The 72,089-nt window shown below is 37.5% G+C and overlaps 1 long non-coding RNA gene across 5 annotated transcripts; it reads left to right on the top strand.

The window, feature by feature from the left end:
* The first annotated feature begins 37,569 nt into the window (after positions 1-37,569).
* Positions 37,570-57,277, top strand: LOC145796994 (uncharacterized). 5 transcript variants are annotated; one of them, XR_014337866.1, is made up of 4 exons: positions 37,570-37,779; positions 38,719-38,861; positions 39,549-39,702; positions 45,813-46,088. It is a non-coding gene; the product is annotated as an uncharacterized LOC145796994 (long non-coding RNA). The 5 variants fall into 5 exon arrangements; XR_014337867.1 differs by lacking the exon at positions 45,813-46,088 and adding an exon at positions 57,027-57,277 and having other exon boundaries at positions 37,574-37,779; XR_014337865.1 differs by lacking the exon at positions 45,813-46,088 and adding an exon at positions 42,223-43,412 and having other exon boundaries at positions 37,574-37,779.
* The last annotated feature ends 14,812 nt before the right edge of the window (positions 57,278-72,089 follow it).

The raw sequence follows: 72,089 nt of genomic DNA, 5'->3' as shown, positions 1-72,089 counted from the left end.
TTAAGGCACAGAAAAGCAAGTCAAAAGCACTGTCGCTTCATTTAGATCATCTGGCACAACTGGCGTAAAGCAGAAATGAGCACAAAAACATGAAAACCAACTGGCTGTTTATTCAGATCTGTTGACAAAACTGGCTCCATGGCAGAAACAAACTCAAAAAGAAAGCAAAGAGACAAACACAAAACAAAATAGCGACATCCGAGGTAACATCCCCGGAATTGCTCGACTCCTATACAACAGGACTGACTCGATACGACAAGACAGACCCCAACTGACTCAGTACAAAAAGACTGACTATACACAAAACAACAAAACTGACCCAATACCCAAGTCAAAAAGTACAAAAACTAGCATTCACAAATGCTCAAAACAGTGCGTGCCATACGCCACATCTGAAGTAAACTGAGTGTCGCCCGTAGGTGGTTCATCTCCCCGATCACATCACATTATCCCCTACGTTCATCGATCCAGTACCGATAGACTTTGCTAAGCTGGTGCGACGATGACCTTGTTGTCAAACAGATCTTGTACATCATGGCGAAGACGAAAGCAACTGTCAATGTCATGACCAGTTTATTGATGGTAAACACAGTATTTAGTGTGGTCATGCTTTTGAGGGATAGGATCGAGTAGAGGTTGTTGTTCCAACGGTTTCAGATATCCTTGCCGAAGTAAGACCTCTAGAGCCTTTGACAAAGGCATATAAAGTAGGGTAAAAACCCTCTTAACTCGAGGTGGATATTTGGTTTTTTGTGAGTTACTTCCAGACGGACCTGTGAATGGGGTAGTTGTTCTTGATGCGGTGATGGTGACCATACCTACTTCAGAAGATCTTGCAGATGCATCACCACTGGTGGTTGCATTCGAACTGTGGGAAAATGCCCTCCGGGGCTGCTCCTTCTCCCGGTCAATGAGGCCCTGCTTCATAGCATCCTCGATCTGTACCCCCATCTCATGCAAATCTGAAAAGGTGGAGAATGGGAGAATGATCATCTTTTGCATGAGATTGGGCTGGAGATTGCGCACAATCATCCGAATCTGATCTTTGTCAGTGGGCCTAGTGGTTATCATTGAGGCCTTGGCCCTCCATCAGGGTACGAACTCAGAAAAGCTCTCCTTAGGCTCTTGCCTAGTCGTCTCAAGATCACGGGTTGTAATCTCGATTTGTGTATTATAGGAGTACTGAACGACAAAAGCCTCAGCCATCTCATCCCAATTCCTCTTAACATCATCTTCTAATTTTGCATACCAGATGGCCGATACACCCAACAGGGTTCGGCCGAATAAAGAAAGCTTCTGAATTCTGGTGAGATCCATCGGCCTTAATATGCCTGAAAACAGCCGTAAGTGCACCATAGGATCCCTGGACCCGTCAAAGCGGTCAATATGTGGTATTTTAAAGCGGTCTAGCAGCGTCGCGGCCGCATCGTTATACCCATCCTCAATGTCTGGGATGGACTTGACGCCCTGAGATTTCTTGAATAGCTTTTCAAGCTTGCTCACCTTCAATGCTGTGGGGTCCACCTCGGACTCAAAGGGAGAATCCGGCAGGTTGGTGGGTGTTTTGGATAATTGGGGTAGGATTAGGGGCGGAGCTGGTCCTGTCGGAATGTCCGTATCTCCCTGGACATTTGGTGCCTCCTCGGGTGCTGGAACTCCTGGTAGGGGAGGGGCTTGGTGCGAAACAGATGCTCTGGTTTGCTGCTGTAACCTGGCGATCAACTCTGCTTGTTGAGCCATGGCCTCGGCCTGTTGTTTAGCAAATTCAGCTTGACGAACAGCGTCCAGCTGCATGATTTTCATACTTTCTTGGAGTTGACGCATCATCTCCTCCATTCCTGCCATACTGCCCTGATCAAACTGATCTATCAGTATATCTGTCTCTGTAAAAACAAATATCTCAACCCAACTACGCACAGGTGAGATAGATAATGACCGCTGATCTGAGAACTGTTGAACTAGTGATCTGTGCCTGATTGGCCCTTTTACCCTGCCTCTGGCAAAGGAACACTGATTTCCCTTGAACTGAATCTCTGACCTGACAAAGTCTATCAACACAAGTCCGATGAATCTCGGGGGATATTGGAGCCTTCTGAAGCTACGGTTCTAAGACTACCTAGCAAAAGAGAAAACATGCAGCATCTCAGCCTGATTTCACCAAAACAGATATGAGCAGCCGAATAATTGTGCTCTCTACTGAATTCTGTCCAAGATTCTGCCTGTAAACTAGTACCCTCAGGTCAAACTGATTCCCCACATACTGATGCCCTCAAGCCTGATATCCAGACTTGCAAACTGATACATGCATTCCTGTAGAGACACTCTAAGAGCACATAGCAAGCAAGTGAGAGCCAAAACACCTCTATGGAGGGTTATGGTTTTCCTGTCCTAGTTTCGTCAAGAACTAGGGTTTCACTACGTACACAGCGGTTTCAAACAACCTATAATCGGGTAAGTAACCTGTCCTAGTTTGGAATGGTCACTATGGATTCCGAATATGCACTAGGTCGAATGGTCAAAAGGGTGCCCCGGTAAAACCCGGGGTTTGTATTCCCATCGTGGCAGAGCCCGTAACCGGTCAGCCTTATGGCACGCTTCTCAAAGTGAGCCTCCGACAAACCGTTCAGGAATAGCAGATGGCAAACACGGTGTCCTAGGCGCACCAATGCAAACGCAATGCAAAGAAACACATAAGTGTAATCAAAACAGGCTATCATGAGTTCGAGTCAAGTTCTCTAAACCCCAGCGGAGTCGCCAGAAACTGTAGACGTCCCTGAACGCCCAGAAGGGAATCCCGCCTTGTTCATTTGGGCTCACTACAATTCGGACTCAAATTGTCACGATTCTGAATCTAGTCTCACAAAGTGCAATGCAAGACTGATAAATCACCAAAGAGTCCAAATCTGGCAAATCATTTTGAAAACAGATTTTTAGAAAGAAGTGCCAAACATGGACTGCTTTGCCAGATACAGAGTCGCCACCTAAATATTTTATTTTGAGGGAATTTTGGAAACCCTGACTCGTTGCCTAAGGCCACATGTCTGTCATCACCAAAGTTGCCTCGGCTCAGGAACTTGGGTACGATTGGGAAAGGTCAGTTATGAGCACCCCTGCTCGCCCGATCAAAGATCGGCCACTACTAAACATGATATCTTGTTTTTGAAAACACGTGTTCATATTCCGGTTAATTAGCTAGAATTACTATGTGATGCGCACAGCAAAACAAGTATAGACTAGATCGCCTAATTTGGAATAGAGCATTGCATATCCGTTTGTTTGGAAAAATGGTTTGAGTTTTGCTACTCGCAAGTAGGCTAAAATATGGATTTCAATGAATTGTCTCAATTCAAGCAATCCAACCTTCACCCATAGGCATTCAGGCCGTTCTATCACATGCGCAAATAGCCTCATGGTAAGCATGTTGTCATGGCAACACTCACACATATGCAAGGATGCTAAAGCGTAAATGATTACCTAGTACTCCAAGCCAAAACAGAAACTAGTTAGTAATCAAATGCATGATCCTAGTTCATGTTAAGATGACTAATGCAACACATGCAAAATGCAACTAGAAATAGGCTCGGCTATTCTAAGATGTCATGTGAAATGCAACTTGATACATGTATTCAAATTGGAATTGAAATACAATGCAGTTAGCATGATGCGCCGAGCCCGATGCATGCAAGACAGATGAATGGATACAAACATGTGAGCATAAGTATACTAATTGAAACGTGCCCTAATCTAACCATCATAAGCTGGTAAATAAAAGGGAGAAAGATGTAGGATTGGAAGACATACATCACACACACGCACACTTATTACAATTGTGCCCTCACTCGGAGGGTCCGAAAGAATAATACAAATTAATTAACTAACAAGCTAATTAATTATTACACAACGCTTAACTAATTAAATGATGTAATTAAGCTAAGAAAGCAGTAAAGAGGCCTCGGGGAGAGGGATGAATGCATGCATGTTCGGTTTCGCTTGAAAATCCATCGACGTACTCATGTTGCCTCTGTTTACACTGCTCTGTACCTCTGAAGACTGCACAAGTCCTAGGTATGCTTTAGAATCACTCCCTGATCACTGTGGGAGGTCACTGACCAAGGGGAAACACCACCGGCCATAGAGAACTGGTCAGCGACCAAAAATTATACCACCGACTGGGTTTCAATAGTCGGCCGGCACTGAAAGTTGCCGGCTTGCCATTTCTTCCTGCAGAAGACTGGCTTGCTGCAACAGAGGACAGACAAGACATGGCAATGCATTTACAAGACAAATGTATGTATGACCACCCTCCCTATCATGCTACGAACTCAAGAGAGTATGGCTTTCGACCCTCGGGCTACTAATTATGCATTTTGATGCATGATGGCCAAAGGCACCAAGTGTGCAATTCAATATGGAATGAAATGCATATAAACACACAAAGGGCCCCAACCTCTATCATGATTGATCAAGAGGCAAGGGATGCATGCTCAATGCTATGTAACCTAAGCATGCAAACAAACTAACGCAAAATGAGAATGAGTATGCTAGCAAGCAATATGCAATAGGCATACAACCTAAATATACAAACATGCAACCTAGCATACACAATGCTATGGATATATGTCACATACAATGCTTTATGAACTATGGCATGCTCAGTGCAACTAACCACCTAGCATACACAATGTAAGGAGTGACATGGCATACACAATGCTAACAACATAACATGCACAACACATTGTAACATGGCATACAAGCACAACTCTCAATAGCACTTAAAGCGTGGAAAACATGGGAGTATGGCAGAAGTATAAGCTCTAAAATATCATACCCAATGATGCCAAAACATGCAAACACCTCAATATAAGCATGCAATAGGCTTCAAAACTCAAGACTAGGCATGGCTATTACACTACAAGCATACATGGCAAGTACCATTCGACCATGGGACATAAAAACAAAGCTAAGGCAGTCCAAAACATGCACAAAATTAGTTTAAGGCATGGCCAAAATATGCTAGAATGGAGGGCCAAAATAACATGCAATGTAAGCTAGTAAGCATGGTTTACACTACAAGCATATGGAGCATATGAGGGACCACCAAACCAGCCAAAAATAGATTTATGGCATGCCAAAATATGACCAAATACCCACTGAAATGTGTCTAATACATGCAAGAATGAGGTGCTCTTTTGAAAGGCTATGAAAGGAGTTGTTCTACACATGCAAGAAGGACATCTAATATGGAAAAACCAGCTCTGGACAGAGCTTATGCAGGTCCTAAAACTCACCAAAAAGGGCCTGAACCAAGCTTGGGATGCATGCAAATATGGGCTCATTTGTAAGGCCAAAAATGCAAGTAAACAAGACAATAAGGAGAGGGGATGGTCCTCTCCTTCTTAGGACCTCAAAACATCATCCCCACCACTGAAATCTAAAGGATTTTAGTGGTGAGAAGGCCAATACAAGGTGGTCCCAAAGCTCACAAAAAAAAGGCACAAAAATGAGGCTAAACAAGGCCTAAGAGGGGGTAGACAACCCCAAACACAAACGTGATCTTAAACAAACTTCAAAAAGAGCTCAAAATATGACTTTTTTCAGTTTATGACAAAGCTCGAAAATGCTTGCAAGTATGGCTAAAAGATGAAGCAAAATAAAGACCAAAAGAGGGTAAAGTGTGTTACCCTTGTAGCTTCAGTAAAACCAGCAGCTTTGAGACCAAAAAATCAGACCTTCAACCTCTAAAAATGGCCTCCAAGATTCTTAGGTTGATGATGGAGGTGTTAGGCTAAGAGTTGGTGTGCAAAGGGGCCAAGAGCTTCACTCTTTCTAAGCCTACGTGTAGAGACAAAGAGAGAGATATATGTGTATGCCTTAGCAAAAAAAATTTTGGAACCTTTTCTAATGAGGTAGAGGCTCTCTCTTATAGAGGAATAAAGGTCCAAGCTTCTCTTAAGAGAAGTTTGGAGCAAAGGGGCCAAGCTTCTCTTAGAAGTTAAAGCAAAAAGGGTCAAGCTTCTTGAGAAAGCTAAAGCAAATGGGTCAAGCTTCTTGGAGAAGCTAAAAAAAGGGGTCAAGCTTCTTGGAGAAGCTAAAAAGGGTCAAAAGGTTCAAGCTTCCTCAAGAAGCTAAAAAAAAAGGTTTAAGAGGTCAAGCTTCCCCAAGAAGCTAAAACAAGAGTTCAAAAGGTCCAAGCTTCCTCAAGAAGCTAAAACAAAGGTTCAAAAGGGTCAAGCCTCCCCAAGAAAAGGTCTCGGTTAGAAAAAGTGGCCGATTGATCAAAACAATGGCCGGCTGACCAAACACAATGCCGATCGGCCAACACATTTGGCCGGTAGCAAGAAAACAGGGCCGGTGGCCTCAAGCCATGGCCAGTGAGGTGTGGGGATGGCCAACAAGCTATTTCCCACCCTCAGAAGCAAAACAACAAGTGTTTGGTGCAAAACCAAACACAAAACAAATAAGTTGAGAGATATTGAGGCGAGGCGCGTAGCCAAGACCTCTGAGAACTCAAAACGAACACGATCATAGATGATCATCGAGTATTCAAACGATGATGTCCAAGTCTTGAGGACGGTCAAAAATGGGATGTCTACACCAGCAAGGAATTTTCCATTTTCATGTAAGCTACCATACGATCGTTTTTGGCCGTGTATTTTCCCTTTAATTGATTGATGACTAATTTTGAATCACAAAAGATAAGCAGACGCCGAGCACCCATGAGATGTGCATTCCGTGAACCGGTTAGCTAGGCTTCATATTCGGCCTCATTGTTTGATGCTTCAAAGCCGAGTTTGACTGCCTGCTCGATTATTACCCCGTCCAGAGCCATGATCACAACGCCGGCCCCACTGCCATGTTGGTTGGATGACCCATCATAGTATAATTGCCAAATGTCCCCAACGCATATCCTCCAATTTGGCTTAGGTTGAATGTGATCGGACTTAAAGTCTGCAAGACACCCAGTGAATTCGGCAACAAAATCAGCATGCACTTGCCCCTTGATTAAGGTTCTGGGTAAGAATTGGATATCATACTGGCCGAGTTCCAAAGCCCATTTTGAAACGTGCCCTGATGCTTCCACGCTACGGGGCATTGATCGGAGGGGGTAGTCCGTTAGTACTCCAATGGTATGCCCTTGAAAGTAATGCATCAGTTTTCTTGCTGCCATGACGAGAGCAAGGATGAGTTTTTCCAACGGAAGGTAACGTGTTTCGGCGTCAACCATTGCTTTGCTCACATAGTAAATTGGCCGTTGCTCCCCAAGTTCTTCTTTTAGCAGCACGGCACTGACCGCCCGATCGGAAACTGCCAGATATAAAATGAGCAGATCACTTGCCGAAGGTGTTGCCAAGAGTGGGATTGATCGGAGGTAAGTCTTCAAACTGTTCAAAGCGGCTTCACACTCGGGGGACCATTCAAATGCTTTACCTTGCCAAAGGGTATGAAAGAATTGTCTGCAGCGATCTGTGGAACGACTAATGAACCTATTCAGCGTGGCTGCCATTTCCATCAGCTTCTGAACCTTTTTGACCGACCGAGGAGAGCCAAGTTCTAGAATTGCTGTGATTTGCCTCGGGTTGGCTTCGATTTCGCTGTGTTTAACAATGTAGACTAGGAATTTGTCAAATCCGATGCCAAATGCACACTTGGAAACGTTCAGCTTCATTTTGTATTTGTGAAGAATGCCGAATGTCTCTTCCAGATCGGCCAGATGAGTTTGTTCTTTCTTGGATTTGACCACCATGTCGTAGATGTATACTTCCATGGTACAGCCGAGTTTCTCTTTGAACATAGCAATCACTAGTCTTTGGCAGGTTGCCCCGCATTCTTCAGCCCGAAAGGCATGACCTTATAGCAATAGGTGCCTCTTTGGGTGAGGAATCTGATTTTTTCCCGGTCCTTCGGATGCATGGCAATTTGATGGTAGCCTCTGTAGGCGTCTAGGAAGCTCATACGTTGATGATGTGCCGTTGCATTTACGAGTTGGTCTATTTTGGGGAGGGGAAAGCAATCCTCGGGACAAGCTTTGTTTAAGTCCGTGAAATCCACACAAATACGCCAAGTTCCATTTTTCTTCTTTATAACCACAGTATTCGATAGCCATGCGGGATAGGTCACTTCACGGATTGCCCCGACATCAAGTAAGCGATCAACTTCTTCAACAACGACAATAGTATGCTTCGCGGCTAACCACCGGTTCTTCTGAACAATTGGCTTACATTTTGGATCAATGTTTAAGCGGTGCTGCGACACAGATGGATCCACCCCCGATATCTCATATGGTGACCATGCAAATACATCCAGATTACGGAGTAGGTAGGATATTAGCTCTTGCTTGTCGACTTTACTTAAGGAAGCGCTAACCATGAAGAACTTGTCAGGATTCCTTTCGATTTCAACTCAATCCAAAGCTTCGGTCGCCTTTTCACTGGGAAGCCACCCAACGTCGTCGAGGCTCTGCTGATCCGGCACCTCAATTGAATTTACCTCCAGCTCTCGCGATGTCTTTGCAGTAAGAAGATAACAAGCCTGCACCAATTGCTGGGAACCTCGAATTTGCTCTATGCTGTGTTCAGTCGGAAAGCAAAATAGTTGATGGTAGGTGCTCGGCACGGCCTGCATGGAATGCAACTAGGTTTGTCCCATAATGAGGTTATACGGTGAAGGAAGCTTGACAACCAGAAATTCGACGTCCAATGATCGGGAACCCGTCTGAACTGGCAGTGTAATTTTACCCAAAGGATATTCTGGATTAGCGTTGAAGCCGAATAACGGGTAGTCAGCTGGAGATAGGTCTGACTTAGTGAAGCCGAGTTGAACAAAGGTCTTGTGATACATTATTTCTGAAGTACTTCCCTGGTCAATGAGCACACATTCAATGGTGAAGCGCTTTACACGTAGTTCAATAATTAAGGGATCAGTGTGGGGAAGCGTCACGCCAACCAAATCAGAATCATCAAAACTAATATTCTCAGCTTGATTGGGCTGCTTTGCTAGTGTGATCTACTTTTGGGGATTCGACTGCAACTGAATTGTATGTACTGCGGATGCCACCAGCAAACTATATATCATATGAATTGTACCGAGATGAGGTGAATCCTGCCGCAAAGCTACTATTTTTGTTGAGTTGTTCTTTCGGACATGTTGCATGAGCTAACCATCTTGCACCAACTCTTCAAGGTGGTCCTTTAAGGCATAACAACTGTCAGTGTCATGACCGTGGTCTTTGTGATATTCGCACGGCTTATCCCGTCTCCTCGTGTCGGGAGGTCTTACCATTTTAGGTGGCCATTTAAAGAATGGCAGGTGTTAAACTTAGACATTACCGTACTGACCGGCTTTGATAACTCTGTGTATTTCTTGTCCGTGCGCCTCATGCGTTTGTTATCCACTTGAAGCTGCTCATTAGCTCGATGTGAACATTGGTCATTTGATCGGCGCGAATCTTGTCTTTTATCTCGTTTAGCCCAATTCTGTGATTCAGGGCTCTGTAGTGGTACAACGTTTACTGGCTGCACAATTTCAAACGGGGTCGGCTTATTGGCTTTATGCCCAGCTTTGACCCGTAGGGCATCGTCCTCCACTTTGCAATATTCCTCGACTTTTTTCATCAACTACTAGACTGTTTTGGGGGCCGTCTGGTCAAAAAGCTGCGGAGGGCACTATCAGGATGCAACCCCATCTTGAAGGCGGTGATGGCAATGGAGTCATTGCAGGCATCATCTACTAGATTAAAACATTCCCAATAGTGCGCCGAATACGCACGAAAGGTTTCTCCTGGTTGGATTTACATTGCCCAGAGAAAATCGGCTTGCTTCAGCTAGACCTCATTAGTGATGAACCTTGCCCCTGAAGGATTTTTGGAGTTGGTGAAAGCTCTTAATCGATGCCGGTTCCAATTTATAATACCATCTTACAGCCAATGGTCCTAAACTGCTCAAAAATATTCGGCATATGAGGGCCTCGTCATCTGCATGAAGCGTCATGGCTTGTTTGTAATGACGAATGTGATCGGTGGGGTCTGATTTTCCATTATACAGGGTGAATGATGGCGCTTTGAACTTTTTGGGTAGCACCGCCCTTGTAATCCGTCGCACAAAGGGGTCATGTTGATCCTCTTCATCTGAATCATTTCTTCGTTTATTCCTTGCACGAGGGCTTCCTTCGGAAGAACTGGAGACTTCGACCCGTCCCTTCTTTTTAGGTTCTGGAGATGATGATTCAAAATCACTTCTACTATCACCTCTCCAAATTCGAGGCCGTCGACCGTCCTTTCCCGAAGGTCGTCCCAGATCCTGGCACGCGGCCTGTTGAGATTTTGCCACCTCTAGGGCCAAATCCTGTCGAAGGTGCTCATTCTCGACTATCATGTTTTCCAACCTCCGTTCATTCTGCTTTGCCTGATCCATAATCACTTACATCGTCTCATATACTGATGTCGAGGGTGAGGTCTGGGCAACTGAGTCAAAGTTCAAGGCCCTTCGTGTGGCAATGTTTTTTGGCCCTAGCATGTTTCTTGGAGTGGTATCATCTCGTGGCGTATGGTCATCAGCGACTACCGGAGGATCTTCTATCACACCCGCCATGGATGAGCTTGAGTATTCCCACAGACGGCGCCAATTGTGGAGTAGTTCGGAAATACTCTATGGATCCAGTTCGACGCTCTTGATCCTCAGCTAGTAACCTGAAAAGGAATGAACACTCTGGTCGGGGGTGCCGGAATTAGCACTCTGACGAATAAGTCAGTGTATACTCTCTGGGTTGCTTTTATCTCAAGTTAATCTTGCTTTTTCTTACATACCTTTCTTAGCTGATGCTCTTTTTATTTATAGTCGTCCTTGATGTTGATGATTGGGCCCACCTTTCATCCAAAGAATAGTCGTTCATTCGGCTTCCTGTTCGTACTTGGCCCGGTTTACAACTGATTTTTCAGCCGATCTGGTTATTCGGCCTCCGTCCCTTCGGGATAGAGCCGTATAGTACATAACTTGATTTCTTTCTTTAAATTACTCGGCTTCCTAAGTAATAAGTATATTTGGCCCCCACAACCTAAATTAAATGCAATCTGCTAAAATTTATATACCTACATTTTAATTCTTCAAGCATGTTCGAAACTGTCAATAATTTCCCAAAAGATTTACTGGGATATCATCTCTCAATATAAAAATTGGATCAGTGAATTGATGATGGATAAAAACTATGTATTTGTTTGTGCTATCTTTTGTTAGCAACTGTTTGTGATCTGTGTTACTGATCTATATTAATTTATGTATGCAGCTTTCAGCTTTGCTTCAGCAATTACTTTGAGGGTTGGACTACAGCTGACTTTATCACTAGTTTTTTCATTTTATATTATTTTATTTTATGGCCTTTACTTTTTTATGTTTTTGGTGTTTTTGTTAGTTGGTTTCTTGCCAAATTAACAATTAGATATTAATTTTGTTTAATCCTTTGTTATATATGGAATTATATTTTTGAGATTGGATTATACATGATTTGTATGGAATTTTTTTTGGAAATATTAATTTGATGTTAAATATGATTTTTTTTTTTTTATGGTTGAAAGTGAAATGTGTGTATGTTGTGGAATGATTGCTAATTTTATCAGTATATAGATAATTTTATTTGTAAAATGGAAAAAAAACTTTTGGCTACTAAATATTTGGTAGCTAAAAATAAAAATAAAATGAAGAAAATTTTTTGGCTACTAAATATTTAGTAGCTAAAATAAAAGCAGACTTTAGGCGACTAAGAATTTAGTAGCTAAAAAAAATAAAATAAAAAAATAAAAAAAATAAAAAGATGAAAAAACCCTTTGGTGACTAAAACATTGGTCGCCATAGATACTTCAAGTTTTGGCGACCAAAGTTTTAGTAGCAGAAAATAAGATTTTTGGTGACTACAATTTTATTTCTGGCAACTAAAAATATTAGTCGCCATTTGTAGGACTTTTGGCGACTAAAAAATATTTAGTCGCCAATACCTTCCCTGACAAGCTTCCCGCGACCAATCTGAAGACCAAAATATTTAGCCACGCAAAATTTTTGGCGACTAAAAACTATACTTTTGGTGACTAAAAATTTAGTTATCAAATGTGCATTTTGTTGTAGTGAATTACACATTTAAGCAATCCGCACTCTAGAGGTTTTGCATTTTCCCTCATTTTGGAACAAATCTCACAGTACAAACAAAAAATGTAACACTTGAATAACGTAACACTCCAATGTAACTCAATACAAAACTCCTTATTGTATTTTTTCCAAACGTAACAACATAATACTCCAAAAAAAATTCTTAGTTTATTTTTCTCAACGTAACACTCTAATGTAAAATACAAAAAACTTCTTAGTATACTTTTCCAGACGTAACACTTCAATCAATGCAATCTCAAACATAATACTCTAATGTAACATACATAAAAACACTAAAAAACTACTTAGTGTACTTTTCTTAAGCATAATACTCATAATTTGAAATTATACATTTGTCCAAAACTTACTAAGAAATTTTTTTACTCTTTTTGAATGATTTAAAGAATTCCACATCCTTTTCATGGAGTGTTACTTTTGGGGAAAAAAAAAATACACCAATGAGTTTTTTTGTGTTACATTGAAGTGTTAAACTTAAGAGTTTTTTTAGAGTGTTATATTAGAGTTTTAAGTTTAAGAAATGTAGCGATCCTAATTTTTCGTAAGTCTTTATTTATTTATTTTTTTTTATTTTTTTTTTTTTATTATTATTATTATTATTATTATTATTATTATTATTATTATTATTATTATTAGCATGATCTTATTTTATTTTTGACTTTATTAATTGAGTAGATACATGAGAATTTAAAGTGATATTTAATTAATTTAAAGTGATATTTAATTAATTTAATGTTAATATAATATATATATATATATATATATAGGTAAGTATTGATCATATATAGCACATTTATATATATTGTATTTATATTGTAATTGTATATTATATTATAATATATATAAAAAAATTAAAAATAAAAGGGTGTTATATCATGAAGGGACTGTCAATTAGGTTATAAGCCTTAGAAACTCACTAAAACAAAACCCCAAAAAAAAAAGGAAGCAGTAGCAGCAGTAGCAGTAGCAGCCATGGATTAGGAAAAAAAACAAAAGAAAAAGAAGAAAGAGAGACGGCAGAGAAAGAGAGAGGGGCAGGGCAAAGAGAGAGAGTAATAAATAAACAAAAAAAAAAACAAAGAGTACAACCGAAAGAGAAGGAAATAGCGGAAGAGAGAGGTATTGGAAAAAGGGATTAGAGTCTTATTTTGGTGGCTTTATTAATTCTTTAAGTATTTTTTTGATTTTCAAAAAATAATTGTAAATGCAAAACCCATTTCTTTTGATTTATGTTTAATTCAGTGTTTTTATTTATTTGATGTTGGTTGTAGATGATGGATTGGTTTCATTATTTGGTTAGATGTGTATGCAAGGTTTAGAATTTTATATATATTTATTTTATGGATATAATCACACTCATGGATATATGAAATTAAAATAAATTAGAAACCCATAGATAAATTTCGAATACTTCATCATAACTCCATGGATTGTTATTTTATTTGAATGTTAGTGAGAAAGAGTATATATTAAAAAAAAAGTGAGAATTATGAGATTTATTTAAATGCCTTAGACTCGGCATCGTTATGTTTGTTCTCATAAGTAGATGAGATGTTGTGTATATATATATTGTTGCTTGTTTCTCAAGAGTAGACGAGTGCTTTGATTTATGCGCCCACTCATATGCTAACCGTCTAGGGCGTGTGGGTCAAATTCGGAACGATATCCCCGTGCAAGTTTTGCTTCGGAGCGATATTAGGTATACGAGAGGCATATGGGATATATGTATAAGCCAGAAGTGAAAGGTCAAAGTGGTGAAGTTAAGGTACAAAAAATTAAATATGAACTTATTGGTATAGTTTGAATTATACTGATTTGTACATCTTGAAAAATAGTAAACGACCTCAATAAATTATAAAATTTTGGCAGAGGCATGTATATGTAATTCTAGACAATTTTTGTATTTTAACTTTGTACTAAAAAGATTCATTCTTTTATCAAGTTTTTCTCTCAACCTGTTCAGTTTTTACTAGATTCGTTCGCGGTGCCTTTTAGGAAATTAATTTTGTACAACTTTTGTTTTTTAAGTTTTAGTCAATTCGAATTATTTAAGTATGAAACGGTACATTTTTATACTTCTTCAGCAAGTTATTAATGATTGAATTATACTATCTTTATTTTTTTTGTAGAATAGTGGGTCTTACTAACTTTTTTATGCAGAGCTGAACCATCATATTTTTATTTTTATTTGTTTATTTTATACTCGTATTTAGTTGTGTACGGGTAAGAAACTAAATTCCACCGTATCTCGAGAAACTACCTCTTCGTCTCGGTGCGGGTGGAACTACTTGTCTTGTCTCGTAACAGGAATTAAATGTACTTTTGTTTATGTCTACTGGACACGTGAGTGTCAAATCTTATACTTATACCAGTATACTTGTATATTGACTCGTTTTGTCTCTTGGCATTTCGGGTGCATTCTGTTTGAACGCAATCGAGCTTCCTTTACAGTATTGGTTGGAACTACGGTATTGACGAGAAATAACTATGATTGTAGGACATGTCTTCCAGATTTCTTTTGTTTTTTAAAGTTTATGATTGATATTAGTTTATTTATTTATTTATTTATTTTATGACATTAGTATTTTGACAATTTGGCATTGTCCGTTATTTTTAAAGTTTACATTATTTAAGTTCTTTTGACTAGTTGTTGTTACTTTAATATTGGAGGTATTGGATAGTTATGAATCTATGATGGATGATTTGGTTGGCGGTTTTTTTTTTTTATTTTTAAAATCCCTTTTAATCTTTTGCGTATGGAAATTTACTTAAAACAGATTGAGGCGAAAACATTTAGATTTTTGTTTCACCTCTAGGATTTGGATGATGGAATATTGATTGGGGTTTAGTCCTAATTTAATATTTAATTGCCCAAATTTTGGGACGTGACAAAAAAAGTACTCTAAGGAGTTTTTTTTTTAAATTTTACGTTTGAGTGTTATATTGGAGTGTTATAATTTGAAATTATACATTTACTCAAAACTTATTAAGGAGTTTTTATACTCTTTTTAAAATATTTGAAGAATTCCACATCCTTTTGGAATATTTGAAAATTTTCATATTTCAAGTCATTTTGTACTCATTTTGAAATGTTTTCTAAATAAAAAAGATTCTAATATAAAAATTCATCTCAAATTTAATTCTCATAAATTGTAAATCTTACCTTTTTAGTATAAATAAATAATAAATAAATAAATATAAAAAGAGGAAAGATAATAGAAATAAAAGTATAATTATAAATTCAATTTTCAAATAATATATTAAATCTACCTTTCCAAAATCAATAGGACTAATTAATCTATAAAAAAAAAATTAAGACTAAACAAATTATCATTCCTCAAATAAGATTTATATTTTCTTTTTATAAATCAACATTCGTAGTCAGTTTAATCTACACTGGGATTTTTTTTTAGACAACTATAATATGGTGTTAGCAGTAAAACGTTGGGTTTCATATATGTATGTATATATATATATATATGGGCCGACTTGCCCACTGGATTTGGTCCAGTTCAAAGGCGTTTTAGTTTCCTCCCAAAGTTGGAATATTAAGGACTGGCCCATATTCCGGATCAAGTCCCAAGAAAATCAAGTTTGGGCTTGACTTGACCCAAGTGGCATTTACCAATCAATTCTATGTACAAAATTCAAAATTCATATAATTTCAAAATAAAACATTTGTACCAATTAGTCTTACATATTTTTAATTATTACAAAGAAATTCTTTTTCTAAAAAAAAAATTAAAAATGCTGCTACATCCCACCATCGCCGAATTTTCGTCAGATGGTTACCGAGGATTCGCTGGAGTGTTCAACATCACTAAAAAGTTGCTGGACTATTGCTGGAAGTTTGTCGGAGTACCGCTGAAGTTTCCTGAACGTCACTGGAAGTTGCCAGAATGTCTAGAATATTCACTGGATGTTAGGAATATTATCAGAGACTCACCAGAATGTCCAAATATTGCGGAAAAAAAATAAATAGAAAAATTAGAGCGAAAAAACATAGAAAAATGTGCTAAAGATTGATAAACTAATAGGGGAAACAAAAACATATATTATTTTTTTAATTTTTGTAGAGTTTAAGCAAATAATCTCCAAATTGATCAAACTGAAAAGTAAGTTTTAAAACTGTAAAATGTTACAGTTTCAAACTATGATTTTATGAAGCATTTATCCTTACTAGTGGTTGGGCATGTGCATTGCACGTAACACGTGATTTTTTTATCAACTGTTAATACTATAATTATGCGTGTTTCTTAAATTAGTATGTGATATGTATACAAAGTATGGAAACTTGTATAGATAAATTGATTTATATCCAAAATACTCTTAAATTAGTATGTGATATGTATACAAAGTATGGAAACTTGTATGAATAAATTGATTTATATTAAAAATACAACTAAGTAAGAAATGAATATATACTCGACTGAAAATTTTAAATGATAAATGATAAATTTTATAAACATAAGCATTAATTTATAGCTAAGATTGTTGGAAATGACAATCTTATCTTAATCAATAAACACAGGTTCTTTAAATATATATGCTATTACACAAATATTTTTCTATCAACTTTCCACTTCAATTTTTCATAATCCGTACCTGTAATACAATTGAATGTATGAAATTAATTGCGCAATTACATAATTTTGTTTAATAGTTCATCTCATAATACAAATTCATTAAATTCACTATTTCATATTATTTGCATATTATTGGTGTAAGAATGCATTAATATCAATATATAATATATTTTTATACATCAAGAGTTGTTGGATCTCGTTTCCTGTGCCACGAATATCTTGCATGATGAAAAATATAACATTAGGTATTAACATATTTTCATTTATGTAAAAAATGTGAAATAGTTTTTTTTAAGAAAATGAAATGATATTGTAGCTTAATAGTTTGATCGATATAGAAATTTCATACTCCCTCCGTCCCAAAATATTAGTCCCTTATTCCATTTTTCATTGTCCCAAAATATTAGTCCCTATTCAAAAATCAAGTACAAAAATAATATAAATTTCCTATTTTACCCTTCTTTTAAATTAATAAACAACATAAAAAGTACAATTATGCATTGATATTCCCAAAAAATGTACTATCAAAAGGATAATTTTGGAAAATCAACTTTTTTCAAATGCAATAATTGTACTATCAAAAAAAGTTGGATTCCCCAAAAGGGACCATTATTTTGGGACGGAGGGAGTAATTATTTTTACGATGTTTATAAATTTATACTTATAAGTGTTTGTAGGGTCACTTACATGAAACTGTCAAATGATTTATTATGGCATCTGTAATTAATCAGCATATAACAAAAATTGATTGAAACTTTTTATTTGATATATAGAACTTTTTGTATCATTGAGTTGCTATGATAATATTTGGGTATCATTTGATTTTTTTTTTCTTCTCATAATTTCACTAAAATGTGTGCATGAGGTACATTATTTTTCTTGAACTTTATAACAGATAAGATAATTACTATTTCAGCTCATCTAACTTTGCTTGAAAAACATGTTACAATAGATCTTCTGTAATATTTGCTTCACCATCTTCTTGTTTTTCTTCTTGCTCATCATTATATCTCGTTATAATAAAAACATTTTGATGAGTAAGAGTTTGAGACAATATCATGTTGTTATGAATTTTAAAATTCATTTTCCTTCAATAATGTGATTTTTTCTGTAATGAAAAAAAGTACAATTATTGTCGTGATGGTGGTATTTTGTAAAGCCTTAACTTGTTGTTGAAAGTGCTAGTTATGGACACGTATTTGTATAACACGTATGTATATATGTATTGGACATAAGTTGATAGGAGAACAATACACAATTTCACAATTTTCCTAACAAATATAATTATATTACTAAAGCAGGAAAATTAAAATATCCAATGATAATAAAATATTACAAATTGATAATATATGAATATATATATATATATATATATTTACATTTATATTTTCTTTTATATATGTCTATATAAGATATCACAAAAGTAATATGTGAAATATTTTATAACAATATAATATATGTGACAGTGAGAAGTTAATTATTCATAATTAAATAGTTGGTCATAATATAGATATTTAGTGTTACATTTTTGTGTATGCACTATTTTTTAATTAGATTATTGAATTCACATAAAAATTGAAAGGAATTTGTGAATAATTTGTGTAAAATTAGAGATTAGTGAATAAAGATTTAAAAAAGAGAAGTTTATATTGTTTGGTTTGGTTTGGTTTTTCAAACTTTTGTTTTGAATTTTTTGATTTTCATATTTTTTTTGTCTTTGACACTGTTTTTTTTTTTAATAACCATTTTATTTTCTTTTTAGATTCACTTAATCTAATACATTTTTATTTTTTTTAATTTTACTTTTAGATTTATATTCACTTAATCTAAATACACTTAGAAAATAATTTGTTGTGCATTCTTTTTGAGAAAAAAAATTATTAATATTAAATAATAAAAAAAAATCAGTACATGTTTGAATTTATAATTTTTTTTACCAATATTTTACTTTTAATTCTATTTGGAATATTAGATATTAGATTTTCATGTAAAAGTATAATTTAAATATAAAATATAAAGAAATTCCAGTATTTTTAATCAACAAAACTTAAAAAATATGAAAAATAAAAAATTAAAAAATAAATTTAAAAAATAAAACCAATGAAAGTGGTTCCTGTTTTGAATTTTGAAATCATACCTTGATTATTAAAGTATCATGTAAAATACTATAGTTCGTAACATATAATTTAAATAAAAAGAAAGTGTATGAAGATAAGAAATTTTGAGATACAGTGCAAATCTGTTTTTGGAAAACACATGCGCTTTTCTCTATCTAAATTTAAACGAATGCATACAATTTTAATATTCAACCAAAATTATTCATAGTGATTTAATCCATGATGGACAGTTGTAAATATTATGTATATCAGTATATAAACAGACACAAGAAATAAGAAAGAGTTTTTTTTTTTTGGGGGGGGGGGAGGGGGGGATAAGGGAGACAGTTTATTTATACTATGTAGGATTCTTAGAAACAAATATATCGTTTTTAAGTGTTTAACTCAAAAAATAAAGAGATGATTTTCATGATTTTTAGAAAATATAGTAGATTTGAAAGGGTAAAATTGAGATTTAAAAAAAGTAGAAATATGGCAGGCTCTTTATACATTTATAATAATAGTAGATTAATCAAACTAGAAAACATATTACGAAACTGTAAAATTTTACAATTCTAAAGAATGTTAAGAAATTACAAAATTTTACAGTTTTAAAAAATGTTATAAAACTACAAAATTTTGCAGTTTTGAAGTATGATTCATTTCAACACCAAAAAAACTAAAAATGTAAAATCTTACAGTTTTCATCGTCTGTAACTAAAATTCGAAAATGACTTGTTTAGAATTTAAAATTTTTCTCTATTAAAATAGGAAAATAGAAATGTGAAGTAGAGAAATGGTAGAAAAATTGAACGATCGAAAGAAAGAAACAGATATAGAGAGAAGATTGTACTCCAACAACTATTTTTGGTTTAGATCTAGCCAGATCTGATGTAAATTTACTCAGATCTAGCCCAGATCTGAGTGAATTTAGCCAAATCTCCATCAGATTTTAGTAGATGTACTCATCTTCTTCACCGAAAACCCGTCTCCTTCATTGTTGATGAAAGTGAATCAAGAAATTGGTGGTTATCGGTGAACCCCAATCAATGATGGTTGCCGGTGACTATATATCAGAAAAAGAAAGAGAAGAAGTAAGACATGGTTGTCGGTCGTTGGTCGCCAGTTGCTGAAAATCAAGAAGCGAAAGAGGTCGAGAAGAATGAAAGCGTAGAAAAGAATGAACAAGAAAAATACAAAGTGAATTTTTTAGAATATCTAAAAGTTGTGGGACTAAATAGATTTCTCTTGGCACAATGTATTCCAACATCTTCAATAGTTAGTGCCTAAATGACAACATCAAAAAAATTGAATTTTGGTATGTTGCAGTTAGGGGTGTAATTCCGGCCCGGCCCGGCCCCTCTTCTGGCTTTATGGGCTTTCACTATTTTTGGGGGCCGAAAAGTCTGACCCAGGCCCAAATTCAGGCCCACTAAAATTAGGGTATGTGGGCCAGGGCTTATCGGACTTGATTTTGTTTGTTTGTTTGTTTATTTATTTATTTTTTTTGTGAAAAATAAACGATAGATATATTATATATAGATTATTTATGAGGGATAAAAAAATAAAAAAAGAAAAAATTTGTACTAGAATATTTTAGGTAATATTAATGAGCTGTTTAATTATGTTTCATATGGTGGTATGTAATTATGTATGACTTATGCTTTTTGGTTATGACTAAAAAAGTATAAAATTATAAAATTTTCTTATTTTAAAATGAACAATTATATATATATATATATATATCAAAATGAAATGAAATATTACAATCATTAAATTAAACAGATTACATTTATTTAATGAATAATTTTTGTTTCACAATAAAATAAAATATTACAAAAATTTATATCATTAAATAAAATAGATATAGATTATTGATGATGGTAGAGTAATTGCATTATTATAGGTCAAGTACATCTCAACTAGGTTGGAACTTACTAGTTTACCAATCATTTGCATTATACTCTACCTCAATAATCTAATAAAAATATTACGAAATGAAATAGTAAAAAAAAAAAAAAAATTGTTGATCAATCATCGGAAGAGGTAGACAGTTCAATTGCGTTGCTCCAGGATATATCATCCAAATTGCTTTGAGTTCTCTCATTCACTCTAATTTTGTATTTTCGTAAGCGCATGCATATGATCTTTGAATATCATCAGTGCCTTAACCATTTAGAGCGAATGCCTGCTACATTAATCGCTCAGCACCCGTCCACTTATACTAAAAGCTGTTTCAGAAGTAACTGTAGAAATAGAAACGATTAATATATCACGGCCTTCTATAAAAGCACAGGCCACATAGGTTGATTTTGTTTCCACCAATCCAAAATATCAAAATCATCGATATCATCCACTAATGGGCTATCCAAATGACGTTGTAATTCAAAACTACTTTCACTTGTATGTTGAGATATTCTTCTACTTTTTATTGTGGAAAAAACATTTAATCTTCTACCTCAAGATAAGGTTGGTGTAGTGTGTATAAATGTATTTGCAGATACAGCTACCATGTATTCTTCAAATAATTTGTTGCATGTTTTTATCATAGGGGCAAGTTATTCTTGATCAGAGAAAATACGTTATAAAAATTCTTGTCAACTAATTTCTTTACACCTAAGATAAGTTATTATGACTAAACCTAAAAGGTGAGGCAATTGGTCAAAATGTTTATCAAATTTTTCTTTCATTGCAGTAATAATGGTTACATAATATTCATTATCCATATATTTTGTGAAAACTTTTATTATTTCTGCTAACATATGTAAAACAAAATGGTGAAGTAGGAATATATATATATATATATATATAAGAAAATAATTTTGTTACCGTATCAAAAACTTTTAGAAAATCTTTATATAAGCTACTTGGCACCAATTAGGTTCTATGGAAGTCAGTTATCCTCCTGCTAATGTTGTTGTAAAAAATATATCTATTACTTTTATTTATTTACAAACTCCCTTTAACATATTATATATTGAATTCCACTTGTTGTTTATATCTAAAATTAATTTTTTAAATGACATATGAAATAAGCAAAATCAACAATGAAGAACCCTAGATTAAAATAGAGCAAACTCACAGACACAACGAAATGAGAAGTAAAAACAAAGAGAAAAATAAAAAAAAAAAACTTACCAACCACTGAGAATACAGATGATGGAAAGGAAGATGCCCCAAAAACAAGAGTGAAACAACAGAAGATAGTTGCAAAGACGACCACGAAAACCCTAGGGGAAAGAGAGAGAAAAACACGAAAATGGAAGAAAAAATGAACTAAAAAGACACAGCTTCAAAATTTGAACCTCGACAGGTCGCTCAAGCGAAGACTCTCTCGTTCGAGCGAGGACAATTATGCTCAAGGGTTCGCTCGAGCCAAGAACTTGTCGCTCGAGCCAAAAACGCACGCTCTCAGGTCTAACTCAGCAGCAGAAGCACGCTTGAGCGAGAAAGTCTTCGCTCGAGCGAAGAAGAAGAAAAAAAACAAAACACAAATTTTTATTTTATTTTATTTTATTTTTTTAATAATAAAAAAAAAACCAATACTTACACTATGTCATGAAACCTGAAACACAAGTGAGTGAGCACAAGAGCATGAGTATGATACTAAGACGAAATAATCTACAAACCATGAAGCCCACTAACTTGAAATTTTGACAAGATGAAGCAAATAATCATGCGCAAGTTAGATAAAATCAAAACAATGAACATAAGCTACATGAGAATGTACAACTCAGAAATCAACATGAGAGCTCACAAAAATAATGTGTCTGTGTGCAATCCATGAGAGGCCATAGAACTAGAGTTAATCTTCGTAGTGATCGGATGGCTGGACCTCCAGCAAGAGTAACTGAACATCACAGAGAAAAGTCAAACTACTAGGAATCACAGGGTATTTGTTGAGTAAACGTGAAGGTTCCCCCTCAATCAATGATTCCCTTTTCTTTTTTCAACTTTTTTTTCTTGTGGGCACTCACTGGTGGCATGCATGCTCAAGAGTATGGAAACCAAACAAGAGAAAGATGAAATTAAAAAGGATAGCCTGGTTGGTGCCTCTGTGCTAGCCTTTTCCTAATGTTCGGACTTCAATGAACTGAGGGAGAAATCGTGGAAGTGAACAAATGATGGTAGATGGTTAAAAGACTCAACATCACCCATGATATACTAGTATAGGTCAATTTTTCTTAAAAAAGTACAAGAAACACTGTTAGTGGTCCATAGAGAACTTTGATCACTTGTGCGGAAACCCCTGCAACAGTTTATCTCAAGGATGTGTACAGAATGAGATCATGAAGTAAATGAGTATGGACATTCAGAATGAGCTATGAACAAAGAAGAATGAGATCTTGTAAGCCGCATGAGCAGTGTTCATATATATTTTTGATGCAAAGATAACAGGAATCAATGACTGAGATTATAACATCCAAGCACACAAAAAACAATCACTCACTCCCCTTCAAGTAACAGGTAACACCCTAGTGACTGAGCACAACACCCAAGGTCTTTCTAAGGAACTCAAACTAAAGAAGATCAAGGGGTTTTTTTAAAAATATCAGCTTTTTGATGCTCAGTGGGAACATGCTCAAGAACAACAAGGCCTTCTTCCACTAACTCTCGAATAAAATGATGACGAATATCAATGTGTTTGGTGCGAGAGTGTTGAACAGGATTTTTTGAAATGTTTATGGCACTTGAATTATCACAAAAAAGAGTGAGAGTGTTCTGTTCTATCCCATAATCATAAAGCATTTGCTTCATCCACAGCATTTGTGCACAACAACTTCCTGCAGCAATGTACTCAGCCTCAGCAGTCGAAAGAGAGATGGCATTTTGCTTTTTACTATGCCAGGAAACCAAATTATTCCCAAGGTAAAAACACCCTCGGATGTACTCTTCCTATCAGCAGCACACCCTGCCTAGTCGGTATCAGAAAAACCAGTAATTTTAGCTGTAGTATCAGTAGAAAACCAAACCCTATACCCTAATGTCCCATTAACATATTTAATGATGCGTTTGATAGCAAGAAGATGAGACTCTTTAGGACTGGCTGGTAACGGGCACAAACACCTACACTGAAAGTAATGTCAGGACGAATGGCTGTGAGGTAAAGAAGAATCCCTATCATACTCTTATACAGGGTAGGATCAACATCAATACCAAAAGAATCTTTGGAAAGGTGAAGACTGGTGCTCTTGGGAGTGCGTGCATGTTTGGCAGACTCAAGACCAAACTTTGACACAAGATTTTTGGCATACTTAGTCTGAGAAACAAACATACCTGAAGGAGACTGTTTAATTTGTAGACCTAAAAAATAAGACAACTCGCCCATCATGCTCATCTCAAACTCATCTGTCATGCAATTCAAAAAATATTTCACCAGATGATCAGCAATGGATCCAAACACAATATCATCAACATAAATCTGAGCAACAAGAATATAAGACTTAATATGTTTCACAAATAAAGTCTTATCCACAGTACCCCTTTGAAAGTCATTATCAAGAAGAAATGTAGTAAGTCTATCATACCAAGCCTGAGGGGCTTATTTCAAACCATACAAAGCCTTGTCTAACTTGTAGACATAATTTGGACATTTAGGGTCCTCAAATCCTTTTGGTTGCTCAACATATGCCTCTTCTTTCAAGTACCCATTCAGAAAGACACTTTTCACATCCATTTGAAACAATTTGAAACAAAGAAAACATGCAACACCAAGTAAAATACGAATAGATTCGAGACGTGCAACTGGGGCAAACGTCTCATCATAGTCAACACCCTTTACTTGTGTGTAGCCTTGAGCAACCAATCTGGCTTTATTCCTAACCACAGTACCATTCTCATCAGATTTATTTTTAAAGATTCACTTGGAACCTATCACATTCATGTCTCTAGGTCTGGGAACAAGAGTCCAAACATTGTTACGTTCAAATTGACCTAATTCTTCATGCATAGCATTGACCCAACTATCATTTAGCAAGGCCTCTTTAAAATTCTTAGGTTTAATTAATGAAACATAACACATATGTGATACCTCATCCCAAATCTGTCTTCTGGTTTTCATTCGATCCGATACACTTCCAATTACCCGTTGAGCTGGATGATTCAGTTTTACCCTTGCTGATGGTTTGAACTCAGGACTTGCGGTGACAGACGCATCAGGAGTGATGTCTCTTTGTACACTCTTTGGACTTTGACTTACCAGCAAGGATGGTGCTGTCTCAAAGCTTCTCTTTGACTTTGTGGTTCAGTATCTAGGATTGGAGACTTACCATTGTCATCCTCATTTGTTGCTAGAGGAGGAGGACCTATGTCATCTATAACCACATTGATTGATTCCATTAAAGAAGAAGTGCGCAGGTTATAGACTAAAAAAGCCCTACTAGTGGTTGAATACCCTAAAAAAATACCTTCATCACTTCGGGAGTCAAATTTGCCCAAAGTCTCTCTATCTTTGAAAATGTAACACTTACTCCCAAAAGTTTTAAAGTATTTTACATTAGGTTTCAATCCCTTCCATAATTCATATGGAGTTTGTAAAGTGCCGGGCCTTAAACACACGTGATTTATGACATAGACAGCAGTATTTAGGGCTTCAGCCCAAAACTTTGGAGGAAGTTTCTTACTAAAGAGCACGACCCTAGCCATTTCTTGGACAACTTTGTTCTTTCTCTCAACCACTCCATTTTGTTGTGGAGTAATAGGTGCATAAAATTCATGCTTAATTCCATGCATATCACAAAAATCCGAAAACGAACTGTTTTCAAATTCACGACCATGATCAGTTCTGATTCTTATGATACGCCCAATGGAAACACCCTATTCATTTTGGATTTTAAGGACTAAGGCCTGGAAAGCATCAAACGTATCAGATTTTTCCCTTAAAAAATTTACCCAAAATTGAGTAAAATCATCAACAGTTAAAAAACTATATCTTTTACCTCCAATGCTTTCAGTGCGAGTAGGACCCATTAAATCCATGTGAACCAATTTAAGAGGATGTTTGGTTGTAAAGTTGTTCACCTTTTTATGAGGCGCACGGGTTTGCTTTCCAAGTGGACATTGTCCACACACATGGTTCAGATTCTTACCTAATTTAGGTACTCCTCTTACAAGCTCTTTGTTGGCTATCTTAGTTAGGTCTTTGAAATTCATGTGACCTAATCTTTGATGCCACAAATCAATGATACTTACGATGGTAGAGTGACAAGTGAGATCATTAGTAGTAACAATCCCATAGCAGTTATCAGATGTGCGAACCCCATGCAAGACAGTATTTCCCTTTTTATCCAAAATTTCACATTTATTTTTTGAAAACAATACTTCATGGTGAGAATCACACATTTGACTAATGCTCAAAAGATTTGCTTTAAGACCATCAACAAGAAGAGCATTTTCCAGCTAGGAAAGACCAGCAACACTTATCGAGCCCTTACCAATGACTCTAGAAGTGTCGCCATCTCCAAAGGTAACAATTCCTCCTTCATATTTTTCAAGGGAGATGAAGTAGGATTTGTTACCGGACATGTGACGAGAGCACCCACTATCAAGATACCACACGTGTGAGTCACGTGCTTTTAGAGCAGTGTGAACAACTAAACAAGTCAAATCATCTTTTCTCACCCAAATCTTTTTGGTCTTGGTAAATGTCTTAGTGTTGTGAACACCCTCATGAATCTTGGTATTCCGCCTAGACATGTAAGGTTGTCTCCTAACCCAAAAAGTATTCGAGTTTCTACCATTTTGAGACACCTTACCAAACAATTCAAAGCAATAAGGACGAATGTGGCAATACCTACCACAGTGATGACAAATAAAAACAGGTTTTACCTCCCTTTTGTTGATCTTATCGCCTTTAGGTAGATGAAGAGAGGGATCACCCTAGTCTACCTTCAACTTTCCCTTTGTTTGAGTCTTTAGATCATGTGAAGTAGATACCTGTCCCTTGTGAGCTGTCGCACCATAGCCTAGCCCACTTTTGTCACAACCCATTTGTTGAGACCCGAGGATGTCTTTTAATGATTTGGAACCTTTGTTCCACATTGCAATTGTGGCTCTAGCAATACGGAGTTCTTCATCTTTCTGACAGACTATCTTTTCCAATGTAGCTTGTGACATCTCAAGGCTTTCAAACTTCTCTTCATATATGGAATACACTTTCAGAAGTTCATTCCTTTCAGTTTCACAGGATAGAAGTTTTCCACATAGGTCTTACCTGTCACTTGAGATCTTGATGACATTTTGCTTTGCTGCTACAAGTTCTCCTTTTAGCTTGACATTCTCGCTTTTACATGCTTTGAGCTTGAGAGAGAGTTTGTCATTGATTTTGGACAAATTCAGAGATTCCTCGTAAAGCTTTTCATAAGCTTGTTGCAATTCATCACCATTAATCTCATCATTGTCTTCTGATGTTTCATCATCCTCTTTTTGCTCTTCATTCTCCTTGACCTCATCCAATCTAGCAACTAAGGCAGGAAAGTTGTTGGATGGTGGTGAAAGTGAATTTCCTCTTTCATGAAATTGGCTCAGAATTTCCCATGCATCTTTAGCCTTTGTGCAGTGAGCAACCCGTTGCTGTTCTTCATTAGAAATTGCTCCATGAATAGTAATCAGGGTTCTCTGATTGCTCGGATTGTCAGCACTTTCTATATCTTCTTCAATGGCTTGCCAGCCTTCTGGGTCAAAAGCTCTCAGAAACGCCCTCATTCTGATCTTCCAATACAAGTAGTTACTCCCATCAAAGGTGGGAGCATGATGTAGGTTCTGACCAGGAGGTAATTCCGCTGGCTTTGGAAGAGGTTGAGTGTAAGTGGACCAAAATGCCATGAAAGCACTATCCCCGTCTTCACCGGATTCAGGTTCTTCGGGTTCTTGCTCCGACCCGCTTTCATCATCCCAAGTCACTGTATAGACTTTCTTTCGATTCTTTTTCGAAGAACATTCAAGTGCAATATGGCCAAACCCTTGACATTCATAGCACTTGACCCCTTGCCCCCTTACAATCTTTTTTTCAGTTTTTGGAGCAAGTTTTGATGGAAAAGTTTTGGGTTTTTCATTACTCGTCTTTTGAAATAGAGTCTCTGAAATTAGGCTTCTTTTTCTTTAAATTTTTTTTAAACTGTTTAGTAAACGTAGCCGTCATCTCAGACTCTAAATCGAACTCAATCTCCGGAGTTTTTGCAATCTCATGAGCACTAGTGAAACCACACTATCTTTTTGTTTTTTTTTTAGAAATCTGGTGGGCTTCATAAGTCTGCAAGTTTCCAATCAACTGATCAAGCTTGAGGGTATCAACATTCTGAGCCTCTTCAATGGCTGTCACTTTTGATTGGAACCTCTCCGGTAAAGACCTTAAATTTTTTCCAACAACTTTAGCTTCAGGCATTTTTTCACCGAGTGTGAAACAGGAATTCACAATGTCACTAAGTTTTGCATAGAAATCATCAAACGTCTCATCATCACGCATAAAAAGGGTTTCAAAGGCAAAGGTGAGACATTGAAGTTTTGACCTTTTGACAGAAGTAGTACCTTCGTGAATTGTTTCAAGAATGTCCCAAGCCTCTTTTGCTACCTCACACGTGCAGATACGACGAAACTCTTCAAGTGTGATGGAGCAAAAAAAGGAATTGAGAGCCTTGTTGTTCCAACTCGAGTTTTGATAATTGGTTGTGTCCCATTTATCAAGAGTTTTGGGAATCTCAACACCATCAATGGTGACAGTAGGTTCACTCCACCCATAGAGCACACAGTGCCAAACTTTCTCATCGATGGATTTTAAAAACGCTCTCATACAAGCTTTCCAATAAGAATAGTTTGTACCATCAAGTAACCGAGGTCTATGGGTCGAGTTACCTTCACGTATTGAATCTATATCACCAATCACACAAAATCACACTCCTATAGTTTTGATAAAAAAACAAAGAGTGACCCGCTCTGATACCAATTAAAAATCCTAAGTGATTCGTGATTAGATCAAGATTAAAATATTTCAATTCCCAATCATTCAAAACACAAAATCTAAATCATCAAGCACTTACGAAAGTAATTTAGATTGTTGTTTTCGAAATAAACAATAAATCGACACAAACGATTTTTACATGGAAAAACCACAATTGAAGAACCTTCAATTGTAATCAAAAACCACGGGCGAAACGCCACTAATCAATCCACTACTGAAGAAAGAAAGATTACAAAGATTACAAACAAATTACCTAACTCATCCAATTTGTCTTCAAACCTTCTGTAACTCTTTCACCAAGCCTTCGTCTCGAAACTGATTAATCTGAAGTTGAATCCACAACTTCACTTGTCGAATCAACGACTACGTATAGAATCAAACTCCTTTGAAACTCCACGTTTGAATCTTCGGAATCCACCGAAGAAGACTACTCTTGTATGTAATCAATCAACCTCCTTGATATGTGCTTATCAATTCATGAGTTTAACACTCACTCAGATTATCAAGGAAAACTCACAAAAATACTCCAGAAGAAAACCTTAGAAAACCTCAAAGTAGATCTAAAAAACATAATCCTAGTTTTGGAGTGAAACAAATACTTATAGAAATCCTGGACTGTGAAGCTCACTCGGGCAAAGCTTCTCTCGCTCGAGCGAGGAACTTAACTCGTTTGATTTCCATAAGTGGCTTCGCTCGAGCCACGCAACCTGCACTCGAGTGAACAATCAACTCTTTCAGGTTTTTATGCAGACGCACTTCTTCGCTCGAGCCACGCAAGCTTCGCTCGAGTACACATTCATCTCTTTTAGGTTTTTTCCAGACGTAGTCTTCGCTCGAGCGAGGACTCCTTCGCTCGAGTGAGCAAGACAAAACAGCAAGGAAATTTACGGTAAGGAAATTTACAACTCAATCACACAAGTTTGTTCGCAGGATTGACAAGACTCAGGGACCTAACATTGTTGACCAAATTTCTTGTATTTCGAAATTTGATTACTAGAAGACATAATAGTAACAACCATATTTTTTTATTACTAATACAGAAGTCTCATATACATGCATAGCTTATTTAACAATCAAGTTTAAAATATGAATAAAACAACGAACATAAATCACTATCAACAAGTAATTGTAAAGTTGATTTCAAAAGGGTTACAGTTGTAGAGAAAGGTTCGGTGTGAGTAGTGATTAGAGAGGCAAAACTATGTTAATGGTCCAACAATATTGGAATGGCTGGAGAATGAGTAGCTAGGTAAGGATGAACCAAATAGCTCAAAATGAATTGTATGGCAGTGCACAAATGGGCAGCATCTCCCCAAAATCCCTAAAAAATATTCTCTCTTGGGCTGGGAAATAGGTCCTATTTATAGGCTTTTCCTTGATACCAAGAGGACACCAAGTGGCCAAATAAAGAGAAGACATGGGTCCTAGAGGATCACATGGAATATTCTACCATGAGCTACCAGGTTGGAAGTGACACGCGTCTCTCTGTATATATTGTGTATTATCTATTTGGCACAACTGCCTCAGCGAGTTCACTTGCGGCGGGAGTGTTTGCCGCTACAACTTGCCTTCTCAGCGTGAACCTTACAGACGTCTCAGCGAGTACACTTGCGGTGGGAGTGTTTGCCGCTGCAACTCGCCTTCTCAACGTGAACCTTGGCAAGTACACTTGCGGTGGTAAAACCTTGCCGCTGTACTTACCTTCTCAACTTAGTTTGGCCAATACATGCATTCTTAGCACTTCGTAGCCTGTTATCGGCCATGTTTCGTGTTCTTCTCAGCGAAACCTCCATTCTTAGCCACCTAACCACAAACTCCCCAGCTTCCCAGGGCGATGGCCACAACTAAGCCAGCTATCAGTATGTTATGCCTTAGTACCAAGCCCAAGGAGGCTTTCTTAAGTCCTGCATGTGCGACTAAGGCAAGTCCATGACTTGGGTAATGGAAAGGGAGTCCCTTACACTCAAGCTACCTTGCTCCCATCTTCGCGGGGTTGCTGTGATATACTAGTTTACATTTAGGCCTACTATTAGCTCTAACTAGTGAGATATAGCACCTGTTATCAGTCCTAGGCCTGCTATCAGCCTTTATTTGCGGAGGAGAAACTTCTCTCAAAGGCTGCTATCACCTTGGTGGGGTGCCTTCCTTCGCAAGTTAGTTGTGACGGTTGTCGTAGTTGTGGCAGCTGTAATTGCTGCTTTTGCCATTTCCTGTTGCAAGTCCAAATGGCTACCCCAACAATATTAAGGATGGCGGCACCGACAAAGTACTTTTGTAACTTGTGACCTGCAAGTGTTGCCTACACAACTTAGTTGCTTCCACAACTTAGTTGCTTCATTTTTCTGTTTCCCTCAGCAACTTCGAAATGGTAGCGGAACCGATAATATTGGAGATGGCGGCTTCGAGGCAAAGTACCTCAGCAACTTTGACCGCTGCAAGTAGTACCTCTACAACTTGACTTAGACACTTTCTCCGTCGAGTCTGTTTGGATCCTTGGCGGGTCAGACCTACTTCGGCCCATTTGTTGGCCCACTTTCCTTAGGCTTTAGCCCATGCTTCTTTAGACATTATTGGTCACCTAAAAAGGGCGAGCTCAGCACTTAGGCCTATACGTAATTTGGAGTTTAATTTCTAAACCTCTACATTTGCCCTCTACGCGCGTGGAGAATATGTGTTTTTCTGCGCGTGCATAATGTTAGGCTTCAAGTGAACCTCACCAGTAATGTTTCTTCACTTAGTACTCCTTTAACTTTGGTTGTATAAGTGTGTCTTTCTTTGTTTAGGGTATGTTCATCTCAAAGAGGGACAATGTCTCTGCTATTACTCTCTTAGGCTCAGGTAGCCCTTCCAGTATTGTGGGGCTTTCTTCAGACTTCGATAATGGTGATGATGTACCCCTTGGCTTGTTACTACTTCGGTCCAAAACTCAAAGCATAATGACTTCTAGCACTGAAAGGGTTAATAATAGTGGTCACAAGGAGCTTTCCTAATAAAGATGCAGAGGTAGTAGAAGGTGGTGGTGGAGACTTCGTTCTTGGGACCCCTAGAGCTGATCATAAGGTGAACATATCTCTTGGGCTAGAACGACTCAATGTGAAGGCTGCTTATGGGGTTCTTCTTCTGTCTAGTCTCCACTAGTTCCATATGATGAGGTTGTTGGAGCCCAAATTGCTGCAGAAGTTGAAAACATCGCAGCTGAGTTTAGTATTGCCAATCTAGGCTTGGCTCACCTGGCGAAGTTGGCTATGAACTTGGAGGCAGTCGCTGCTATCGTTGAAACTTCTAACTCCATTGCTTATGCAACTTCTAAACAAGTTGTGGACTTGTACCTTACTCACTTCCCTAAGTTATCCTTTAAACTTGTGTCTCAAGACCTTTTTGTTAGTTTGAATGTGGATGATTTTTCTTTGCACTAGGAGGAGCTTGGTGATAGGCTTCTTTATTTTAGAAGGGGGCAATGTCTCTGCCATTCCTTTTTAAAGTTCAAGTGGCCCATCGATAATTGTTGGGCTTCTTCAAATTGTGAGGATTATGATGACGTTATTGCCTTACTGATTCCTTGGCTAAAGAATTGCAGGCTAATACTTTTAGACATTGAGGACAAACTAGTTGGCTAGGTCTAACTCATGGTAGGAGATCGTGGTAACTTCCCCTCTGAGGGTGATGGTAATAAGCAGTGCCAAGTTACAGTTGACGGCTAAGTTGTAGGTGATAAGATAACTGCTGAGGGTGTTCCAAACCCAGAGGTTCCAAACCCTATTAGCTCTACCCTTATTCCAGATCTTCCTGTACACTTTGACCGCTCCTCTATTGGCGGTGATGACTTCGTTCCTGAGACTCCTAAAGATGGCCATGTGGTGAATGTATTACTTGGCCTTGAGAACCTCCCTCTCAAAGGGTGGTTGTCTTTGGGGGTTCATCTTATTCTGTTGAATCTCCGTTGGTCGCACAGACAAGAGTTGTTGAGGGCTGAAGACGTAGTAGTTGGCCTCAGATAATTGGGCGTTTTGCAAGTCTGCCCCCTATGACTGAGACTGGTGGTACTGTGGTAGAATCTTTTATGCCTTCTGGGAGGGTCCCCTTCTTGAACTAGTAGGTATTTGTTGAGGCTAACCCCATACTTGTCTGCATTCAAGTGCTGTACTCGGAGACTTTTATTGCTTCTAATGTTCCAGGCTCAATGGCGCAAACGCATTGCTAGAGTCTTCCACTAGTTTTGTTTGTGACCTTGTTACCAAGAGAATTCTAACGACTTCAGGCAAGTTTATGGAAGGTGTTGAGGCAAACCTCGGCGGGCTTGAGAGAAATGACCTGAACTTGCACTACAACAAAAAAGGTCTTTGGTGACGAAAACGGATGATGAAAAAATATTTCGTCTCCAAATATACATGTTTTAGTGATGAAAATATGATTTTGCCTCCAATTGTACTATTTTTAGTGACAAAAACCAAATTTCGTCACCAAATGCTTAAAATCAAATAAAACAATAGGTGATGAAAATTTTATTCGTCTCTAAATTTTATTTTTTGTCACAAAACAATTTCTCGCCCTTGGAAAATCTGGCGGAAGATTTGGCGCCATTTTGGAGACGAAATGTTTCATCACTATTGTAAAAAAATTTAGAGAGGAAATAATTTTGTCTCCAAATATATTATTTTTAGAAAGGAGAACCAAATTTCGTCACCAAATATTTAAAATCAATAAAAAAATAAAATTGAACCAAGAGATAGATATCTCTCTGTTTAGATACATCTATTTTATTTTCTATATCTCTCTTTGTCACTCCTTCACCCATCCATCTCCAGCACACTGTCCGTCCATTTTTGTCACACTGGCTAACCTGTACGTCGCCAGCCAGCGCTCGCTACAACAGGTCTCTCTCTCTCTCTCTCTCTTTCTATGTGTGTGTGTGTGTGTGTGTGTGTTTTCGCCTCACTCTCTCTCCCTCTGCCCCTTCTCGCTTTTCCGAGCTCTTTCTCCCCTCTTTTTGCTTTTCTAACGTCCGTCTCCCCTTTTCTGTATCTCACTATCCTCCTTCTCGTCTCTCACTTTTGTAACTCATTTTCCCTAATTTGAACCCTACACTACCAGAAAAAAGGAGGCTTTAGATAAGGAACTTTTTGCGACGGTTTAAAAATAGTTGCAAAAAACATGCTTTTGCGATGGTAAAAAAATCCGTTGCAAAATCATTTTTTTTTGTGGCGGTAAGTGACTGTCGCCCAAAAATACATTGGATAAATACTATTATTAGAGACAGATAACTCAAAACCTTGGCAAAAGGATTTATTTTTTTGGATGAGGCTTCCCTTTAGTCCTTCATCGGATTGGAAGGTACTGTTGGGCTCCTGCGGACCCACCACAGGTCCCATTTCGATAATCCAAACCGTTCAATGTATATAAGTCATCGAGAACTCTATGGTTATAAAAAATCACGTTGATCGGATATCGATAGCTATGTGATCAAATCAAATTTTTGTTAGCCGTTTATTTTCACCGTCTATTTTTTTTCATACAAAATTGATTTGATCACATAGTTATCAATATCCGATCAACGTGATATTTTATAGGTATATAGTACTCGATGAATTATACACATTAAACAATTCGAATTATCAAAACGAGATCCGTGGTAGACCCCCACGGGCCCAACAATACCCTCTAGTCCTAAAGCCTTATCCTATTTTTTTCATTTTTGTTAATTTGCGACGACCTTTCAAACCGTCGCAAAAAATTAATCCGCTAATATTTCACCAAAACTACAATAATACATATAGGCCACACCTAAAAATTTAAAACCATCCCACTTTTAGGGGTTGTTTAGGATGTCCTAAATAAGTGCACTTTTTGTCTTTTTGGACTAAAAAATTGAGGGAAAAATATGGATATTTAGGTTAACTTTTTGACTTTTTATAAAAAAATGTGTATTAAAAAATTGTATAAATTAGTGTGTAGGGAAAAATTAGGATTGGGAGTTGTGCAACTGTACTTTTTGGCTTTTGATAAATAGTGATAACTTTTTAACTTTTTAAGTAACTTTTTGACTTTTTAACTTTTTAACTTTTTTTTAGGGAAAATTGGTCTAGGGTCCCTCTCCCACTTTTCATAATGGAAGAGATCCACAAAATTATTTTTTGATATCTAAAGTCCCTCCCATCTATCATAGAGAAATTCAGCCTCTTTCCTTTTGTCTACTCTCACGCACACACACAGACATGTACATACATACATACAGAGGCAGTGAGTAAGCTTGATTTGAATAGAGAGAGTCGAAGATGATCGATTGCGTCGGAACAGTCGCTGTTGTCACAGTCCGGCACCGGAGATCTTCGCTAGGAACTGACTCTGGATCTACAACGACGCCGCCGCCAGGGAAGAAGGAGTTTGTCGAAGTGACACTCGACCTCCAAGACGATGACACGATTGTGCTCCGCAGTGTGGAACCGGCAACGATCCTCAACATCGACCAAGAGTTCGCCTTCTTCGGAGGAGCGGACACTCTGCCCGCGTCGGCGTCGGTGCACAATCTCTGCCCTCGCTAAAGTAAAAAATAAATAAAAAATTGTGCTTGGGTGCCTGTCCAAATTGTTGAAGGTTATATCTTGATGATGGATAACATATTGAATTACAATTGTCCATAATCAAACAACTTTGAGTGAGTAGAGATGAAAACTGACTTTATTAGTAATTATTGAGCAATGTAAAGATGAAATGCAAAGATACATACACACGCGCGCGCACACACACACATAAATATATATATATATATAGAGAGAGAGAGAGAGAGAGAGAAAACTGACTTTATTAGCAATTATTGAGCAATGTAAAGATGAAATGCAGAGATACACCCACACATACACACACACACACATATATATATATATATAGAGAGAAAGAGAGGGGACACATACCAGAAAGGGATGAAGAAGCCCGAGGGAAGTTGTGAGAAAGGAGTTTCCGGGTAGAAGAAGCCAAAACTCCATTTGGGCGACCACAATGAAACCTTAATTGTAGAAATAAGCTCGAAGATTTCCAACTGAGAGTGTAACTGACACTGCGAACCACTGAATTGCAGAGTCAGAATGTAGACTAAGAAAGAAGAACCATATTCTCTGGGTTGAAAATTGGTCAAACTGAACCCAGAGAAATTTGAATTTTCTCTGGGTTGAACTCAGAGAAATTATTTGGAAGTCCAGAATTTTTCTAGTCCAGAATTTCTCTGGACTAATTTTCTCTGGAGATAAATTCAGAGCAGAATTTCTCTGTTGATTGGTGTGAAATGGCAAGAGTAAATGGAAATTTGAAACATCAGTACAACCACTTACAACAGTAGCAACAATGGTGGAGGATCAAACCCACGACAGAGAAATTTGAAATTTCTCTGGAGTCCATGAAATTGTGGTTGAATTGTGATTGAAGAACTATTAATTTGTTTGTGCAGGAAATTGTGATTGAATTAGCAGTAGTAGAACCAAAGATAAATTGATCAAATCAGAGTTTTATAGTTCTAGAGAAAATTCAGAATTTCTCTGAGTTCAACCCAGATAAAATTCAAATTTCTTTGTTTAGTAGCTTCTCACCTTGCAAATTTGCAATGATTATGTGGGTGATAAAGTTCCTAATAAACAAAGCAGTTCCTCTGACTTGGGACTTGGTGGACATTCTCGTCATCTCCTAACTATGCAAAACTGTGTGCGCGCGCGTGTGCATGATACATAGAGGGAAGTCGGTACCTTGCCTATTTAGTACTTGTTGCCTTTGTACATCAGTTGGCCTTCGCTTCAAAAATGTTCTTGTGTGTGCTTTTATTCTGGGCTTATGCATGATCTGTTGGTGGTATAGAAGTAGCCAAATGTGTCTGTTTATCCATGCAAATGCCTGCAACAAAAAAAAAAAAAAAAAAAAAATCATGTTTTTAGCCCAAAAAGAAGGGAAGTGATTATTTAAGTGTTGACTGAGTTGTGTATTGAACTTTCAACTTTTTCAAGTGTCCTATCTTTGGAAGGAACCAAGGAGTTGTTTCAAATATGATTAGACAAAGTGCTACTAATAATGAATTTTGCAGTGATTAATATTCTATGGAGCTTTGGATGGACCTGAAGCCCATTGCTTGTTGCAAAGGTGAAAACTTGGGGCTGTCAACATAAAAGTGTGGCTTCAGAATTTAGGAAACAATATCTGATATAGGCCTTTAAGAAACTTGCTACTTTGTAATTATGGAAGTGGTAACTAATGATTAAGAGATTTGATATGAATCTGCCAGTCATTTTTTTTTTATTATTATTTTTCTTTGTTAACCTGTAAACTGCATTGAATGATCTTATATATCGAATGAATATGCCATTTGTTGTATATTGAAAATTGGTAGGTTATGAGTATTTTGTTTCAGTTAAGTAATTGGGATCAATTAAGTATTTTGTTTCATTTGAAGTTGAAACCAAAGAAATTCTCTGGTTTTTGAACTGAATTTTTTCTGGGTTGGTCCAGAGAAATTTTTTTTTGGACCAATTTTCTCTGTGACGTGAGTTTTCTCTGGACCAATTTTCTCTGGGACTGAAATTTCTCTGGATTGATGTTGAGAGACCTTAGACATTATGAAAATATTTGATGTCCTTTATACTGTAAAATCATAATATCAAGAATCTTAAAAAAAATACCTATTTTTTTTAACTTGTCAAACTTGACCTTAATTCGATGTGTGATAAAAAAAAAAATGTGTGGAGTAACCTCTTTTTTTTTTTTTTTTTAATTTTTTTTTGGTTTCAACAGCCCACACCCCCACAAAAAAACAAATCATTTTTTATTTTATTTTTGAGATTCCAAACATATCTCTCAATCCTCTCTCCCTCTCTCTCTCTCTCTCTTCAAGCCCTAACCCTAGTCTTCTGCATATCCTTGATCGCTCGACACCCGTTCGACCAGCTGAGAGTGACCAGCCGCAGCGATCGGCGAGCGGCGACAATGGCAGCAATCGGCGAGCAACAGCGGCGATTGAGGTATTTTCTTCTCTTCTATTTTCTTCGTCTCTTATCTTCTTATATTCTTCTACTAATTTGCTAATTCTATTTTTGTTGAAATCAACCCTTGATTTTCGATTTTTGCTGAAACTAGCCCTTGATTTTTGTTGAAATCAACCCTTGATTTTTGCTCTATATATATATATCTCTCTCTCTCTCTGTTCAAACCCAAACTATAATTTTCAATCTCTCAGATCTCAGCCCCTTCTTTGTTCAACCTCTCAAGTCTAGCCACCATTTCGTTTTTGGTCAAGCATTTCAATTTTTGAGTTACGTCCGTCTTTTACTGGCAACTGTAGATCTTCTTGTTAGACTAAAATGCTACTTTAGTTGGAAAAAATGATGTTTTTCTTTGGTTTTCTTAGGGTAATTCTTGTGGATGTGTGTTGCTTGTTGGGATTGAGTTGGATTTGGGCGTTTATATATATAAATATATATAAAAAAGGATTCCTATTTTCATATATCAGTTCTTGTTTGTATCTCTCTGTATCAACTTGTATATAGAAGAATAATTTGTCAATTTTGTCTGCTTTGGTTAGTGTTTTAAATTGAATAGCTATACCATGTTGTTGGATAATCTTTGAGAATCAAATATAATTAAATCGGTTCCACAAATACAAAGAATAAATTAGAGTAGCAAAATTTTTTTTGGAAGATTTACGATCAATTTGGCTCACTGTAAGGGGATCATTTTAGTTCATTGTAATGGTTCTCTATTTTGGTGTAATGAGAAGAAATGCGGTAAATACTATGGTTGGTTAGTTCTGTTACATTTTCTTTTATGAATTTCTTATTGCCTCCAATCTTAACTGAGATAGAAGTTATCAACACTGGCTTTTGAGTTTACATTCGTAGCTTGATGCAATTTTTAAAGTTAGGGAACATTTCTTTGCCTCATGATTTTTGCTGCATTAGCAGGTTATTTTTGATGGTATATCTATATATTCATTTAGATATTCTAGATTCCAAGCTGGAGGAAATCTCACCTTGCATTTTCTGAAAATTTTGGTGATTATGCGACTCAGATACATTACATTGTCTTAAAGGGTGAAGCTACACAGGTAATTCATTGAAAATTTTACAATTCCTTTGATTCAATTTGGAAGCAAATCATAGCTGACTGATCCTTGGTATTCTCCAAAAAAAAATTCTGGAATAAGTTTTCTGTTGAAACGAACGGATCATTAATTATCGTTGTTCTGTTTCTGTGGTTCTTTTGACTCTGTGCCTTTTTCTTTTTCTTTTTTTCCCTATTTGTTTTGGTTCTTGTTGATGGTGAGTCAAAATTGGTCTGGAAATTGGTCATGCATCTTGAGCAGGGCGAGGTAAGAAAATAATATTGATAACCAAGTTTTTTTTTTTTTTTTTTTTTTTTTTTTGCCCTGTCCTGTCACGGGCCGCATAGCACTTGTGTGTTGGCAATATAGCTGTGTCCTGATATATGCATAAGATAACATGATTGACAATTGTGCAAGACCAAAGCATCATCTCTTTTAACAGTACTATAGGCGGTCAAATACTTTTATTCTAAACATATTATAATAAATTCATAATTGTTATAAGACTTCATAATGTCACAAGTGTTTGAATTGCTGATTAACCGAGCTAATAATGGCTTTTTAAGGAAGAGAACCTGTCAGCTATGAATACTGATTCTTGGTATTCTGCATATCACTATTCATTTATTTCTTTTTTTAGAATTTTTTAAAAATATTTTTGTTATTAAAATTTTGGGTTTTGAAATGCAGGTGCAGTTGAATGCTGTGTAGTGGCTAGAAAATGAGATTTAATTGGAAGCAAATCATTTTCATAGATTGTTAGTTACTGCCTTTCTTGTTAGTTCCTTGGCTCAATTTATCCATCAATTCAATTGCAAACCCTTCAAACCCCAAACTCAACAAGGTATGGAAAACTACCCATTTCCTCATTCTCTCTCTTCATCATTCTTCTTTTACTAGGTTTGATAAATCAGTACTTCTCTGGCAAATCCATTTCAATGACTTTGCAATGTTGCTAGAAATTCTCTATGCATATGCGATTTTGGAATAATATGTAAATGGCCTGAATCAGTGTGTAATAGAACCTCCAATACTTTAATTGGAACATAACTTAAAATGTAATTCAAAATAAATTATACAAACCCAATTTGGGAATTCAATATTATATAGTGTTTTTTATCTCTATGTAATTTAATTATTGTTAATAGACATTGGATTGCAAAAATATTTTGAATAATGGGTTCGTATTTAAATATAATGATTTTATTGTATAATATGGCACTATTAATATTCATACATTGTGATATCAATCTTATCAGTTTGTTTGTAAGCTTGAAAGTAATTATATTGTAAATGATGATTTTATTTTTTTTTTTGTTTTTTTTGGGGTTTTTTTTTTTTTTTAAATTTCGCATTAAAGAATGAAAATTTATGATAGAGGGCTTCCAGTATAAGAAATCTAATTTAGATGATACAACTCATAAAACAGAGGATGTCCAGTCCGATACAGCTCATTATGCCAAAAATATTTTCGGAGATATCTATGAATCTGGGTGGATTAGTGGGATGTATGGTTATTCTTTTGGTGCAGCAGAGGTATGCACTCACATTTCATAGGCCTAGAGTGACTTGGCATAGGCTCATTTGGTTTAAGTTCCACATTCCTAGATTTAGTTCTGTGGTAAAAGCAACAAGCAGAAATAACAGATCTGGAAACATAATCACTGTGTTTGGTTTGAGTTTTTTGTATTAAGTTTTTTGAAAATTGAGTTTTTTGATTTTCGTATTTTTTTGTTTTTAGTGAATATTTTAAAAATTTTAATTTTTTTTTTATTTTTTTGGATGCACCTTACTTAGATGTATTTAAAAAGTAAAAAATTGTGAAAAAATATTTTAAAAAATTAATAAATACATAAAAATACAAAAAATGTACTAAATTTTTGTATTTTTTTTGTATTTTTGGTATTTAGTAAATTTTTAAAAGATTTTTTTTTACAATTTTTTTACTTTTTAGGTGTATTTATGTTAGGCGTGTCTAAAAAGTAAAAAAATTGCATAAAATATTAAAAAAATTCAGTAAAAACAAAAAAACACGGAAAATAAGAAAGTATAATTTTCTTAAAAGTGTTTTTTGAAAAATGGAAACAAGTCGTTTTGAAAATTCATGTTTAGTTTGATGATGCTGAGGATGGTACTGTATGTTTTGTGGGTTTATGTTCTTTGGATCTATTTTTGGAGTAAAGAAACAGTTATGTTTTACTTTCTAATTCTGTGTTGGCTAATGACATATGATTATATATATAAATCTAGTTCTCCCGTAGTTTAAAAGAGCCTTTTTCCTAAGAAAAGTTGAAACCCAGCTTGCTAAGATCCCTGAAACTAGGTTTTAATTGAACCTTAAGCAAAAACCTTGTTTTGTTTAAGGTTGTTGTCGGGGCTTGAATCATTTGAATGTGTCCTACGTCATAGCTATTACATGGGAAACAATTCTAGGTGGAAATAGTATTTTAAAAAAGTACAATTCTAAATTGTCAGGTTATAAGCCTTACTAATGATTCTAGGATTAAATATGATGCAAGTTACATTGATTCATTAAGATAAACTGCACATTAGGTCGTTATATTTATACAGACTGATGACTTGATTATGACACAAACCAAAGCATGATCATCCAAACTGATAAGTGTTGAATTGACCGGTAGTTTCAACAATTTGGACTCTTTCGTTGGAAGAAAATAGCCACTAGTGAGTAAATAAAGTAAATCAACCAAGACTATATAGGGAAAAACACTTACCGCACTTGGTTGATGGCCACCGGAAGGCACAGACACAATCAAATACTCAATCTGGTGAATAATTGTAACTTCATTAGCTTTAGAGTGTTTAAAAACTCTACTTCTCCCGTTCCAAAATAATGGTTCATTTTGGGGAATTCAACTTTTTTTGATAGTACAATTATTATACTTTAAAAAAATTAATTTTTCAAAATTACCCTTTGATAGTACATTTTTTTGGGAAATATCAATGTCATAATTGTATTTTTTATGTGTTTAATGAATTTAAAAGAAAGGCAAAATAGGAAATTTATACTATTTTTGTACTTAATTTTTGAAAATGGACTAATATTTTGGGACGGGGGAGAGTACCACTTATCAAATTTGTTATTTATTTATTTTTTTGGCTTCTTGTTTTGTTGTTGGTTAGTTCTCTTTTGCTATTGCTCTATGGACTGGTGGTTGCCTCTAGTGTGTGTGTGTGTGTGTGTGTGTGTTGTGCTTCATGCGTGTTATGTGGACAGGGATTGTGGAGTTACTCTTATAGCCTAGTTGTTGTGTTTCACAGTTGGTTTCTGCTACGTCTAATTGTATATGTGAACAAAATTTAGGTTATTTAACTTATGAAAAAAAATGATTTGATTTTGCAGGATCAGTTTGATCTACAAGGAAATTAAAGTGATGTAGCAAGGCTTTAGACAAGCTTCTTGGTTAATATGTTATGTTTCTATGTTAATTTAGTAGAAACTTTCTTCAACTAGGGTGGAATAAAAAACTACTCTGACACCTAGGCACGAAAGGTCCTGGAAAAATAGTGAAATATGCATCTAAAGGCACGAGGAAACATCACAAACACCTTGAGACAGAGCAACATAAGTTGTGCAAATTTAGGAAACAAGCACGTGGCTCTCGATTTGAAAACTACTTTGAATTTTGCACTATTTCAATGCTTGGGCACCAAAATAAGTCTTGGGGAGGGGGAGGGGAAAGCTTCAAATAGGCAGGAAAAGGTTTGGGAAACATCATGAACACCTCGAGAGGAATCAATGTAAATTGTGAAAACTTATAAAAACAAGTACGAGACTCTCGGAAATTTACCATTGTATTCCAAACTTATAGTAACCAATGTAACTTGTAGAAACTTACGGAATTAGCACGAGACTCTCAGTTTGAAAACTATGTAGAAAAATACAATTCTTTAACACTTAGGCTTGAGAATAGGCCATCAGGGGGTCAAAATCGTAAAACAACCACGAGAAGGCCCGGGGAACACCCCGAACACCTCGGGAGGGACCAATGTAAGTTGTGGAAACTTACGGAACTAGCATGGGATTCCCGGTTTGAAAACTAAGTCGAAAAATACACTTTTTCCAACACTTAGGCTTGAACATAAGCTATTAGGTAGGGGTGAGCAGCGGATATACCGATTCGTCAAAATCGACCGAACCGAACCGATCCGCCTCATTTTGGACGGATGTGTGATAACGAGCGGACGGTTGCGGATTGATTCTCTCCAATCCGCCAATCTGGCAGACGAATGGCGGATTTGAAATTCCTTTGGCCGCAACCGAACCGCTAAACTACGAGCACCCTTAGTAATTTATAAGACTTTGTGTTTTCAGTTTGTTTAGGGCGTGTTTGGTAACGTTTACGTTTTTAGTTTATATTTACAAAAATTTTATAAACTGGTTTTTGTTTATTTTTTGTTTATTTTTAAGAAAACATAAACTACAAACGCGTTTGGTAATTGACAAAATGTTTAAAAAAATTTAAAAATATAAAAAAGAGTGAGAAATGACAAGTGGCGGCAAGTGGCGGCGGAAGACGGTGGTGGAAAGTGGTGACGATGGGTGGTGGGTAGCTGGTGGTGGTGGCGGGTGGGTGGTGGTGGTTGGTGGTGGGTGACGGTGGCAGCTGGTGGGTGGTAGTGAGTGGGAGGTGGCGGTGGCGGGTGGTGGGTGGCGGATGGCGGGTGGTGGTGGGTGGTAAGTGGCCGATGGTGGGTGGCGGGTAGGTGATGGTGGGTGGGTGGGTGACGGTGGCGGGTGGTGGGTGGTAGCGAGTGGGTGGTGGTGGTGACGGGAGGGTGGCAGATGGCGGGTGGCAGGTGGGTAGTGATAGTGGGTGGGTGGGTGGTGGTGGTGGTGGTGGCGGCGGCGGCGAGTGGTGGGTGGCGGATGGCGGGTGGTGGTGGGTGGTAAGTGGCCGATGGCAGGTGGTGGTGGATAGCGGGTAGGTGGCGGGTGGTGGTGGTACGTGGGTGGGTGACGGTGGCGGGTGGTGGGTGGTAGCGAGTGGGTGGTGGTGGCGGGCGGGTGGTGGGTGATAGTGGGTGGTGGCGGGTGGGTGGGTGGGTGGGTAGGTGGCGGTGGCGAGTGATGGGTGGTAGCAAGTGGGTGGTGGTGGCGGCGGGTGGTGGTAGCAAGTGGGTGGCGGATGGCGGGTAGGTGACGGGTGGTGGTGGTGGTAGTGGGTGGGTGACGGTGGCGGGTGGTAGGTGGTAGCGAGTGGGTGGTGGTGGTGGGTGGTAGGTGGTGGTGGCAGGTGGGTGGTGGTCGCAGGTGGGTGGCGGGTGGTAAGTGGTAGCAAGTGGGTGGTGGTGGTGGTGGTGGTGGGTGGTGAGTGGTGGTGGCAGGTAGGTGGCGGGTGGGTAGTGGGTGATGGTGGTGGTGGTAGTGGTGGTGGCAGGTGGCTGGTGGTGGTGGGTGGCTGGTGGTGGCAAGTGGTGAATGGTGGTGGCAGTTAGGTGGTGAGTGGTGGTCGCAAGTAAATGGCGGGCGGTGAATGGTAGTGGCAGGTGGTGGGTGGTGGCGCGTGGATGACAGGTGGGTGGTGGTGGTGGTGGCGGCGAGGGGTGGGTGGTGGTGGCGAGTGGGTGGCGGTGGCGGTGGCGGGTGGTGGTAACAAGTGGGTGGTGAGTGGTGGTGGTAAATGGTGGTGGAGGGTGGGTGGTGGGTGGTGGTGGCGGAAGACGGTGGTGGAAAATGGTGGCGGGTGGTGGCTAATGTTGGGTGATAAAAAAAAAAAACTGAAAACTCAAAATGGAAACATTTTTTGTGTTTTCATTTTTTGGCCAAATTTATAAACTGAGACCACTGATTTATAAATCAAAAATTTTACTAAACAGGGTTTTATTTGAGTTTTTTAAATTTTTGTAAATATAAACAGAAAATTGAAAACGTAAGTGTTACCAAATGGCACCTTAAATATTCTGTTTGTGTTTTCAATTAAAAAAGAATTTAAATATTCTGTTGAAAAAAAGTTTTCAACTTGAATATCTTTTTTGAATTAAAAAAAATAAACATATTGTTTATCTATATTTTTTGGTTTGTAAATCTATCTTTAAAAATAATAAATAGAAAATATGATATACGCTGGTTGGTTCTTGTTTTAAAAAACAGATATAGATGTAACAATACAGAGACATACAATCTCTACTATTGCTCTGTTCATGGGTTTGGTAGTTTGAATTGTTTTTACAACAATGATTCATCCCACTAAAAATATCACCACTAATAGCACTAATGCATTAAAAAGTAAAAAAAAAAAAAAAATACAACTCCAAGACCAAAACATCACATCATTAATGGCGGGACCTGCTGCCACCTAATTAGTGGGAGCACTAATTAGTGCTCCCAAGCATTTTTCTTATTTTTATATTTTAAGAATTACAGATTGTAATACTTTATGTGGATGAGGCATGCTGTGATTGTAGTATGTGGATGGGGCATGCAGTGATTGTGATATTCTAAAGTTTCAAATTTTCTTGCTTTGAAAGTCATTGACTGTAATACTTTTTTTTTTTTTTTTTTTTGAGAAAGTGCGCAAGTTGAATTATGTTGAAAATTTATAAAATTTTAAATCGCCAAATCGATTCGCATCCATCCGCCAAACTGCCAAACCGCTCAATCCACATCTGCCGGATTGACGGACATATGCGGATTGATTTTCTCTAATCTACCAATCTGGCGGACGGATAGCGGATTGAAGGTTCTGTGGCCGCAACCGACCTGCGCCTACCCTTACTATGGGGGGCCAAAATCGTGAAACAACCACGAGAAGGCCCGGGAAACACTCCGAACACCTCGGGAGGGACCAATGTAAGTTGTGAAAACTTATGAAACTAGCACGGGACTTCCGGTTTGAAAACTAAGTAAAAAAATACACATTTCGAAAAATGTTAAATTGAATATCTTATTGATAAGATAGTAATTGTCTCTTTTTTTTTTTTTTTTTGTAGATTGGAGATTAGAGATGGACGTATTTGGTATTATGGAGAGCAGAAGCTTGCTCATTTTGTGTTTTTGTTAATATTACTTTATATGTATTTTGGTTGCGTTTTAAGGTTTATATTTTTGTATATATTAAGAGACATGTTTGGTAATCTGCACTTGATATTATATTTTTGTGGATATTAGGAGACGTGTTTTGTAATCCGTAATTGATATTGTATTTTTGTGGATATTATGAGACATATTTCGACTGTGGTATATATGAAAATGAATAAGTTTTTGTATTGATTTGTAATAGATATTTTATTAAACATGTTATTAAAATGTGCAGGGAATTTTTAGTGAAAAAAATTGAAAATATTACCCCAATTTTTAAAAATGTTAATTATTATTAGCGACGAAATAAAAAATTGTCATTATTAGTTTTCAAACAACTTTTCTTGAAAAATAATTTTATCACTAATGATATAGTTCCAGCAAATAATTTTGTCACATTTGCTAAATATTTTCTCACTAGCTTGAAATATTTGGTGACAAAATTGTTTTTGTCATTGAAGAATTTTGTTATGTGCTCATTTTAATGACAAATTGTTGTCACCTTAATCTATATCATTGGTGAGGATAAATTTCGTCACTAAAACTTATATTTTAATATTTTCTGGCGAAATGGATGTTATAGAGGACGGAAAATTCAACATTTAGAGACAAAAAATTTCGTCGCCAAAAATGAAGAATTGGCAACGGAGCAATTTTTCGTCTCCAGGTACTTTCTACGATGACAAATAGATGACGAATGTGGTGATAAAAAATTTTCGTCACAGATCACTTTGGTGACGAAAATTTGATGTTTAGAGACAAAATCAATCTGTCACCAAAAGCCTTTTTGGTTGTAGTGCTGTCTTGGATGAAGGCAAAGCTCCAGGTGGTTGTTGTGTTCCTTGAGCGCGCTAGACATGAATGCTTCTTTGGAGGAGACCATCAGAGATTGCAAGGGCACCTTGGAACAACATCGTTAAAACCTGGCTCGGTTCCAGGAGAAGGATTATGCTGTTATTGCTCAGTTGTCTCTATGTCGTTCCTTTTGCAGTTTAGAACTAAGTGTGCCGACATAGCCATTCTTGCTGAGGGTACTTCTAACTTAACTGGTAGCATGGCTTCAGACCCGTACACTAGGCAAAATGGGGTTGCCTGGGTTAGCTTCCTCTTTGCCGTTCTGTATGCCTAGATTGCTACGAGGAGTTGTTCAAACCATGTGCCCCCTATTTCATCCATCATTTTACTTAGTATTCAGATAAGGGTTTTGTTAGTTGCCTCATCTTGTCCATTCCCTTAAGGATAGTATGGAGTAGACTTGTGATGTTTGATTTGGTAGTCGCCCAGTAACCTTCCTATGTGGCGATTTACGAAGGGGGTTTCATTGCCAGACAATATCACCTTGGGTATGCCAAACCTACAGATGAAGTTTTCCCTGATGAAGTTGGCCACTCTAGCTCTGTCTACTTTCCTCATTGGTATGGCCTCTACCCACTTGGTGCTAACTTCAGTTGCTGTAATTATTCATCTGTAGCCTTTGGATTGTTGCGCTATAGAATCTATCAATTCAAATGTCCAAGTATGAAACGAGTAGAGGGTCTTGATGTTGTGTAGTTCAATTACCGATACATGTATCAAGTTCCCAAACTTTTGACAGGACTGGCATCTTCTTACATAGTTTTTCGCGTGTTCCTCCATTGTCGGCCAATAGTAGCCGAGGTTGATAAGGTATCCATATAGTCGCTACCCTCTTTGATGTTGTACCTTGTGAGCTTCCTTTAGCACTTCGTTTGCCTCATCTTTTGATAAACAAGCCAAATGTGCCTCTTCAAAGCTCCTTCAGTACAGTTTGCCTTAGTTAAGGAAGAAACAGAGGGCCCGCCTCTTAAGTCTGATTACATCAGCTTTGTTTTCAAGTAGTGTGTCGTTTCCAAGATAGTCAATAAATAGCTGTCTTTATTCTTCACTTCTTAAGAAATGGGCTTCCTCTTCTTTAAGATGGGATTGACATTTTGAACATTGCCTTTGCAACTCAGTATTTTGCTTTTGCATCTCTGGCCAATAATACCCTTGCCTCTGCATCCGTCGGTATAGACTGATATCTCCATCTCCGCAGGATTTAGAATGGATTTGCTCAAGTCTGTGAGTTGCTTCTTTGTTTACCGACGCACCTTGCTAATAGGTTATTGGGACCGGGGAAATATAACTCTCCTTTGAGGAGTAGGAATGATGCAAGTTCTGCTGGTCTGATTATTCCTTAGCCTGTTTTCAGCTATTGGATTATATCTGCTTTCCATCCCTCAGCACCTTGCTCTGTATGTCCTTTGGTTAACACTACTGGTGTTGTTCTTTTCTCAATGATGATGGCGACTATACTATCACCTGTTATGTCCACTTTTCCCCCAAGTGTAGCCAAGGCATTGGGAAAACAGTTGTGTGTTCGAGGGGTATGCTGATTTGGACATCATCAAACTAAGTAAGCAACTAGCTTGGAGTCGCCCCAAATTTTCAACTTGCAGAGGCCTTTCTTTTGGGTAGCAATCAAACCCAGTATTAACGCCTCATATTCGGCTTCGTTGTTTGAACATTTAAAGTCAAGCTTGTATGATAAATGAAACTTCTCCCCCTCATGACTAGTGAGTGTTATTGCTAGCTCCAGATTTCTCAACTCCAGAGGCTCCATCGAATTTTAAGTCCCAATAGATCTCCACTGCAATTGCTGAGACATGGATCTCACCAAGTAGAGATACCTCTGCAGGTTCATGTTTACCAGATAGGAACTGTGCTAGCAAGTCTGCAAGTGTTTGACTTTAAATAGCCTTGGGCGTGATGCAAATGATGTCATATTCTGCTAGAGCCAAGTACCATCTTGCCATTCTTCCAGTCAGAGCGGGCTTGCTTAGTAAGTAGCGGACTGGATCACTCCTGGTCACAACCTAGATCCGGTGTTCCAAAAAATAATGGCGCAACTTTTGCGCCGTGAAGATTAAGGCCAAACTATGCCTCTCAATTGGGGTATACCATGATTCGACACCATCGATTTTGCGGCTGATGTAATAGACTAGCTTCTCAACGCCATCTATGTCTTGGACAAGTAAAGCTCTAACAGACTGAGGTGTAGTGGTAAGGTACAGTAGCAGAGGCTTTTCAGGTTGTGAGGCAATCATTGTAAGTGGCGAGGCGTAGCTCGACTTTTTGTGCTCCTTTCGAATACGACTAGCCCTACAGTTCGGACTATCGTGGTTTTGAATCTGATTCTATAAGTGCAATGTGAAATAGATAAACACCAAAGAGTCTAAATTCAACAAATCTTTTTGGAAAATTGATTTTGAATCAAAAATACCAAAAATGGACTACTTTGCTAAATACAGAGTTGCTACCTAAATATTTTTGAGAAATTTAGGAAACCCATGACTCGTGCTAAATGTCACATATTCGTCATCACCAAGATTGTCTCAGCTTAGGAACTTAGGTACGAGAGGGGAATGTCATGAATTGAGCACCATACTCACCCAATCAAAGATCGGCCTCTACTAATCATGATGTGAATCTTATTTACATTAAATGCTCTTGTTCCGGTCATTAGGTTAACATTACTATGTGATGCGCACACAAGTATAGACTAATTTGCAAAAATTAGAATGCTTTGATTTATGTTTGTTTGAAAATTATTTCGAATATGTATCACTTGAAAAAGTGATCTCATATGTTCGTTATTCAAATTATTCCAATTCAAGCAATTAACCTTCATTCACAGGCATTCAAGAGTTATAAGCACTTACCCTCATAGCAAGCTTACTAGACATGGCAGCAATCACACTCATGCAATATGCTAAAGCAAAAAAAAGCCCACCTAGTATTCCGAGGTGAGCCAAAAGAAACAAAAGAGTTAGAAAGCATGCATGTTCTAACTAATGCAACATGATTAATGCAACACATGCAATGATGCAACTAATAGGCTCAGCTACTAATTATGACATGTGAATTAATTTGATAGCATGCGTTTTAAACACGTATTCAATGAAGTAACAAACGACAATACTTTGTTAGAACGATGAACTGAGTCTCGATTCATACAAGACAAATGGATGCAAGTTATGGAATATGCTAAAAGAAGCATGATGTTCTATTCTATCCATTATAAGCAAGTAAATAAAAGAGAGAAAAATGTGGGTTTGGAAGATATACACATTATTACAATTTGCACTCGCGCAGGAGGGTTTGAATAAATGAACTAACTTATTAATTACCTAATTAACTAACTATTACAAACTCAAATGAAATAAATTAACTACACTAGCTAATTAATTAATTATTACAACAAAAAATTAACTAATTGCTGTAGCTAATTAAATAATTTACAATGCAAAATTAACTAGCTATTCTAACTAATTAGTTACAAATCCACTACTCCAAGTACAACACACGAATATTACAACATCATTTCACGAATCCTGAGGATCGAGGGATGGCTCATGCATGGATGTAGATTTCCACCCGATAATGCTCTCCGTTTTGCTATCGGAATGCCTCTTTTGCACAGTTAGAAAATTGCACTGCTTTTCCACCTCAGCCTCTGCTTTGCTCTCATTTGCTGGAAAAAGGACATTGCCTAGATGAAAAAGTGGCCGGCAACCCAGAACTAGTGGCCGGCAGGCCACTAATAGTGGATTGTCGGCCATTGATGTTAGTTCTTTTCTACAACAACAGAGGACAAATAGAGCACAAATCAGAGTATTTTCAAGTGATGTTTGTCCACCTTGCCTCTCTTTATCAACAAAAGGAGGGGTAGGCTTGATTCGCAAGCCATCAATCGACACAATTTCATTGCATGATGACTTATGAATCAAGGGACACGATTTCAATAAATGGTAAGGAAAGACCACCAAAACCTCCTCCCTATCATGGATTGATCAAGGGAAGTGGTTGACCTTAGAAACTTAAACCATTTCATCACTAGCAAGTATGAAATGGCCCAAGTTTCAATGTGTTCAATTAACGTCCGATTGAACACTAAATTGCTTTATTATTTTGCATCACTTTTAGCCCTAATTTTAATTACCTCTTTTAATTACCTTTCTATTCCTTAATTTATTTAGTTCAAAAATGAAAATTAAGTCCTCTAATGGAAAGAAGTGTCAAACAAAGGGTTGTTTTAGGCATAAGAGAGATGTCATACTGTTGGTAATGAACCTCCGAAGAGATTAAACCATTAAGCATAACGACCTCAATCTCAAGCTTAAACAAACAATTGGTTTGAAACGACTCTCAAAACAATAAAAAGTTAAGAAATGAGGGAGGGTGCAGAGGTGATTAGAGGTGAACACAAATATAGAAAGTAAGAAATAAATGCTATCAACTCAAATAGGTTGGTAGCTAGAGCCTAAACCACCAAGCTTATGAGGACAATTACACTACAAGCATACTATACAAAGCACAAATGAAACTAACACATAAAAACAGTCATAAATTAAGCTAAAATAGTGTTGGAATTAAGGCAAAAGAAGCTAAAAGAGTAGGTTAAAATAATGAAAAATTTAAGCTAGTAAACAAGCCAAAGGAGGGGTGGCTAACTCCTCCATTTTTGGGATTTCAAAACCACATTTTTAGCCTCTGAAAACCTCTAAAAATCAGTGGTAAAAAGTTCATAAAAAGTTGAGAAAAGAATGGGAAACACAAGGGTAAAAGCTTAGAGAATAAGGTTCAAAGAATGGTGGTTAACCCCTCTACCTTTGGTGGCTTTAAACAATAAGTTTCGGCCGATGAAAACAGTGTAAAAATAGTTCAAAATCAGTAAGAAAAGATAGAAAACAAGTAGTGTAAAGATGCTCAAAATTATACCTCTTGAAGCAAGACAATTCTTTTGTTAACAAACCTACAAGTTTTCACTCTCAATGGCTGAAATTTGAACTCTATAATCTCAACAAGGAGAGCTCCAATATTGCTTTAGGAAGTGTTTGGGTAAGGTGTGTGTGTTGCAAGATAGAAATAGAGAAAGAATTTCAAATTTTGGTCCTTAAGGAATTTTTTTAACCTAAAAACAAGAGGGTTGGCCTTGTATTTATAGAAAAACAGCCTCTCAGGTCGGAAATATCTGTATAGGAACAGCTGAAGCTTGTGGGTGACAACTAGCAAACATATCTAGTTTTTGACACAAGTGGCCGGCAGGCCACTAAAAGTGAGTTGCCGGCCAGGCAAAAATCTGCTTCCAAGCTCGACTTCAAATGGGCATATCTATTTCTTCCGGACTCATTTTTAGGTCATTCTTGAGTCTAAATTAAAGCCTCGGAAGTCTAATTTCCAATGGAGGTGGCCTCAGATAGAAGTTCTAAGTGTGTAAAGAGATATGACTATTTTAGTGAAGGCTGCTTATTTCTGTCCTAATGGATCGATGCCCAACTTCTTCCCCAACTAGTTTTCTTCCATCCTCTCCTATTTTCTTCAACTCCAAACCTTTAAATAAGATGTTTTAAAGATTTTTTTTCAAAGAGTTTACCTCTTTTTCATTTATTTCCACTTTGTCCTTGTTCGGTTTACCGAAAAGTGCAATATTTTTAAACGAAATACGAGCCTTGGAACATGGTAGAAACATTTGGAAAAATATTTTTAAAAAGAGGGTTTTAAGGTCTAAAATTGTTTTGGTAAAAAATGAGGTGTAAGGTTGGGATTTAGAAGCTCTTCTTACTGAAGAAATCTAACGTTTGTAAAGCATAACTTTCATCATTGAGTGATCAACCTGAGGTGCCCAAGTCTTAAAGGCGGTCAAAAATGGGGTGTCTACACAAGGTATGTGTTTTCTTCACCATATCAAATGCTTGTTGGTGTTTATGTAACCATTCAAACTTGTGATCCCTTTTCAGCAATGTCCCAAAGGAAAAGGTTATCTCAGCAAGGGCTGGAATGAACCTCCCGAGGTATGACACTTTGCTTAGGAATTTTTTTCAAGGCTTTTTGAGAGTGTGGCGATGGTATTTCCATGATTGACTTGATTTTATCTCCGTTTACCTTAATCTCGCATTGCTGTACTAGGAAACCAAGGAACTTTCCCACGGTGACTTCGAAAGCACATTTGAGAGGATTCATCTTTAAGTAGAATTTTTGGCAAGGTTGAAAAACTTTTTTCAAGTCGCAGAGGTATTGGTCTGCCTCGGTAGACTTTACTACTAGATTATCCATATAGTCTTCTATTTCGTGATGTGGCACATCATGGAATATTGCAATCATAGCCCGTTGATAGGTTGGCCCCGCGTTTTTCAAACCGAAGGGCATCACCATATAGAAAAAATTTTCCAATGGCGTTATGAAAGCTGTCTTTTTTGCATCTTCTGGTGCCATTTTTATTTGGTTATAACCATTGAACTTGTCCATGAAGAAGAACATCTGATGGCTTGTAGTAGAATCGATAAGTGTGTTAACATGGGGTAATGGAAATTCATTTTTCAGGCAGGCCTTGTTTTAGGTTGCGAAAGTCTACGCAGACCTTGATCTGGCCATTTTTCTTCTTTACGTGCATAATATTTGCTAGCCAAGTTGGGTACTGTATAGGCTCAATGAACTTGGCCCTCTGTAATTTTTCTACCTCTTCCTTAATCTTTGCATCAAGATCGGGGTGGTACTTTCGGGCATGTTTCTTTATCGGTTTAGAGTTGGGAAAAGTGTTAAGGTGATGAGTGACAAGAGATGGGTCAAGGCCAGGCATTTCGTCATATGTCCAAGAAAAGCCGTCACTGTACTGCTTCAGTAATGTTATCAATTCTGTCTTAGCTGCTGGAACCAATATGTCGCTGATAAACACAGGCATTTCGTCATATGTCCAAGAAAAGCCGTCACTGTACTGCTTCAGTAATGTCATCAATTCTGTCTTAGTTGCTGGAACCAATATGTCGCTGATAAACACAGGTTTGCTTTGCCTTGACAAGTCACTGAGGTTTACCTCAGCAAGTACTTCCTACTGCGGTTTGGGCCTATCTTGTATGCACTCAGCGACGGGTTCAGGAGTCTCCACCAGCCCTTCTTGGGACTCGTTGCCATCACACTTGTTGGTCTCGGGGTCATCCTCCTAGGGTATGAAGTCTGGCCCTCAAGACCGTCATAGGTAGTAAACTGTCTTGCCACCCTCACACACTTAACAATCTTTGGCGGGAGGTTTTTGGATTTGCTGCTCCTCTTTTGCCCACTACTTTCTGGAGCAACCTCTGCATCACAAATCTCTTCCCACTTCGGCAACTTTACCCCTGCAGCTTTACTAGTCCTTGGAGTTTCATCCGTTGACAGCTTTGTAAAGAAAATTGCATTAGAATAGTGGGCCTCATCTACTCCAAATGGTTTTTCAGACGCATTTATGGCCACTGTCTGCTTTCCCAACTTTGCTTTCACACATTGGTGATAACTTGACGGGATAGCCCCATATTGATGGATCCAAGCTATGCAAAGTATCATGTAGCGATTTGTGTCTGCTTCAATCACATGGAACTTAGCTGTAGAGCGGATCTCGCCAACTACTAAGTCCACTACAACATGGCCCTTAGTAACTTTTTTCTCACCACCAAAGCCCGTCACAGTAATGGGTTGGCAGACCATACTGGACTCTGGAATATCAGCTTTCGCAAAGGTGTCAGTAGTGATGATGTTTATGGATGTCCCACCATCAAGGAAAGCACGCTTGAACTCTACATCATGGATGTAAGCTCTGACAAAAGGATGACAATTATAGGGGAATGGGTATACTCTGTTTGCTTTTGAGAAGGTAATGGCCCCATAGTCTTCCTGGATACGCCGGGGCACATACTCTTTAGCCTCAGCAACTTCAGTATAATGCACTTTAAAGATGTTGATGAGGGCCTTTGTTGCTTCCAACTTGGTGGCTTGGGTCAGCCCCAGCTGGTCAAAGAATATGCGAAACTTAATAGAATTTTGTAAGGCCTGAGTATGAGTATCCTCTGCAAATTTTGCCTCCGCATGTACTATTTCAGGGAGCTAGCCCGTTACGAGTTCTTCTAACTCATCATAGTAGGACGCCATGTGCACTTGATCGCGCACAGGCCTAAGATACCCAATCATGTGTACATTCTTTCCCTTCTTCTTGTGGTTAGGATAAGGGTCTTTTCTTACATCACGATTATCGGCATCTTTGAACTTCAGTTCATTCGCAACAACTTTCTTCTTGAAGATACTTTTCAAAGTCCAACAGTCTCTAGTAGGATGTCTAGTATCTCTGTGATAGACATAATAATCTGGGCTTTCTTTTCCTTTTTTGGTTGGGGGAACATCAACCGGAGGTAAAGTAAGTTCACCATTGGCTACCAATTCTTTAACCAAGGCTTTAACATTCTCAAGGCTGCAAACATATGGGTTTATGTCCTCATAACTCTTCCTTTTTCGAGAGGACGGCGCCTCTCATTGCGAGCAGCTCCCTCCTGCGGAGGTTACCGCAACAACTTTGCTACTGCGGGAGTAGCAGTAACTATCATGAGATCTATGCCAAGGACCCGTGGTACTAAGGTTACTAGCTGCCTCAATCAAGGCTGAAAAGGTAGGTAGATTATGGTTCACCAAAAAGATTTTATAGTCGCGTATGGCACCCTCCACACATATGCTGACTAAGTAGGCCTCATCCACTGGTTCATGATAGTTTATGGCCTTATCTTGGAACCGCTTAACATATTCCAGTATATCCTCACCATCTTTCTGGACATCTCGCCCAAGTGTGAGGGTCGTAACTTTCTCTTAGACTTGGAAGAACTTTGTATGAAACTTGTTCACTATCTCCTCTTAACTCTTGATCGAGTTGGGGGCCAAGTTCACATACCGGCTGTAAGCCCTTTCAGTAAGTGATTTGGAGAACTCTCGAAGACGCAGAGAATGGTCTCTGCCATGGACACCAAGAGTTTTAATGAACCTCACCACATGTTCTCTGGCATTACCTTGCTTCCCATCACACTTTACAAACTTGGGTACTGTATACCCAGTTGGGTATAGCATGACCAATATCTCTTGAGAGTATGGGGGTTTCACATCCAAATTTGGGAGTAATGGTAGTTGTTTCTTGCTAAACTATTGCTCAAGCATAGCTTGTATGTCGGCTAGAGTAACGAAGTGAGTGGGCTGGAATGGGCCAGTTTGCCCCTGGGTAACTGAACCAGCAGCCGTACTGTTTGCCTGAGGTACTACCGGAGGCATCTAGATCGGAGCCTGATTGTTAGGGAATGGATTAGGCACTAGGTCTGGGACTACTACAAGCGCTGGCACTTGCGCTGGGGCTGGCCTGGATGCCATAGCCATGAAAGCTTCGGTGAGAGTCTGTAAAGCTGTCAGGATCCCCCTCTACATGTCATGAAGTGATTGGATTGCTTCAACTACAACTAGTGGAACATAGGCTCCCTATCAAGCCTAATTACAAACCACACAAGCGAAAGACTCGAACGATGAGTGCAGACGTAACTCTTAAAGTCAAAGAAGAAATTTCTAGATCATTAAAAGTTGGGTTCATTAGAATGGCCAGGTATCTTGAATGGCTTTCCAATGTGGTACCAGTTGTTAAAAGAATAGAAAAATAAGAGTCTATATTGACTTTCAAAATCTAAATTTTGTAATTCCCAAGGATGAATATCCAATGCCAATGGTGGATTCAGTTGTGGATAGATCAGCAGGACCTGCCATTTTGTCCATGATGGATGGGCATTCTGGGTATAATCAGATATGCATAGTTGAGGAAGATGTCCACAAGATAGCTTTTAGGTGCATAGGTAATTTGAAAACCTTCGAATGAGTGAAAATACCTTTTGGGTTAAAGAATGTTAGGACAACTTATCAAATAGCCATGAATACCATTTTTCATGATCTAGTTAGGGGATTTCTAGAGTCTTATGTTGATGACATTATAGTCAAGTCATAGTCCTTCGAAGATCATTTGGCTTATTTGGAAGCTTCATTCAAAAGGATGAGACACTATCAGCTTAAACTCAACCCTCTAAAATGTGCTTTTGGTGTGTCTATTGGTAATTTTTTGGAATTTATGGTTTCACAAAAGAGGAATCCAAATCTACAAAAACAAAGTCAGAGCCATCATCGAAGCTAAGCCACTTACTAGTAAGAAAAAATTGCAAAAATTTCTTAGGAAAAATAATTTCCTTAGAAGATTTATTGCTAACACTGCTGATAAAACTAAAGTTTTTTCTTATTTCTTGAAGCTTAAAGATCATGAGGAGTTTAGATGGAAAGCAGAACATCAGACAACATTCGAAGCTATCAAAATCTATTTGGCTAAGCCCCCTATGTTGATGCTTTTTCTTCGTTGAAGCTTAAAGTTCATGAGGAGTTTCGATGGGAAGCAGAACATCAGGAAACATTTGAAGCCATCAAATCTATTTGGCTAAGTCCCCAGTGTTGATACCTCCAAGAGAAGACAAGCCTCTAAGTTTATATAGTAGTAGAAGAAGAATCCATTGGAGTCTTATTGGCTTAAGACAATGAAGAAGGCAAGAAGTTTTTAAATTCTTGTGAATGTAAATACTCAATTATTGAGAAATTATGTTTGACCTTGTATTTGGATGCAATAAAATCAAGCTATTACCTTTTGCCTAGAATTGTACATGTAATTACTTCGACTGATCTAATCAAGTACATGTTGGCAAGGCTTATCTTGAGTGGTAGGATTGGTAAATGGGTTTTAGTTCTATCAGAATTTTGCTTCGAATATGTTCTTCTAAAATCTGTTAAGGGATAGGCTCTGGTAAATTTCCTTGCTGATCATCTATGTAAGGAAGAGCAAGAAAACCAAAATGATATAGACATTGTCAGTATTATGCCTTGGAAATTATGGTTTGATGGTTTGAAGGCTAATGGTTTGGTTAGAGTAGAAGTTATAATTGAATCTCCAACTGGTATACAAACTAAACAAAATAAACAAACCAGATTGCTCTAACAACCAAATTGAGTATGAAGCCTTAATCATAGGGTTGGAACTGTTGTTAGGATTAAAGGTAGAAGTGGTAGAATTGTTTGGGAATTCCTAGTTGGTGGTAAACCAGTTAAATGATATTTTTAAGTACCAGAACCATGGTTTGCTACCATATTATGTGGTTGCTTTATACTTAAGTTCTCATTTCAAGGATCTGGTAATATCACATATCCCTAGATTTATGAATGTACAAGCTAATGAAGTAGCACAAATAGCTTCGAATTACAAGAGAAGAGACAAATATGAGGTAAATTCATCTCATACTTCTTTTAGAAAAAGGCTCCTACTTTTGGAAAAAAGAGGATTATTATTGGAAACTTATGCATTGGATATGCCAGAAAAAGATTGGAGACACTCAATTATTCAATATTTATCCAATCTAGACGCGAAAGTTAGTAGAGCTGTCAAGTTGAAATATATAAATTATAGTTTATATGACAACAGCCTTTACAAAAGAGGAGCAGTTGGACTCTTATTAGAATGTTTGGGTCCCAAAGAGGCTAAAACAACCATGGTTAAAATTCACGAGAACATTTGTGGTGCTCATCAGTCAGGGATTAAAATGAGATAGTTATTCAGAAGACATTTGTATTATCTGTCAAGTATACTTAAGGATTGTATTGAGTATGCAAAAAGTTCCCAAGCATGCCAAATACATGGAATGATCAGGCATATGCTAGTAGAAGAATTGCAGCCCTTTAGGGGATAGGCGATGGACATGATTGGAAAGATTCACCTTCCATCTTCGAAGCTTCATTACTTCATTTTAGTGGCCATAGACTACTTTACAAGTTGAGTTGAAGCAAAACCTTATAAAACTATAGACTAAGGTGAAGTAATTAGCTTTATTGAATATTTAATTCATAGGTTTGGAATTCCCCGAACCGTCACTGTTGATAATGGAACAATATTTGAGGGTGGTTTAATAAAAGTTTTTGCTGGGAACTTTGGCATAAGCATAGTTAAATCCACTTCTTATTTTGCTCAAGCTAATGGACACGGAGAGTCATCCAATAAAGCCATTAAAAAAGGGATTCATAAGATGGTTGAAGATAATCCTAGGAATTGGCATAATTTACTCTCAAAAGTTTTATGGGCTTATAGAACTTCAAAGAGATCAAGTTTTGTAGTCACTCCATTTGCCTTAGTATATAGGCATGATGTTGTACTTCCAGTTAAGATTAACACTAAGTCTTTGAGGGTCAAAGTACAAGATTATTATGACAAAGATTAGTATAATCAAAGCATGTGTATGAAATTGGAAGACATTGATGAAACTAGAATTTAGGCCTTAAACAAAATATTAATCCAAAAGCAAGAGGCTGCAAGGTTCTACAATAAGAGAACACATCATCAAAGCTTTGATGAAGGTGATTTGGTGTGGAAACCATATTACCCTTTGGCATCAAAAACCACAAATTTGGTAAATGGTCACCTAATTGGGAAGAACCATTTAAAATCCATAAAGTGCTTCCAAATTATGCTTATCACTTAAGGAATCTTAATGGTTTCATACATCAAAGGAAAATCAATGGTAAAATCTTGAAGGCATATTTTCCAACTGTTTGGGAAACTTCATACAACAAGGAATTGAAAGTTGACAATAGATAAGCACAAGTAAAACGTCGCAAGACAAGTTGATAAATATAATTTTCATTTATTTGGTGAAATTTTACGAAGTCCCATAGTTAGGTCCAAAATATCTTACATTGCTTAAGTTGTTCCTGTACAATAAGCTTCATATTATCTATAAAAGGAAATAACTCAAGTAACTTGGACATATCAGCCTTAAGGTCCACCAATTTAGTAATAGAAGTCTGCATCTTTTCATGATTGGTAACCAAGGCTGCTTCCACCTCTGCAAGTTCTTTCTATAGGGTTTCTTTATTTGCAAAAAGAATTTTCTGTTGAGTTAAAACCTCTATATGCTCAGCTCTAAGGGAGGCAATCCTAGTTTGTATAGTACTAACAAGAGCTTGGTCTTGAATAAGTTGCTGATGAGCACTCAAAACGAGCTCTTGGTGGTGGAAATGAAAGCCCAAAGAGACCATAGCCTTTAGCAAGATGGAAGAAAGAGGAGATTGATGATGAAGCAATGATTGGCAGTATAAATGAAACCCTTATTTGAAGGTTGGATTCTTTAAAGCCAATAAGGGTAGCCTGGAAAAGCTCTTCAATGGCCTCAAACAAACTTCAGCACTTAAGATTTGTGGGGATAAAGTTCGCATAGAAGCAAAATGGCCAATAAAAAAGTATGCCAATTAAAGAGGATCTAGCTTTTAAGGGTAGAGATATAGGAGCAATAGTAGGTATCAAAATCTGTTGGAGTACTTGCTCGAATATTGATAATTCAAGCTCTGACATCTCCACCACTTCACAATTATGGGCCTGAGATGCACTAGCCTCTAGCAAAACTTCCAAATAAGTGGGCTTTGATCTGGCCATGAAGGTTGAAGCTTTTAGTAAGTCTTCAGATCCACTAATATATGAGTAGGAGACCCCAGGTACCTCAAGCTTTGGTATAAGTATATTCTCCACTATCTTTCAAACTAGAGAATTAAGGGAAGAAGTAATATTAACCTGGTTAGAAGAGTTAGGGGACAGTGGTGAGGTAAAGGGAATATGAGAGGCAAGTGGAGTAGGCAGGATTACTTGCACAGGGGAAACTAAAGAGGGTTACTCAGTGTCATCATCTAGAAGGTTCCCACTTGTCTCCTCATCTGCAATGATGGTGGTCAGAATGGTTTGAAGATCAAACGAAAGAGTTCACTTTTTTAAGGTACATCCTTTTCAGTTTGTTGCTCATGGCCCTCCCAGTGCTCTTGAAATAGGCATTTACAACCCTAACCTCAAGTGAAGGCATTTTTTCCACATCTGGATGGGTTCAGTAGTTTGTGCTTGAGGCTAAGTGAGCACTTGGGGTTGTTGATAGACAGAAGGGAAGGCAGAGTCTGAAGGTTCAGAAACCTTTGGGGTAGATATAGCCAGGGTAGGAAAGGGACCTGAAAAATGGGTTTTAGGGAATAAGTTCTCATCCTCGTCTTCTCTATTTCTGGGTGTGAAATGGAAGTTGGGAGTGTTTAATGAAGTTCATGGTGACCAGCCTATTTGGCAGTAGATGAAGTTGCTATTTGCCTTTTTTTCGCTTCTTTTGGCCACAAGCTTGGCTATAGTTCACAAGCAGTTAAGTATAAACACTTGTATATAAATACACAAATGAAGTCTAAGGTGCTTCGAATGATGATTACCTGGTTTAGAGGAGGTCCTGGTAGCTCTCCTAGTGGAAGTGACTATTGCTGGCATTGCAAGAGCAATTTGTGTTAGAGTTGGCAATGCTCATGGAGGAATAGAGGTGGTCTAGCTTTAACTTGAGAGGCGGCTTCAACAAGACCCAAATTTATGATCATTAAACATAAGGGGATGGTAAATCTGGCCTCGGTGTTGAGCTTCTACCAATGTAAGAAGCTAGGATTTCTCCAGATTCTCTTGCAAGAGCTTGGTTGATTCCCCAATTCTGAATTGAGAGGCTCTCGGATCTCTAGTATCCAATTTGGGGTTGGTAAATGCACAGAATGCAACAGGGATAAGTTGAACCAACCTAAATTGTCTGGCAAATTGAGCTAGGAAATATGTTTAGCTATACATTTGTAGGCTTTACAATTCAAGTTCCCAACAAAAAGTTCTCTTGTAGTAAGGATGGACACCCAACAAGCCTTGTGGACATCATCAGTGCACTTTTTATCTGCCAACAAATTGTGAAGCCATTAAGGAGCTCTGATGGGGTTGATGGGAATAAAGAATTCCGGTTTTGGATCTAAGAGAAGGTTAAAAACAATAAAAGAGTTGTGTACCGTTTAAATGAGCGAAATAAGCAATTTGCATTTTCCTATTAGTGTATCATTGACGTTTAAGTTTTTGGTTTACATTTAAAATGTTTACATTATTTATTAACTTATTTTTAATTGTAATTTACAAGCAGTCTAAATTTGTCCTAACCCGATCAGAGGTGGTTCAACCATTAAATTACTTAATTTGTCGTTTAAGACCCACTAAGAAAATATCAAAAAAAAAAAAAAAGATTCTTATCTTGAAGATCTCCATTTTTCAAAAGTTTAGTAAGATAAAGTTTCATTTTAATGCTTAACCTAGGGTCTTAAGAAATTTGAGTTGCCATTAAACTGATTTACATAGACTTTGCCAATGCCTTACTTTCGAGCCCCCCTACCAAGCGAATCTTAGCTCCGTCCTTAGAAATAGCGCATGAGAATGATTGATTAATTACCAGTTCAAAAAAAAAAAAAAAAATTGTTGATTAATTAATCATTGAACTTAAAATATAAGTTTAATTTTTAATTTAATTAGCACTATTCCTATATTTTTTTTTATATATGCAAAGAAATTTATTAGGGGACTCAGGCTAACCAAAACCAAAACCAAAATCAAAACCAAGCCTTAAGTCCCATCCAATGGGGCTGGTTATATGAATCATTTTTCTCTACTCGACTTTATCAAATGTCATTTAGTTAGTCAAATTAAGGAGACTCATATTTCTATTTACTACACTCGCCCACGTCAATCTAGGTATGCCCTTTCCCCTAACACTTCCTTTTATCGTTACTATATCGCATCTCTTCACTACTACTTCTATTGTGTATGACCAAATCATCTCAGTCTATTCTCTCTCAGCGTATCTTCTATCAGTGCTACTCCTATCCATTCACGAATATACTCATTCCTAACTCTGTCTTTTCTTAGTTGCCCAACATTCCGTCCCATACAATATCGCTGGTTTAATATCCGTTTTACAGAACTTTTGTTTTAGTCTCGTTTATTGCACAGTACTCCAGATGCACGCCTCCACTTAAGCCACCCTACCTTATTCTTATAAAAATTTCATTTTAGTCTAGTGGGTACTCGTTTATCGCATAGTACCCCAGATGCACTCCTTCACTTAAGCCACCCCGCCTTAATCTTATGGACTACATCTGTTCCAATCTTCCCTGTTGTTATGATAATTGATTCTAAATAATGAAAATGTTCACTCTTAGGTCGTTTTTAGCTCTCAATTTTTACTTCTTCCCTACTTTCATTGTTACTGTTACTAAAATTACACTCCAAGTACTCTGTCTTATTTATGCTTATCCTAAATCTTTTATATTCAAGTGCTTCTCACCAAGTCTCCAACTTAGTGTTAACTCCTCCTTTAATCTCATCCACTAACACAATCTGCAAAAAGCATACACTATGGCATATCATCTTGAATATTTCTTATCAACTCATCTATAATTAAAGCAAAAAGATAAGGACTTGAGGTTGATCCTTGGTGTAACCCCATCATAATTGAAAATTCACTTGTCTCTCCAACAGGCGATCTAATAGTGGTTACCACACCTTCATACATGTCCCTAATTACACCAACGTAACATTTTGTTACCTTTTCTTCTCTAATACCCACCTAATTATATCCCAATACACTCTATCGTATGCTTTCTCAAGATCGAGAAAAACAACATAAATGTCTTTTTTCTTTTCTCTATAGACTTTTCTATTACTCTCCTCAAAAGATAGATCGCATTCATTGTTGACCTACCAGGCATAAATCCAAATTGATTATCTAACACCTCTGTTATATCTTGCAATCGACGTTCCATCACTCTCTTCAACATTTTCATTAGATGACACATCAAATTAATTTCTCTATAGTTATTGCAATTATATAAATCTCTTTTATTCTTATAGATTGGCACTAAAATACTCTTCCTCCACTTCTCTGGAATTTTCCTAGTGAACAAAATTTTGCTAAATAACCTAGTCAACCAAGCAACTCCTTTCTTACCCAAAATTTCCAAGCTTCCATATCATTGGGTCCTAAAACCTTATTCAATTTCATATTCTTAAGTGCAAACTCCACTTCAAAGTTCTTAATCAGGCGATAGAACCTGTAGTCATGGTTTTCCTTATTACTGGCTACTTTCTCTCCTTTTGCCTTTCCTCTATGTTCCCCATTTAACAACTTCTCAAAATAGTTCTTCTACCTATCCTTAATCTCTTTATCCTTTACCAACACCTTATAGTCCTCACTCTTGATCCACTTAACCTGATTAAAATTGTGACACCCGAATTTTCTTTTTTTTAAAAATTGCAATAAATAGAAATAAAAAATAAATAAATAATAATTAATAAATGCATAATTTAGGAAATTGGGAATTTATCGATTAAATTGTTAAGGAAATAAATTGTGAGACACCACACATTAAATATTTTAGTAAGTGGTAAGTGATGTTTTATAGTTGGGTAGTGAGGTTTTTAGACGTGAACCTAACGTATAATCATAAGTAATTTTAGGAATTATGACTTTTAAAATCGGAATAACATAATAAATAAATAAATAAATATAAGAAAAAAAAGGGGAGCCTTCGGTGGGGCCAAGGGTCAACTTGGCCCTTGATGAATTCGCAGAGATGAAACAAAAAGACAAAGGGGTAAGACAGATGGCCTAAATAGAAACAACCATGTACAGGTGGCGGGAGGGAACATCAACTTGTGTAGGTAGTTGGTTTGGCCCTCACACTTTGTTTAGGTATAAATAGGGAAGTGAAGTACGTTGGTGAAGCACAGAAATGAAGTAAGCGTAAGGAACGTAGCAAGTAAGGCTCTAGGGTGCGAGAAAAATAGGAATAAATTTATATTAAGGTGAGTTTTATTATACCTTGAGTTATTATAATGTGTTTTCTACATGTCTTGAGTTACCATAATATATTTTACGAATGTTTTGAGTTATCACAATTTATTTTATGTAATTTATGTTTTATGGTTAGGTTAATGTTTTAATTACATGGATTATTTTCTAAACTCTATTTGCGTAAATTAAAACCCATGGCTATGTTGTTTAAATTTTAGAAATTATTTGGCAACGATCTTGTAAACAATTATTTTCTGTAAGTACCACCACGGGAGTTCCATGCTTTGGAGGATTTAAATAACCATTGGCCCCTTGTTTGACCACTTTGTGGTCCCCTGTTGTCATGAATTCATTGACCCATGTTCTGATTGTCACTTTAGTGACCCCTATTCTGTTTTGTTTTGTTCTGTACCGTGGTTATAGTTATTTATTTCAGTTTCTGCCACTTAATTAATTTGTGTATTCAACTCAAAGTATGGTAATGTTTTAGCTTAAATAACTATCCATGGCTATTTTGTACCCCTATACTCACAGTATAATATTTCTCACTCTGCTATGTGCTTATAGCTGTTACCCCTTTCAGGTGACGAGGTTTAGCGGGATCAAGATGGGAAATGAATCACTGTTTTTTTTTTTTTTTTTTTTTTTTTTTTTTTTTTTTTTTTTTTTTTTTAAGATTTCTATCTTTGTTTTTTCAAACTCTTGTAATACAATAAAGCTCAATTGACTATGTTTTGTTTCCTTTTAATAAACTTTTGGTACACAATTATTTTATTTTAATTTATTTAATTTATCCGCTTGCGCTACGACTACAATATTATTTGAATTATATTATTTTATCTTGTTACGACGCCAAGCCTTTGGGTACCGGGTTTGGGTCGTGACAAAAGTGGTATCAGAGCAGTGGGTTTTTTTTTTGTTTAAAAAAGTGTTAAGTTTTTGAATTTTTCTGTATAATTTTCACATTATTTGAATTGAAAATTATTTCAAAAAAAATGTGTATAAAACAAAATTGTATATGTTTTTTAAATTTCCTGTACACTTATTCACATTCATTGAAATTCACATTATTTGAATTGCAAAAATATATATATATATATATATATTCCAAAAAGAAAAAAAAAATTATTAACCTTGTGTTATTTGATATTATGTGGTATGTCTAACACAAGTAAATCATGTTATAATGTCTAGGCTAAGTTTTTCTGTGTTGTAGGAAATGACCAATCTTATGGAGTTGTTTTGGTTCGAGCCCCCAGGAGCTCATCTTGTCCCAAACTTATTAAAAGGCTGGGATGATTCGGAGAGTCTTATCAGACAAGCCCACCCCGCACTTGACTGACTCATGGGATGACCTGTGTATTTGCAGGCAGACCCCGATGAGGATTTCTTATTCTGGAGACTTAGTCGAGGCAGCGCTCGTGAGAGATAGATAGGGCCGACCCGCGTCGTTGGTCTTGCTCCAGACCTGAATCAGCTGCATTTTCTAGTCGCACCTCTACCCTAGGCTTTGCGGAGAGGAGGGGACACGCGTATCCTAGCAGCCACATCCGCACCACGACACCTCCTCCACAGCACATTGTCCATGCCCCAGCTGTGAACTTCACTGACAGTGCATCATACTTGGAGGTGCCGGTACAAATTACCGGACGGGAGTTTTGGGGTTATGATCATGGTGTTCCTGTTTACATAGTCCAGGTGGTATGAAGTTGCTTTGGAATAGAGCACAGTGGGTGAGAGTTCGAGTCCCTCATGCAGAGTGAGTTTTCGGGATTATTTCATGGGTCAGTTTTCCGGAGTCAGTTCTCATGGTGGTGGCCTAACAGTCCCTTCTAGATGTCCGACCAGGAGATCCTTTTTGTGACCTAACCGTGATTAGCCTAATCCAATTTTGTATTAGTAGGATTAGACACTAACACTTAACCGTTATCTAAGTATGTTGTACTGATATTTTTTCCTTATCTAAGTAAAACCAGTATTATGTAAATGATGTATGTATTAGATATATATGTTGTTATGGGATCCTTATAAATCATAGATATAATATTGCAATAATAATTGATTCAAAAAAAAAAAAAGAACAACAACAACAAAAAGGGAAGTCCACTAACCGTTTTCACCTTGTAGTGATGGCTAATGATGGAAATGGAACCGGATCATCAGTCAGTGGTATTGATCCAATGGAGCAAATCATGGAAAGAGCAGTTACTAGTTTTTTGCAAGTCCTACAGACCAACGTTAACATCGGATTGCCTGAACGACGAGAAGAGCCAACTACTATAAAACAGTTCCAGGACTTGAAACCTACTATATTTACCGGCAGCACAAACCCATTGGTGGCAGAAGCTTGAGTTAGAGATATGGAGAAAAATTTTCGCGCGCTACCTTTCATAGAAAGACAGAAGGTGACTTTCGCCACATTCACCTTCAAAGACGATGTGCAAGAATGGTGGCTACGTACCCTGAAGAAAGAAGATATTGTGACTTGGGCCAAATTCTTGGAGGTATTCTATGAAAAATACTTCCCAGATTCGCAGCGGGAACAAAGGCGTCAGAATTCATACATCTAAGGCAAGGAACCATGACAGTGGCCGAATACGAGAGCAAGTTCACGCAACTAGCCCGGTTCGCGACATACGTCATCCCCACTGAAGCTCGAAAAGCCATAAAATTTGAAGTAGGATTGGATTCTGAAATTAAGGACAGGCTGGAGGTTTTGAAACTACCAACCTATGCGGCGGTTGTAGATCGAGCTTACATTGCAGAAAAACGAATTAAAGCCTTGCGTTCTGGGGAACCAAGCCAGAGGAAGCAATTTTGGGAAAGAGATAACAGAAGGCCTAGTGTCGCGCCTCCCAAGAGGGTAAATACAGGCACAACCAATTCAACCAGTCCAAGCAATCAAGGTCCTACAAATCCTAGAGGTGGCACCATTCCAGCTTGCTCTACCTGTGGAAGGACTCATTGGGGACAATGCCGTCGAGATACGGGAGCATGCTTTAGATGTGGCCAAGTTGGCCATTTGCTGAGAAATTGTCCAAAGCTCGCCAGTCCTACAGCCGGCCCCTCTGAACCAGTCCGAAAACCCGCAGTACCTAGAGGAGTGAGAAAGGACCAAAAATGCCAAGGAAGAGCTTTTGCCTTGGTGCTTGGAAACCCAGAAGTTACAGAGAACGTCATGTGAGGTACACTTTCTGTTTGTGGCCACTTAGTCCGTGTTCTCTTCGACTCTAGTTTAACTCATTCTTTTGTTGCACCACACTTTGCTACCAAGTTGACATCAACACACGAACCCTTAGGATATGTATTGTCTGTGTAACAACCCGACCCTCATATGTGCTTGTGATATATGTTAGTCCTTTATTCTGTGCTGTTAAATGCCTAAGATGAAACTGTACAAGAAAATAAGTTCAAGTAACTATGTTGTAATGCCTTGTGGAATGAATTGTATCTGTTAGGAAAGAAATGTATCTGTTACTACTCGAACGATAAAGTAGAAATTGAGGGCCTTAGCGGCTTAATAAGTCAAAATTGATCATATATTTGGAACCAGCATAATTTTTAGGTAATATTAAGCACTTCTGTGAAATTTCAATTTTCGGATGTGTAAATGATTGATTTTCGTCTTATTCTCTCTTTATGGAAATATATATGTGTGTTCTTGGTCATTTGACAAACCAAGGAATTCATAACTCTAAACTTAAGAATTGAAGGGTAGAGAGAGAAGGTCCTCAAGAAGGTTGGGATTTGGGCTTAAGGTATGTAAATGTTTGTCTAATTTTCATCCACAACCCTTCTTGTCATAATTTATGTGAAGATGTTTCTATAATCATGTACCTAAGAGTTGAGATTGTGGTGTTGTGAGTATGAGAAGTAAATTAGCAAGATGACCTTACTTTGCATGTTTTGACTCAATTTGAAGTACCTATGAGAGGCTTTACTCTATTTCTTCAATTGACTTGTTTGAATTCAAGTATGTGGCATGATTTTATGTTTATGTATTGAGATGTGAGAACAAGTAGGAATCTTATGAATTGGAGTGAATTTAAGTTGTGGATTCATGATTTGATTTTTACTCAAATGAAATATGTAATTTGATCCTTGTTCACATGTATTCATATGCTTTGAGCTTATATATTAGTAATTTAAAGCTAGATTTTTGAGGCCCTAAACATGTCTACAAGAGAAGGAAATTGTGCAGAATTTTCAGACTTTTTGGTGCAGAATCGCCGCACGTGCGGGAGTCACTGCCGCACGTGCGGGAAAATGGCAAATTTTGGAATTCAACACTGCAAAAAAAGCACGTGTGGGGCCTCAATGTTGCACGTGCGGGAGGTGTGCCGCACGTGCGGGAGATCCTAGCCGCACGTGCGGCTCAAGTCAGAAAAGTTGGGATGCTCCGTTTGCGTGTTGGGTCCTCTAATGTTGTAAAAACCTGCAATTTATATTGTTTGAATGTTCGTTAATTCAATCAAAGTAAGTGAACCGAATGTTGATTTAACAAGGATAAAGGGACTAATGTGATTTTTCATGCGTGTAGGAAATGCCTCAAGAGGAAGTGCACCGACACAACACAGTGAGTAATAGTACTTCAATGTACCTCTACTCAGTATTTATTATTATTGACGTTGTGACCCTTGTTGAAAGTATTATCATATTATGTATTGACGTTATATCTTGACGTTACGAACTTCACTATCAAACTTGTGTTGGCATGAAATGATATATTTGCTATAAGTGATTCAATACGAAATTGTGAAAACATTGAAAAAGGTTGTGAAGTTGTACACATCTTATGTGAAAGCTTGTGACTAATGGAATGTATCAAGGCAATTGTGAACTTGTGAACCAATGTGGCTTAGAGCCATTTGTGAATCAATGTGGCTTAGAGCCATTTGTGAGTCAATGTGGCTACGAGCCCTAATGTGAAACTACGTGACCAAGGGTCATTTGTGAATTGTGAATCAATGTGGCCAAGGGCCATTTGTGAACGATGAAATTATGAGGCCAAGGGCCGATGTGCGAAATATGAACTTATACTATTGTAAGCTTGTGAATCAAAAAGAACCAAAGGTCTATGTGATGAATTGTAAATTATGAACCCAAGGACTCTTTTCTGAATGTGTGAAGTTCTTAGGCCAGGGGCCACATTATGACGATTATAAACCAATTACGTTGTCCCAACAAGCTGTACAGAGACAGACTGATTACATGATTTCAGCATTAATTATGTTTACAAGCATACCAGTACTATTGTTCACTGAGCTTGGCTCACCCTGTGTTATGCCTGTTTCTGTAGGTAATCAACCAGGAGGTCGATCTTAACTCGGCATCGTCATACTTTTGTCAGCCTAGGCACAACCAAGCTTGGGGTTGGGACCCTACTTTTGTGGAGTTGTTAGATGATGGCTTACACTTTTGCTATTGTCTTAAGTTATTATGTACTTAATAATTTTGTTATATACCCCACCTCGGGGTTGGATTTGTATATGCCTGTAAATAACTAACTCTCAAATGTATTTTGGCTTTTGATATACTTGTCCTATGAAATGTTTATGATCCTGGCATGACTTAGTAGCTCAATGGATGTCATATTTTCTGGTTTATATCACTTATTATTACAGCTTCCGGTCAGGCCCCTCTATGGAACCAGGTTAAGTGTCCTTTTCTTCTTAGGTCATGCCCAAACTTTTAGGGGCAAGTCTGGGGCGTGACAGTCTGTGTCTTTCCCTTCTGGTAATTCCGCCCTTAGTACTAATGTGTACAAATCTTTTACTATATCCTTAAAAGGTGAAACATTACATGTAGATTTGATTCCCCTCTGTATTAGTACCTTTGATGTGATCTTAGGAATGGATTGGTTAGCTGCCCACCATGCCTCTATCGATTGTGAAGCCAAAAAGGTCTTCCTTTGGTCACCAAACCTTGTCTTTGAAGGAACTGGAGCCTCTCCCCCTCCATGTATTATATCCTTCATGCCAGTCCAACGACTGCTAAGAAAGGGTTATTGTAGTTGTATCTGTTATATGATTGATACTCAACAAGAGACCCCCACACTTGACGCAATCCCTGTGGTTCGAGAATTCTCGGATGTATTTCTTGAAGACCTGCCTGGTACCCCAGTTGACCGGGAAATCGAATTCACCATTGAAACTCAACCTGGTACACAACCAATCTCAAAGACCCCTTACCGCATGTCCATGACAGAATTGAAAGAACTAAAAACCTAACTCCAAGAACTACTGGACAAAGGCTTCATCCGACCAAGTACCTCACCATAGGGAGCTCCAGTACTAATTGTAAAGAAAAAGGATGGTACAATGAGACTACGCATCGATTACCAGGAGCTGAACAAAGTCACCATCAAGAACCGATACCCTTTACCACGAATTGACGACTTGTTTGATCAACTGCAAGGCGCCCAAGTATTCTAAAAAATTGACTTGCGTTCTGGTTACCATCAACTAAAAGTCAAAACAGAAAGCATCGAAAAGACTGCCTTCAGAACTCGTTACGGGCACTACGAGTTTCTCGTCATGCCATTTGGTGGCACAAATGCTCCAGTTGCCTTCATGGACCTCATGAATCGAGTGTTCAAACCCTATCTTGACGAGTTCGTCATTGTCTTTATCGACAACATTCTTATATACTCCAAATCGCCAGAAGATCATGAGCACCACTTGCGAAGAGTTCTACAAACATTACGTGATTACAAGCATTATGCCAAGTTGAAGAAATGCAAATTCTGGATCACTAGTGTACACTTCCTCGGTAACGTCATTAACAAAGATGGCATCTCAATTGATCCCCAAAAGGTTGCAGCAATTATGGATTGGCCACGACCTACTAACGTATCTGAGATTCAAAGCTTCTTGGGCCTAGCAGGCTATTACCGGCGCTTCGTGCAAGATTTCTCGAAGATAGCTTTACCCTTGATCCAACTAACTCAGAAGAGCACATCTTTTGAATGGACCGACAAGCAGGAACGTTGCTTCAAAGAATTGAAGAACAGACTCGTGACGGCTCCGATACTAGCACTCCCCGCAGAAACAGAAGGGTTCATAATTTATAGCGATGCCTCATATAATGGTTTGGGTTGCATTCTTATGCAAAATGGAAAGGCCATTGCTTATGCCCCCAGCCAGCTAAAGACGCACGAAATGAACTACCCAACTCATGATCTGGAATTGGCTGCGGTGATCTTCGCCCTCAAGATCTGGCGTTATTATCTTTACAGTGCAACCTATGAGATTTACACTGATCACAAGAGTCTCAAATATCTGTTTACATAGAAGGAATTGAATATGAGGCAACGGCGATGACTAGAATTTATGAAGAACTACGATATAGAGATCCATTATTATTCTGGCAAAGCTAACGTAGTAGCAGACGCATTAAGTCGAAAAATGACCAAAAGTGTGGCATGTACCCTCGTTCCCCGCAAGATCAATGGATTGCTCAACAACATAATTGTGGAACCCGAGTTGATCGAAGAAATTAGAATCCGCCAATGTAAAGATAAACTTTTAAAGAAAAAGTACGAAGAACAAGGAAGCATGCCCGATCCTAACTTCACAATAAGCAATGGGATGCTAAAATTTCAGAATCGAA

Source organism: Camellia sinensis, chromosome 8 (genome assembly GCF_055761805.1).
Source record: "Camellia sinensis isolate YWXY chromosome 8, ASM5576180v1, whole genome shotgun sequence".
In the NCBI taxonomy this organism is placed as follows: domain Eukaryota; kingdom Viridiplantae; phylum Streptophyta; class Magnoliopsida; order Ericales; family Theaceae; genus Camellia; species Camellia sinensis.
This window is presented reverse-complemented; position numbering and strand designations above follow the sequence as displayed.